The sequence below is a fragment of the Actinia tenebrosa genome, unplaced genomic scaffold (assembly GCF_029948245.1).
Source record: "Actinia tenebrosa isolate PJP-AT-01 unplaced genomic scaffold, QUT_ActTen_1.0 PGA_scaffold3__52_contigs__length_22856419, whole genome shotgun sequence".
NCBI lineage: Eukaryota > Metazoa > Cnidaria > Anthozoa > Actiniaria > Actiniidae > Actinia > Actinia tenebrosa.
The window spans coordinates 6,051,504-6,123,323 of NW_028292580.1; the positions used below are offsets into that span (position 1 = coordinate 6,051,504).

At 41.4% G+C, this 71,820-nt stretch overlaps 4 protein-coding genes, 2 non-coding genes and 2 pseudogenes across 6 annotated transcripts; 3 read left to right on the forward strand and 5 right to left on the reverse strand.

Annotated features, from left to right (window-relative positions):
• Positions 1-246: 246 nt before the first annotated feature.
• Positions 247-3,321, reverse strand: LOC148908296 (uncharacterized; annotated as a pseudogene).
• Positions 3,322-8,021: 4,700 nt separating this feature from the next.
• On the reverse strand, positions 8,022-8,094 carry Trnaa-agc (transfer RNA alanine (anticodon AGC)). The gene has a single exon. It is a non-coding gene; the product is annotated as a tRNA-Ala (tRNA).
• A 3,625-nt stretch (positions 8,095-11,719) lies between these two features.
• On the forward strand, positions 11,720-11,838 carry LOC116305428 (5S ribosomal RNA; annotated as a pseudogene).
• Positions 11,839-12,041: 203 nt separating this feature from the next.
• LOC116305427 (5S ribosomal RNA) lies at positions 12,042-12,160 on the forward strand. Its single transcript, XR_004198172.1, has one exon. It is a non-coding gene; the product is annotated as a 5S ribosomal RNA (ribosomal RNA).
• A 5,402-nt stretch (positions 12,161-17,562) lies between these two features.
• Positions 17,563-18,174, reverse strand: LOC148908297 (uncharacterized). Its single transcript, XM_089035823.1, has one exon. It carries the CDS (start codon positions 18,163-18,165, stop codon positions 17,563-17,565), a length of 603 nt encoding a protein of 200 aa, XP_088891949.1. The 5' UTR covers positions 18,166-18,174.
• A 3,897-nt stretch (positions 18,175-22,071) lies between these two features.
• LOC148908298 (uncharacterized) lies at positions 22,072-22,953 on the reverse strand (the record flags this gene model as incomplete). Its single annotated transcript, XM_089035824.1, has 1 exon — positions 22,072-22,953. A coding segment is annotated over one exon (630 nt), but the record flags the coding sequence as incomplete, so codon positions are not given.
• Positions 22,954-26,577: 3,624 nt separating this feature from the next.
• Positions 26,578-27,383, forward strand: LOC116305422 (uncharacterized). Its single transcript, XM_089035617.1, has 2 exons — positions 26,578-26,855; positions 26,912-27,383. The coding sequence occupies exons 1-2, from the start codon at positions 26,635-26,637 to the stop codon at positions 27,081-27,083; spliced, it is 393 nt and encodes a 130-aa protein (XP_088891743.1). The 5' UTR covers positions 26,578-26,634; the 3' UTR covers positions 27,084-27,383.
• Positions 27,384-41,432: 14,049 nt separating this feature from the next.
• Positions 41,433-43,775, reverse strand: LOC148908299 (uncharacterized). Its single transcript, XM_089035825.1, has 4 exons — positions 43,567-43,775; positions 42,478-43,471; positions 42,223-42,403; positions 41,433-42,144 (listed from the first exon to the last, which is right to left on the reverse strand). The coding sequence occupies exons 1-4, from the start codon at positions 43,657-43,659 to the stop codon at positions 41,433-41,435; spliced, it is 1,980 nt and encodes a 659-aa protein (XP_088891951.1). The 5' UTR covers positions 43,660-43,775.
• Positions 43,776-71,820: the final 28,045 nt, after the last annotated feature.

Below are 71,820 nucleotides of genomic sequence, written 5' to 3' on the forward strand. Positions count from 1 at the left end.
GCTCAGATCGTGTAGAATCAAGATGTTTATTTCAAGCCACTGTTATAACTACTCAAGTACAATAAGTAGTGTCTATGATTATATAATGATAACATTGGGATCATATAACATTACGTCATATATTACATCTCCCTTTTCCTAAATAAACATTCAAATAATAAACCGGAACAACGACTAAACTATACCAATATATAAATGATAAAACAGTCTTTGATCAAATCCATGGGTTCTAGGTTATTAATCAGTCTATGTAGCATATTTTGGGTTGGGTTTAATTAACCGCCCAAAACTGCTCATCCTAATGTTTGGTTTTAGGTCTTGTGTGTCGATCTTGGCAGGTTCTGGTTTCTGTTCAGGTACAGGATCGGATGTGGGTGTTGTATCCTCAATGTCGACTTCTACTGGTTCCTCTGGAATGTTTAGACTCTTAATTTTCATTAAGTGTCGCCGGTTCCTTCTGTAGAGGGTACCATTATCAGCCTTTACTACATAAGACCTTCCAAATTTTGCAGATAAGTGTGGTGGGAGACCATGTTCTATCTTTAAGTTAATAGAGGGGTTATGTTGTTGACTTTCGACATCAGTATTGCACATGTCATCATTTATTACACCATGGCCATCTTCATCACTATCATCATCATCTTTGTCATCAGCATCATCACCACTGATTATATTATCATAATATCCATCATTGCTATCTCCATCACCATCATTGAAGTCACTTTCATCTCTATCACTCTCACCATAACTAGTAGCACAACTATCCTCAATATCACTAGATGCATCTGAATCTTCCAAATCAAATGCAAATACACGAGGAACCATTTCATTTTCAATCAACGGTTGGGTAGAATACAGTTTACTGTGGACATATCCGTTGCTTTGAGGCTCAATGCAATGGAACCTTGAAATTCCTGGAAGTGCAACAGCTTCTTTAAAACATTTGGTTAGACCAAGCTCAGCCGCAAAGTCACTAATGTCTTTCTTTTCTAAGAGGGAAACCTCCACAGCTGAGTTCAACATACTGACCACTTCATAGAAAGACCTTGCGTCAGTTACAACAGGGACTTTTCTTGAAGATGCTGCATTCCAGACAAGACGCTTCAATGTGCCACCGATGCCATCAACTGCCCCTTTGCCATGCGAGGTGGCAAAGTAATTCCACTGGACATGGACAATCTTAATATAATAATATAATTTATTTATATAGCGCTCATCTCCAAAATTGTCCAAGGCGCTTCACAAAAAATTACAATAGAATATTTACAATAGTTACAAAATGCTTACCTATTGATTATGAATAAAATGTAAATATTTGAAAGATAAAACTAATTAATAATTGCAATATATAAAACAAATCTAAGTCACGTAGTCTTTAAATATACTCCTTATTATTAAGAAAAAGAGAAAATAAATGTGTCTTAAGTCTATTTTTAAAACTAGCAACTGTTGAACTTAAACGAATCTCTAAGGGAAGCCTATTCCACAGTCTTGGAGCAGAAAAGGAGAAGGATCTGAAACCATAAGTATTAAGCCTAGCTTTAGGCTCAACGAGGAGTTTATTAGAGACAGAGCGTAGAGAATAACTGGAGGAGCGATAGGTCAAAAGATCAGACAAATATGAAGGGGCAAGGCCATTGAAGGCCTTGTAAGTTAACAGCAGCAGCTTAAAAATGACTCGGTAGTGAACAGGTAACCAGTGAAGATCAACCAGCACAGGAGTGATATGATCGAATTTCTTAGTGAAGGTGACAATACGAGCTGCAGAGTTCTGTATTCTTTGCAACCTCTCAACAAGATATTTAGGTAATCCATACAAGAGAGCATTGCAATAGTCAAGTTTAGAAGAAATAAAAGCATGAATAACTGTCTGAGCAGAATCAACGGTTAAATATTTACGAATAGCAGACAGATTCCTTAGGTGGAAGTAGGAGGATTTACAGATATTTCTTGTCAAGTGTGGGAAGAATGCTCACAATGTATTTATTTTTGAACTGTGAACTTGGGCCATCTGAAAAAATATATGCTCTTGTGATCTCTGGATGCCTCTGTTTCACAAACTTGTCAAGAACTGTGGACATGAACACTGTAACAGCTGTTTTGTCATGTTCCAAATCATTTGAAACAATGACATGTGACTCACAAGTAAGATCTTGGGTTCCTTTCTTGGTCCAGATAGCAACTGTAAACAAGGTGATCTGGTCTTGGTTTCAGTGTGCTGACTGGATTTCATCTTGGTGTTTGCAGGAATAGTTTTCTGCGAAGTCAACTTGAACAAGGGCCTCTCCCTGCTCTAAATTTGCTTTCCTTTCTTCAAAGTAGGCAGATTGCTGTCTTTTGACGAAGACATGCTCGAGAAAATTCACTACTTTCTTGGCCTTGGTCTTCTTATCAGGCACCTTAACCTCTACTCTCTCCCACTGATACCACGTTATTGGAACAAACAGAGATGACTCAAAACTTTCTTGAATGGCATCCAGCCAAGTGTACGTAGAGCAGTTGCTGCATCTACTAAGCATGCATTCCTCTGAGCCACTGTCACAAGCGAAGTTGTCAACAAAGTTTCCAGAATAAGTTGGAAAACTTTCAGTCTTTTTGGAAAGGCAGTCACAGATGAGGCGGATATTCTCATGATATTGGCAGAGACAAACATTTCGAGGTGTCTGGGATGAAAGGAGCACATTTATCGGTTGAAGAGAACTAAATTTGCTGAGACCAATTTTCGCTTATGGATGCTCCTTTTTAAACAGAGCATGTGCTTCTTTGAAAGAAAACATCAAGTGCCTCTTCTGGATATGCTCCTTCTTTTCATGTTGCCAACTAGTGACAAAGTCCTTCTTTCCAGGAGCCTGGCGGGACACATAATCTTTTGAGTAGAATGCTTTTACCTTTGATATTGTGACTGTTGACATTTTCTTATTGCTTCCAAAAACTTCTTTTTTGCCGTTTGGAAATATGCAGACCTGAATTTGTAGCTAGCTTTGTGATAACTGCCTTTCTTTTTCTGGGAATTTTGGGGAGGCAGGACTTCACTTTTCCAACTGCTTTTCCAAGTGCTTGAGGTGTACTATAAACACGCACATCTTCTTCAGTGTTGTATTCTTTTGCCTTTTGGGCTTTCTTCTTCATTCTGCTTTTTCTTTTCCTCTCTCTGTTTATCTGCCTCACCCTTTCTACTTCTGATGGATTTAGAGGTTTTTTCTTGCTTCCTTCAATTCTTTTCCTTTCTTTATCATTTGCTTTGAACACATTGTACTTTTCGGAATCTTCTTTTAACTTTTTTAGAAATAGTTTTGACCTTTCATTGCTTGTTTTTGCCATAATTTATATAATCATCAATTGCAATGTGAGACTTCTTTACAGTATTCAAAAGGAAGGAATAATGTCAGCAGTCTTATATAAACAGTTAGCATGCCATTTAAATAGTGTACTGCTGGCCAAAGTTTCAATTTTTAATGAGCAGCTCAAAAAACTAAGCACCACTCAATGATATACATAATAAATTCTATTTGCTTTGTGTTGATATTATTTTTTCCTTCTCAAGAGACTTATTTATGTATAACTATGCATAAAATGGACTGATTTCATTTCACATACATCAGATGACTAAGTTTTCAATGAAAGAAAAGCATTAATATAAAGTTCCCAAAAATGTCACGTCCGCAACAATTTGTGGTCATGTCCACAACATAATATTTTTCTTTATAAATCCATTAGAATAAGTGATTTTATTGGTTCCTTTAACATGACGTGTACAATTACTACTAAGTTATAGTCACTGTTAAATATTTCAGAAGGCTTTCAACTCACAGGAAATTTAATTTTCTTAAGCACAACTAAAATGATGGGTTGTTTTTTTGTGTCATGTCCGCAACACACTTTCTAAAATTATTTACTCCAGAGTTTCAAAAGGTAGTCAAAATGAAATGTAGCAAAATAGAAGGGATCATTAAAGGTATTCTAAGGAAATGTTTGATTTCCTTTAAAACAATTTGTATCTGGACTTATCAGACATTTAAAACACTAATTTGGTCTCCAAATGTCATGTTTGCAACATGGAATAGCCCTAAAGCTGAAAACCTTGCCAGAGCCATGTTGTTGGCCTCACAAGCTTGGTGATAGGCACTTCTCAAATCAGACAGCTGCCTTAGTATTTTCTGCCTAATTTCTCATATCTTCATCGGAGAAGAGAATTGACAGCAAGGCCGTTGCATAAAGCTTTGGCTTTCTGGCCTTGGAATTTACATGTGTCAATAAGTTTATGCCATTGAAGATCTGAAAAAAAGAGTATACTTTTAAGTCTGAAAAGTTACTGTCAAATTAAACTAAAAAAAGGCGTTTTGTGTTTTCAGTTGAAACTTACAAATTCCTCATTATTGTAATCAGGTGACTCTGATCCACTGGGGCTCTGAGGCATAGTTTCCTGAAATGAAAAAAAAAAAAAGAAAAGGTGCATGACATACTATAAAATTTTCTTTCATACTTGCATAATTATTGTTTGCTTTTCACACATGCAGACATACAGTCGAACCTCAATTACCGGACACCTTGGGACTAGGCTAAAAGGTCCAGATAATGGAGAGTCCGGGTGATCAAAAACATGAATATTAGTGCAATATGAGGGTATCAAGATCTTGATAACTCGAACCTTCAAGGGAAATACAATTAAAGGTTAGAGTTATCGAGGTGTTATGTTGCTGAGAATAAAATTAATTAAAGTTAATGTAATTCCAAAGAAAATCACTTTTGGTTTGAGTTGGAGCAGAGATATCAGAGATGTGAAGACTTGTTCTTACACTTGTGACAAGTGGCATGGGCCTGTGGTCCATTTTTTCACTTCTAGCTGGTGTACTAGAAGCTGCAAGACTTGCATTTTTTTGTTGCTGCTGAAGGAGGTTAGCTATGGTGTCTAGCCTCTCATACACACCATGAAAAAGCTCCTTCAGCAGCTCCTTTGGAAATTGTCTATCCATATCTTGTTTTAAACTTGCATCCTATTAATTTAAAAAACAAATATGTACAAAAAAACTGATACAGCTATATGAATTTGAGCTTGAATTGCAAAACTTAAGCACTGTTGGTAGTTTGGAAATATTGTGCTGTCCCAGGTCGACAAACATTTTCCCAATTCCCAAAAAAATAACCCAAATTAATTTTGAAGTGTCTTATAATTAATCTTAAAAAACTCATGAATAAATAATGAGTGAAACACAATAGCAAATCATAACAGTATTCGAGGTTCAATTCTGATACAGAATCATCTTCATTTGCATTAGACTTTAGTACTCTGCAGAGGCCTAATTAATTTTGCCTTCCCGGCCCCAGAAAGCTTTATTTGTGGAAATTACAACCAACCAACCAACCAACCCACCAAATTCCAAATTACCGCTGTGTTCCTTGATTACAGACTCATTTACTCAGGGTTAGCCTCGTATCAGTGTTTAAATATTCACAAATACCAACAGAAAAGTAAAGAATGCACAACTTCAACAATACAAACATTTTGAAACTCGACGGACCTTGACTGGAACACGTGAATATTCTTCACAAACTCGAGGCTAACCCTGTGCAAGGAACACAGCGGTAATTTGGAATTCGAAAGGGTCTATTTCTATATATTTTCGGGATTCAGTTGGGAAATATTTCCAGACAATTCTCTAGCATGGGATTGCATTGGAAATGTAATCTCAATTATTACCAATAATGGGATTCATTTGGGACAATTTTCCCAAAGTTGAGAAAGAATTGTATCTAGAAAAAACAGCATCAAAAGTTGCAATAGATTCCTAACATTGTAATCTGTGGTTTCCCAATAATATCCCATTATAAGGAAATGTTCTCAAAAATATTTTCCCAATTTGTCAAAATGGAATTTCATAGTTTTTTTCTGTGATACTCAGGCCCCGTCCACACTTATCCGGAAATTTTTGTATCCGCAAAATATGTTTTAAAAATTTGCGGATACAAAACTTTCCGGATACGTGTGGACGGGGCCTAAATCCACACTACGTTTAACACACGCGCTTGCATTACACAAATTACAGATGGTCGTCTCTTACAGAAGTAATGAGGCTCTGGTTCGACTCCAGAATGTAAGTAGTGCCACACATATGCAATACACGTCAACATGTCCTTCACTCCCTAACCCCATTACGTTAAGAACACCATTTCCTTTTGGCTTTTCCAAACCCTACTCCACTAATTATCGAATCACCGTAACGAACCATTGAATCGCCTCCAATTCACATGTGGGAATAGCCCGAGCAAGGAAGTACGTATATGTGTAGGGTCGGAAGCGGGTGGAGAGTGCTTCACCGGAAGTCCTTAATTGATTGGATTCAAGACCGGAACCCTATAGCAGAAGCCTGCGAAGGTCTCTTGGGTGAGGTCCCAAAGACTCTTGGTTAAAATTTTGTGTGGGAGGAATCAAAACGAAAATAAAGGTTTTTTATGACCGGTTTATCACAGGTAGCCCGTTAAAAAAGGTATTCCATGACCGGTTTACAACATTAATATATGCTACTATTGTGCTTATGTTAATATTTATTTTTGACCCCCACTTTAATTCAATAGACCTCCTCGGCTCTGGAGCGCTCGAGCGTAATGTTGTCCCATTTCAGACCACGTGCCATTCCCTTGAGAATACGATTCCTTGTTTGAGTTGTATCCATATTCATGTGTCTTCTCATGTGCAACCGAGCGCAAAGCTTAAACAAAGAAATGATACCTTAGGAAATGAAACGTGGTCTGAAATGGGAAAACATTACGACAGTGCCGAGGAGGTCTATTTACCTGCAAATGTGGAGAAAAAAAAGATTACAATTATTATTGTTGTTGTCGTTGTTAACCATTTTCTCTGTCGCGACTGTCGGGCCCTAAAGGGGGAGGGAAGAGGGGGAGAGGAGGAGAGGGGGGGAGGTTTCAATGCTATATCCCGCCCAAATCTTTTTACAAATCCCACTTTCCTTTATGTCCGAGAAAAACTTCTTCCTATACCCACCTTGTTTTTTCCCTCACTCCAAGCTATTTTAATATCATGTCTCTAGGTGTTAAGTAGGCAAGTCCCCTATTCCCATTTTACCCATTCATACTGATGGATTAATGTTGGCACCAGCATATCATTTCTTTCTCAGTTTTTCCTAATTGGTCTATAGCTTTACCCTCGCAAACAGTAGCGTAGCGAAGTCTTGACCACAGGGGGATGGGAGGAATTTGCCATTTTACCACCAATATACCTCTTGCACGTGACGTGTGATTTAGAGGACAAAACAAAAACATCTCGTGAGAATTAGAAACCTATTGTTATTTCTTCCAACTTGAGCGGCAATCCATAGGACAGCTGGATTCTATAAGAGCATGCGCGTTTCATATTTGGAGTTTCCCTGCATATCCACAGGAATCCCGCATGAATTAATGAACGTTCGGGGGCAATACACGATGAGTAAAAACATAAGTCGTAGCCAAAGAAAATCTATCAAATCAACAGAAAATATACTTAAGATCACAAAACTTGGGGAGCTGCCACACGCCACTCCTCCCAAAGGGGGAAAAAAGAAAATACTCCACTTCAAAGTTCTCAATTCTCAGCCTTGGTCTCGCGGTGTGTCATATTTTTCAGCAACTTGACCTTCCTGGTGAATATCTTGTGGTGTATCTTGTGTACGCGAACTTACTATGATATAATCAACAATTACTATACATTGTACTCACTATCTAAATTCTCATTTGTCGAGAGTCTACAGATAACTCTAGCTATCAGCATGCGCCAGCGGTTTTTCAGCGGTCAATAGTTATTTGTAGGCAATTATCTAAAAACGAGCCTACATAGGTCAGCGGATGCGGGTTATATGTATTATTTTGAAACGATTTTTTTAAAGTTTATAATAAATTTTTGAATAATGTATTTAAAAAACGTGATAAAAGGTCATTGCTGCGTTCGGCGGCGATTAGAAAAATTTACAATTAGAATAATCAACAATTCTATAAAAAAAAGAAGGACAGCTACAGCAAAAAACTCAACTTGGAGAATCCGGGTATCGATCCCGGTACCTCTCGCATGCTAAGCGAGCGCTCTACCATTTGAGCTAATCCCCCTCGTTCCTGTAACTCAATCATGTTAGTTACGCTATTTTGACATTACTTTACTTAACGGGTTGGATATTGTATCAGTGTTTTGTCGATACCACTCGAGGATGGATGTCTTCACTCCTTCTCTGTAACAGCTCCTGAACTCTGGAACTCACTGCCAATTTTTCTCCGACATGTATCAAGTCTGGAATCATTCAAAACTGAACTTAAAACTTATCTTTTCAAATTAGCTTATTCTTTGTAAATAATATTTATTTTGTCGTTGTCTTTGTCGTTCGTCTTTACTAGCGCTTAGAACAGATTTGTATTTGCGCATTATAAATAAATATAATAATAATATTATTATTATATAATTACCAATGAAATATCAATTTTTTTCTATTTCGAAAATTTGATATCTTCACACGTGAAAATAACATGTTATTTTCACGTGTGAAAATAACACCATTGCGATGGCTATTCAAAAATACACGTAAAGAATTGCCTGAAAAAGCCAAAACATACTTCATTGATAATTATATAATAAATAGAGGATATTACATGGGCGCGCGGAAATACGAAATTTATCTTCGAGTGTTGAAAATCTCTTACTCGTTCGCTGCGCTCACTCGTGAGAGATCTTTTCAACACTCGAAGATAAATTTCGTATTTCCGCGCGCCCATGTAATATCCTCTATTTATTATATGACCGTGACTCTTAGAGTCTGGGCACTAGCAAATCGAGCAATCTGATTGGATAGATCGCATCGCGGACTGATCTAGATTCTCCGGTATTAACCGGTCCGATCGCATATTAATCTTACGGCGAAAACATTTTGTCCTTTTCAATGAAAAGTGGTCATATAATAATACTCTTATCAACCGAGCTTGGTCAGTCTGTACGGGATAATCTTGACCTCGGTCTGTACATTCCGACCTCGGTCAAGATTATCCCGTACAGACCTCCCGCTCGGTTAATAAGATCTAATTATTACACGGTACACTAATTCCCCATGTATCGCTCGAATCCCCATGCTCGCTCGAATTATAGCCGCTTTCACATGTATTGTTTAGTGGAAAAATGATACCAAAACATTTCCCACACCGGGAATCGAACCCGGGCCATGGCGGAAAAAAGGATAAATGATAAAACATAGATAAAACATAGGGGTAAGTGATAGAACATGGATGGGAAAGAGATATATGATAAAACATAGATGGGAAAGGGATAAATGATAAAACATAAATGGGAAAGGGATAAATGATAAAACATAGATAGATAAATGATAGGGTCTTATCGACACAGCCAATCCATTTGCCGATACCCCTTGGCTATAAAAGGTTAAGAAGCCTGCTTTTCATCCATTGGCAGATCTGTCCGGGAGCGAGTAGATGGAACGTCCAAGCGGCTCAGCAGATTCGAACCAAGTGAGTAATGTAATCGACTCTCATACATTGGCAACATGAGACCGCTGAGGATATAACTCATTTTAACTCCAGTCAAAGTTACAAAAATATGTACCCACAAGAAATCAAAGAAAATAATTTCAACAAGCATTTGGAGAGACTCGAACTCTCAACCCCTGGTTTACTAGACCAGTGCTCTAACCATTGAACTACAAAGTCACTGATTTGAAGATTCTATCATAAGAAACATTTCACAAACATGGCAATAGAAATGTAAAATATTTAAGACGTGGATAAGCTGGATGAACTTTGCTTCACGGGCGATTCGTAGAACGGTGTGCGGTCGAAGTTGTTTCACTTTGATCAAAATGAGTGTTCATCCCTTAGTTACTGTAGACTACTCAGGCTCTATAACCACATCAAGCGCAATCATGTGTTAGCAGTCTTATGAACATAGCGTGACGTGAATTCTACATCAATTTTACTGAGGGAAAATAACTGACAAATGTAAACTTTTCCGTGCCAGTAAGAGCTTGTTAAACCAGTCAAGGGATGATGGTATTCCACCACATTTGCATGATGCAGGTTCTCATGGGAGGCGTCAATTTCCTTGTTGAGCAAGGTGGAGTTTCGAATGATCCACGCTCGACTTGATTTTAAGAAGTACCTTATTTCTCGTTCTCGCCAACCTTCTCTGAGAAGTAAGTACTCTGCAGAGGTACATCAATAGCGCAGCGCACTGATTCTAAAAAGAGCTCTAACATTCAGACAAACATTGCATTCTGTTTAACCGCGACGAGGATTATACGAACCGATTTTATTATTTTTACTTAAAGTTAGAATAATACCCCATTTTAAGTCAGTAAGATCTAGTGCGATCGGCTGTGCAAATTATCTGCTCAAAGTAAACTCGTAAGTTTGTTTGTCTGAATTTCGCCTTTGTCTTAGTCTTGATGACGTAACGGTTGCGCTTTGCTATAGCCTAGATCAGATCAGAAAGTAATCATGCATTTGAATAGAAAAAAGCTATAGCAAAAAACTTTACTTGGAGAATCCGGGTATCGGCAAAGCGAGTGCTCTACCATTTGAGCTAATCCCCCTTGTTCTTTGAAGTTAATCATGTTAGTTACGCTATTATCACATTACTCTCAGGGTTGGATATTGCACAAATGTTTAATCGATATCACTCGAGATAGGATGGTCAAATATATAGATACAAGCATCTTTAGGTATAAAAGACATGAGGTCGGTTGTTAAAAAGTAAGACTTTTAATCTCAAAAAACAAAGGCATTATTTTTTATAAGGCACACTAATAGGCCCTTTGCAGCTCAGTAATCACGTGCTGATTAATTCACTGAGAGCAAATGAATAAACATCTTGTTTCCCATGGGTGAAATATACTGGTGAGCAAACAAACTTTCTACAACCTGTTTCGAGAGATCGTACTAAACTACATTAGGTAACACACTGGATACATACTTTTCATTCAGTTCTTTACAAGTAGCTAAAAAGAATCACCAATTTAAAATAGAAACAAAAAATGTTCTCACCAGTACAGACAGGTGACCGTTAACTGCAAAGGGCCTATTCCCCATGTATTGCTCGAATCCTCATGCTCGGTGGAAAAATTATGCCAAAACATTTCCCACACCGGGAATCGAACCCGGTCCACGGCATACAAAAATGAAAAGGAGATTTAAATGTTCCTAATTATTCGGCAGATTCTCACACAAAAAACCGTGACTCGAAATAAAGAGGAATGACAACCTGGTCAGAAGAGTGAAAAACAACGAAAAGACATGACGAAAAGAAGAAAGGAATAAAATACAATAACGTCATAGCAGAGCAAGGTTTCGATCCTTGGACCTCTGGGTTATGGGCCCAGCACGCTTCCACTGCGCCAGTCTACTGACAATTATTTCACTATGAATAGAATTAATAGGAGCAATCAACCAAAATGAATATTTATAAGATGAGTAGGGGGTTTAACTTTATTAATATTTTTATTTTTAGCCCGCGAACTGTTAATATCCCAGTAGTAATAGGTGCCCTAGGACTTCAACTTGACTTTTCGATTGCTTCATTTCACTTTATTCGTTCAACTATTAATTTGTACTACTCTAATTATTCAGGTTCTTGTTTTCTGTTTGTTTTGGTAGTGGTATTTTCTTCCGTTCTAGAAATGTTTGCAGCCGCTGAAATCGTGATGCAGCATAAAGTAGCTTAAGTTGTGCAATCTCTTCTGTCTACGGCCATACCACCGAGAAAAAACCGGTTCTCGTCCGATCAGCGAAGTGAAACTCGGTAGGGCCATCGTAGTACTTGGATTGGTGAACACCTGGGAATAACTGTTGCTGTAGACTTCTTTTCATTTTATTCCCCTTGACTTTTCGATTGCTTCATTTCACTTTATTCATTCAACTGTTTATTTTTCTATTCTATTCATTGCGGTTCTCGTTTTCTGTTTGTTTGTTTTTTTTGTGTTATTTTCTTCCGTTCTAGAAAAGTTTGCAGCCGCTGAAATCGTGATGCAGCTTAAAGTAGCATAAGTTGCGCAATCTCTTCTGTCTACTGCCATACCACCGAGAAAAAACTGGTTCTCGTCCGATCACCGAAGTGAAACTCGGTAGGGCCAGCGTAGTACTTGGATGGGTGACCACCTGGGAATAACTGGTGCCGTAGACTTCTTTTCATTTTATTCCCCTTGACTTTTTAATTGCTTCATTTCACTTTGTTCGTTCAACTTTTAATTTTTACTACTCTATTCATTGCTGTTCATGTTTTTTGTTTGTTTTTGTAGTAGTATTTTCTTCCGTTCTAGAAAAGTTTGCAGGCGCTGAAATTGTTTTGCAGGATAAAGTAGCTGAAGTTGTGCAATTTCTTCTGTCTACGGCCATACTACCGAGAAAAAAGCGGTTCTCGTACGATTACCCAAGTGACCAAGGGAAATAGAGGGACTTAGGGTGAGTATTAATGAGTGTGAGGATTACATGTACATTTACATTTAACAAATTACAAGCATAGCCTTTCTTCGAGTCTTAAGTGATCGGGTACAAATATATTACAAATATTATTAAAATACAAATACAGTTAAAAGGCCGTTATCTAAAGGCCGCGGGATTTTAAGACATTCAGTTGTGTTGTTAAAAACCTGATACTGTTTTTCATTCAATCGTTTTCCATATGATATCATATGTACGAACATTTGTTGGGGACGTACTAGTATAGGAATGAGTTGAAAGCAAATCCAAACCGAAAAATGATTGATGTAATATACCTTTATTCGTGGTGTGACAATGCTTTCCTAATTCAGCGTGACGAACCTCCAGGGGATTCATTTTCTTTTGTTTTTACTCTTCGAAAAATTCATGAGTATCCCAAAGGATGCGAAAGGAATAACGATGATATCCCGACGAGTTTCAAAACAACAGCTCTTCTTTCCCCTAGAGGTTTGCCACACTGAATTGGGAAAACATTGTCACACCACGAATAAGGTCTATTATGTATTCGTGCACGATATCCATAACTGACCGTGCACGATGTCCAAGCTGATCGTTTAACTACGGAGCCCGATTAGTGCCATGCAAATTTCGTGATTGTTTTTACTTTTCACGACTTTTTTCTCGACTTTTTTCTCGACTTTTTTCTCGACTTTTTCCCCGACTTTTTCCTCGACTTTTTTCTCGACTTTTTTCTCGACTTTTTTCTCGACTTTTTTCCCGACTTTTTTCTCGACTTTTTTCTCGACTTTTTTCTCGACTTTTTTCTCGACTTTTTTGACCGCTTACTAGCTGGTATTGCAGGCTCCGTTTTTTAAGGAATACAAACATGACTCATGTTTCGTAACGTTGCCTTCAACCGAAACACTTTTATTCTTAACTCAATATTCATTGTACGACGTACTTTATCGTTTACTGTACCATTGCTACCTACTTTTCTACGATACATATCCATGAGTATACTCATATAAGTCTCGTACGCTCAACTCGTTCCAATCACCCACTGCCTTAATATTTATTTATTTATTTTATGCTATTTATTTATCTTTTCTTTTTCATCATTTTTCTTAAAATCAATCACTTTTCACATACGTACCCCCCCCCCCCCCCCCACCACCATCTCCCGTGCTTGAGTCCGAATACCTGTGTCAAACTTAGTGTAGTTGGGTTTTTAATACCTAATAATAAATAATGTGATTATAATAATAATAATAATAATAATAATAATAATAATAATAATAGTTTATTATTTGTATTGCGCAATTTAACATGTTAATATGATCAACTGCGCATTACATATAGGTACACTAAAATACAAGGCATAAAATCTCTAAAAAACTACAAAAAGAGTATATAAAAGATTTAATAACTAAGGTCCAGTTTAGACGTCGAATCCCGCACGCGCCGAATCCAATGCAGACAAACCAAACATTAGTTTGTCCATCTGCACTAGACCCGGCACGCGCGAAATTCCACGTCCAAATCGGGCCCAACACGCTAAAACAAATGGGAAACTAATTTGTAAATATTGAGTAAAAGGAAATCTAATTAAGAGCTAGTCTAAAAAGGTGGGTCTTTAACAACGTCTTGGATCTATTAAAATGTCTCTCGTTACGTATCTCTTGAGGTAAATTGTTCCATAACTTCGGAGCAGCCGCCGGAAAAGCACGGTCTCCTAGTGTCTTTTTGGTCAAAAAGCTTGGCGGCTGCAAAAGCAAACCTTTAGAAGACTTAAGATTATAAGAATTGTTATCCTTAATGCTAACCAGTTCACATATATATCTTGGGGCAAGCCCATAAATTGCTTTAAAAGTAAATAAGATAACTTTAAAATCTATCCTAAAACTTATATTGTAAATAATGTAAATATTGTATTTTTATTTTTGTACGTATTTTTGACCTGTATTTTACCCCATACAGAACTTGCATTTGCAGCTCGCCATATTGTCCATGCTCTCAGCATAGAATGAGCCTGCTCTACTGTTGTTTAGCGGTCAAAAAAAATCGAGAAAAAAGTCGAGAAAAAAGTCGTGAAAAGTAAAAACAATCACGAAATTTGCATGGCACTAATCGGGCTCCGTATTTACCGCATTACGAATGAAACTCATCTATGGTGGCCCATTGTTATCATCCATTTTTTACCCAATATTTTTCATTTCTATTTCAATTTTCATTTTAAATCCTATATTATCTCTTTTTCTATTTTGATTTTGATTTTTTTTGAAAATAAAAAAAAATTAAGTTTAATTTTAATTTAAGTTTGATACTAAATTTAAAATTCATAATAATAATAATAATAATAAAGACTCGATCGTTGGTCCAACTTCAAAAAAAAAAAAAAAAAAAAAAACTTCGCGTGGCCCATCGTTATCATTATCAAGGTATCCCATCTACCTTTGCGGGTAACAATAGCTATGGCGGATTGCTGGAAGGACGATGAAAGTTTGCATCGTGACTTAGCAAAGTATGTAAAAGAGAATTTAAAAAGAAGAGAAATTATAGACTTCGTAAGAAGGGATTATCCTAATTACAGCTGGAGTCTTCCTACTCTAGACCGGCGTCTTCGTTTCTTCAACATCAAATACATCGACTACGATACCCCTCTTGATGTTGTGACGAATGCCATCGAAAAAGAGCTTAGTGGCCCAGGTAAATTACTTGGCTATAGAGCTCTAACACAAAAATTAAGAATTGAACACGACGTAAAGGTTCCAAGGCATTTGGTATACGACATGCTGACCGTGAAAGACCCAGAAGGTCTTGAAGCTAGAGGTCTTTAAAAGAAAAAGAAGAAGAAGAAAGTACCGTTTACTTGTGAAGGTCCGCTAGCAGTAGTATCGTTGGATGGCCACGATAAACTTTGTGGATACCAAAATTGGACTTTTCCTTTGGGTATCTATGGAGCCCTTGACACCTTTTCTAGGAAAATATTGTTTTTGTACGTTTGTTATTCCAACTCCAATCCTGTTATCATTGGTAAACGCTAACTTGAATACTTGTACGAGGCCCAAGTTATTCCGAAATACTTGAGGATTGATAAAGGCACGGAGACAGGCAAAATGGCTACCCTTCATGTGTACTTGATAAGCACTAAGGGCGTTATGGATGATCCAGTTGATTCCGTGATATATGGCCCATCAACTTCGAATAAAATAGAACGATGGATGCGCGATTTACATGAAAGGCTGGAGCTCTACTTTAAAGTCCAGCTAACGCAGTTACTGAGAGCGACTGATTACGATCCGTACAACGATCTCGATAGACAGCTGTTGTCTTACGTATATGTCCCTGTCGTCCAGAAAGAATGTGATAAATTTGTAAATATTTGGAACAAACACAGAGTACGTGAGCAAGACAACTTATTACTACCAACTGGTGTGCCAAATCACATGTTTTCATTTCCAGGAAACTATGGTGGTGAAAATCTTGGAATTCCTGTAACAACGGACCAGCTACAAGAAGTAGCTGAACTATCTGGTTTGCTTGAAATTACAAGTCCAGATAATATATCTACACAAGTACGAAGTAAATGCAAGAGGTTGATTGACAATCCGTCACAACTGGATCCCCACCAGGCAAAAACTGCTTATTTATTTCTTAAGCAAAATTTCAAATAAAAATAAGAACATCATTTGAAAAACACTTATTGTAACTGAATTCAAATTGTTACAGGTTACATACACAGTTCTCTCTTTAACATGTTTGATTTATGAACATTATCTAGTAGTTTTTTTTCCAGTTCTTACCTATCACTATAGTTTATAATATAAACGTACTGAAGCTGGATCGAACTCAACACTGTCATGGTGAAGGTATTTTATTGATTTAAAGTATCACTAAGGAAAATGACGAGAAATTTCGGGATGCATGAAATACTCAAACCAGTTCATCGCGTTTCTGTTTTAGCTGCAATAAACTAGTGCTGCTCATATAGTTCTAAATTTGATCTCGAGTTTGTTTTGAATATTGCTTGAATTAATTGGAGGTCGTAATAATTATACTGAGCTAACTTTTAGCGTGAAATAAAGGGAATTTGTGAAAATAAAATATTCTAATATCTACCTCAGGACATCAAGCTTATCTTTGGGATCTTAAGGCAAGGCGTCTGTCAAGTGAAATGAACAAGCCCAATTGTAAACAAATGCCGTATATGAATTAATCAAGTGCAAAATAAAATAAATGAAAATATAAAAATAATATACCGATTAAATATTGAAAAGAACTATAAAACTCAACGTTTTCGTAAGATACTACAGGACTTCGCACTTTTATTCTAAATTTTGAGCCCCTTTCAAACGGCGGAGTTTTCATGAACTTTCAGTACTATGATAAAGTCCGCCGCTTATACTGGGCCTGGCTGACTCGACATTTCAACATGTGCATTTCTTTTCTGTTCTTAGTTTACTCTAACTCTTGAAGCTCCATCATCTCACAGTACTTATTACACTTGTGCTCTTCTTTGAAGCGATCAATGCTTAAGGATGAGAGATTCCCCGCACAAAAGAAGAATTCACCAATTTCATCGTTTTCTTCGAATTCATCATCTTCATTCAGCTCTGCTGTCGCCATTTCTGGGTCATATAGCTGATACTTCGAGCCCTGAATATCCAAGACCATCAACTTTTTCCTTGAATAAAGATAGCTAAAATGCGTGAGACACTGCGCTTTTTCGAATATTTCATCATATTCCTTGCAAGGGGAGACAACGCAGTGTCCATCATTGTTGACGTACTTGGAAAAATCACCAGGCACAAACTCTTCCACTGTCACGGGACATCCGTTCCACGTAGAATTGTAAACCTTTCCGTACTTAAATACAGAACCAAATTCTACGGCCACTTTTGTCGCAAAGCGGGCGGTAATATTTCTTGCAACAGCGTGCATTTGTACTTGTTTACGAGTGTGGTTCTCTAGAGGCATTTTGAGCGTGTTGGTAATAGTGTCGACGGACTCCTTCGAGTACTTTTTGATGACCCAGTTGTCTCCCAAATTGGTCTTCTTTGTACATTTTGCTTTAAAAGCGTCTCGAAAAGCACCACTTGCGAAACTGCTTTTCTCTATATCTACATCAATTGAAGGGATGGTTATTCATTTGCAGTTCTCGACGTCAAACAATTCTAGCTTCAAGGTTAATACTTGTGGAGGTTTCACGAGTTTACCAGCCCTTAAAAGGTCGCCTAACGAAACAGATTTTGGGTAAACTGTCTTGGGTTGATCGTCAGGGGGGCTAGCTTGCTTGACTCTTTTAGAAGGTGACACTGAAACGGATTTCGTGCTAGCAGCTACTTCCTGCTTTCCAATTGGGTCTTGCTTTGGTTCAAGAAAACGAATACAATAAACTTTCTTTCCTCTCAGCTGTTCCATTTTCGTACACGATGGACCTCTGTCCGACGCCAATACACCACACGATCCAGATGGCGCTTTATAGAACCGTTCACAGGCCTCTTTGATGTTCTCTATTGACAAATCGTCGTACTCTTGGAATGGAACGAAATCTTTTATGTCCAAAGGCTCGTACTCTTTCAATCTCCCAGATGGCGTAGATGCCATTCGCTGCACCAAAATATCATTCGGTACTTTTCCCAGCGCTCGCTTTTCCTCGAATTCGTGGTCACGACCACTTCGTTTTTGGCCAACTCTTTTTTCGAAATCTGCCCACGTTTCTTTAACGTTTCTCTTTCGCTTATTCATGATCCAGTTATTCGAAAATAAGTACCATTCATCTAATAGGAACTAGCGTCAAGATGGCTCCGCTCGCCTAGATTGTGATGTAGCGTGCCCGCAAAGGTAGATGGGATGCCTTGATAATGATAACGATGGGCCACGCGAAGTTTTTTTTTTTTTTTTTTCTTTTGAAGTTGGACCAACGATCGAGTCTTTATTATTATTATGAATTTTAAATTTAGTATCAAACTTAAATTAAAATTAAACTTAATTTTTTTTTATTTTCAAAAAAAATCAAAATCAAAATAGAAAAAGAGATAATATAGGATTTAAAATGAAAATAGAAATAAAAATGAAAAATATCGGGTAAAAAATGGATGATAACAATGGGCCACCATACTCATCTGATCGTGTTGGGTGCGAGATCGTACACGATTTCCCGAGATAGAAACATTGATTCAATGTGTTGTATCATAGCCTGCGAAGAAAATTCCGAAGAAAATTCCGAAGAAAACTCCGAAGAAAATTCCGGATGTGACGCAGGCTGGTTGTATCACACTCAGAACTTTAAAAATTTAGCGGGAAATTTAGCAAGAATTTATTTCTCAAGTAAATAAAATAAAAGTGTCTTATAATCGTTGTAGTGCTTTTGGAAAAAGATATTTTTGAGTTGTTTGTCGGAAATATTTTATTTTCACTCCGAAAAATGTTACAAAATCACTCTGAACCATGAATCAATTCCCTCCACTCCCCCGTGGTTTTGGTTTGTGTTGACATGTAAACGAGGTAGTCACGTGGTAGCAGAGGAGCAGTCGACGAGAAAAGTTGTTGTGTGAATATTTTCTGACTAAAAATCCTTCTTTTCATCCTCAAATATGGATCTTTATGGGCTCATACTGCATCCTAAAGGTAAATTACCTATCATATTAGCCATTATTGTTTAATTGATTTACCTAAAGCGATATTTTAGAGTTAAATTGACCGTAAAGAGTTCGGTTGCTTGTCGCTATGTTTTGGCGGGATTCATTCTCAACAATTTAGCTTCAAGTTGAACGATTTATTGTTTGAAAAAACTTAAATAACCCAAATAAATAATGCTTTAATGCTTCTTTAGGAATTTAGCAATGTTTTGTGGTAAATTATCTATATTTTGTGCGATTTTGTAGGATTTTACGGCCTCATTAAAAAGACTATTGAAGTCAGTTTTCGTTCGGCGTTTGATTTTTGTTTGCGCTTGGAATTTTGAATGAACTTCGAGTCAGACTAAAATACGAAATAAATACAAGTCATTATGAGAATAAGAGATATCAGATTTCTCCAAATCTAAAGATTACTGCAAGTCCCTTGAGATCGGAGGGTGAGAACTCGCCTAAAGTTCGTTTTGGAAGAATAGATAAACTTTTGTCGATCAAAGTTAGAAAGAACTGCTGCCCATGATTCTTCAGCTTCACCTTCAGAGTCTTGGGAGTGAAGGGTTAAATAAATCATTTTTGGAGATAAAAACCCATTTTTTTGCTGAGGATTGGGGCAAGCAAGCAATGAATCATTACAAAATCCTGGTATTTTGTAATGTATTATGTAGTGTATTTGTGATTTCGTGATAAAATAAAACGTTAATAAAAAGTTTCAAAACCTTGTAAAGCGTTACGAAAACATGTTAGTTGTGTTCTTCAAACTTGATATGTTCACAGTCGAAACGTTAATTGACCACGCGACAAAGGCGGCCGCTCGTCTAGTCAAAGTGTCAGGTTTAACGCTTGAACAAACGCGGTAAAATGTTTGTTCACGATAGCTCGAAAATGGTAGTAAATCAATTAAACAATAAATGGCTAATATAAAAGGTAATTTACCTTTAGGATGCGGTATGAGCCAGTAAAGATCCGTATTTGAGCATTAAAAGAAGGATTTTTAGTCAGAAAATATTCACACAACTTTTCTCGTCGACTGCTCCTCTGATACCACGTGACTGCCTCGTTTACATGTCACCACAAACCAACACCACGGGGGAGGGGAGGGGATTGATTCATGGTTCAGAGTGACTTTGTAACATTTTTCGGAGTGAAAATAAAATATTTCCGACAAACAACTCAAAAATATCTTTTTCCAAACGCATAACTACGATTATAAGACACTTTTATTTTATTTTCATGAGAAAGTAAATCATTTAAACAAAATAAATTCTTGCTAAAGTTTTAAAGTTCTGAGTTTTTGGGACAACACATTGGATCAATGGTATGGAATGCCGTTACTGCCAAAGGGATCGAATATTTTTTTGGGGTTGAAATTTTTTTGTTGGCACAGATTAACTTTTATATGGTCTAAATGTGAAAATAAGCTGTCCAATTTTTTATATTTTAGGCTCAAAAATTGCTAGCCAGCTCTTTGTATACTCTCGCTAGCGAGTTTCCTTTACGACAAAAATCTCGCTAGCGAGTTTTTGTGCTTTCAATTCTTGCTAGCGATATTTTTTGTTTGTTTTTTTCACGCTCAATTCTCGCTAGCGAGTTTTTTTCACGCTCAATTCTCGCTAGCGAGTTTTCTTCACACTTATTCTCGCTAGCGGGTTTTTTTCAAGCTCAATCTCGCTAGCGAGTTTTCCCTAGCTACACAGGAATCCCAAATTAGGTTACCCATGATTCCTTTTAAGTGGAAGCCGGGATGATACGATCACCAAGAAACCTCGTGCCTTAAAAGTCCAATCAGGACTGGGTTCTTGGTGCCTCCCCTCCCTCTATACTTTTTATTATTGTTGTTGTTGTTAGTGGACCCACCTACCCTCAGTCCGCCTAATCTTCACCTCCCCCTGTCTACAGGATATTTTTCCAAAGTTCGTTTTCAGAGTACAAAATCAAAATTTCGAAAAGTCATTTCAAATATTTATTTTAATTTTTGAATTCGAAATATGAAGATTGACATTGATGAGATAATTTTCGAATTTTGACATGATCATAAAAAATGAAAATTCAAAAATCAGGCAAATTTCACATGTCCAATTTACGCCAACTAAATTGAAAAGCTCTTTGTGGAGTGTTACACGGAACAGTTATAATAAACAAGTTTCTTAAGAATAATTGTCTGGGTGTTGAACAACTATACGATGTTTAACATACCATTTACTTATCACCTTTGGATGATAACAGTCAACTTCACAGTCTACCTGGTCACTCAACTCCAGCTTTGAATTGAAAACACTTGAAGTAATAGATTATTTAGTAACAGGCAGTTCAGTTGTTTGTTGAGGCTAGAGTTGAGAGACAACTGTTAAAAGAGGTGCAGAAGTGTTCACTCTACATATAGGTCAGAACCGTGACTATATTCTTGGCTTATAGTGGATGCCCTCATTCCACAGTTTATCCACATGCTTTACTTTGAGCCTAAAGTCATGATATAATCTCTAAAGCTAAAATACTGCAAATGGTCTTTTAGATTCAAGATTTGCAACCAAAATTTTATCTTATGCCTCATTACAATTGTGGCGTCACATCTCCCACCATACCAATCAGGCAAGCCCTGTGCATGTACATCGCTAAACCTATAGCTAAGTAGCCAGTCAGATCACATGATGGAACATATCATATTCAGTGATTTTCTACATTAAAAGGTACATTTTCTAATATTTTCATTTGTTTTGGTTTTCAATAGATTCCAAAAGATTATGCTATTATGCTGACATTATTTTACCTGAAGGTCAAAAGATTACGAGATGTTAAAGGGCCTGTCCCGGCGAAAAATGCGGGTTTTTTAAACAAGCTGTGGAAATGTGTCTTAACACATATTCAGCCTTTTTTGGCTTGTTTTTTTTATTTTTTTCAGTGTTTTAGGGGTAGTAAAGTCGAATTTTTCGACTTCCATGCAAAAAAGTTTCGTATTTCAGTCACGTGATCTTACGACGTCACTGTAACGTTAGGATGGCACATTAAACAGTGAAACTGGTCGGATGTAACTTTCTTTATTATGGCTGTGGGACAACCATGTTGCAGCCATTCTACCTCGCATGTGTTTCCACAGGGAACCCATATACAATCTTGTGAACCACAGGGAACCCATTATACTACACCTCCCCTACCGGGTTTACAACGTTATATAAACAACAAAAATAAAGTGTCCCAGTTCATGCCTATATCTCTGGACTTAACAGTTCTTTTATCTTCAAAAATATCAAGTGCAACATAATGTTCAATGTTCCTAGTACTCATCTATGAATCTCTGTGGTGGTCTCACTTTTCGTCCACTTCTAGTTGTCGTTACTCCATCATCGTCATCTGCTGACTGTTTCTTTGGATCTGACATTGTTGGCGGAGCACGTACAGGCTCTTGATCTTCCTTCTCTCCAAGCACGGGGGATAGAGTGTTTAGATGACGTCTGTTCCGACGTACTTGAGTGTTGTTGGGTGTTTCTACGACAAAACTTCTCTCTCCGTATTCTTCTTTCACTGTTCCTTGCGTTTTTAGTCCCGGGATCCAGACTGGATCTCCTTCTTGTAAAGGTGGTAGTTCTTGTGTTCTGTGGCGGAGGTCGTAGTTTACCTTCTGTTTCAGCTTTATGTCCGCATCTTTTTGTTTCACGTAGGTTGAGTCTACTACGTTGGGTTTCAACTGACAAGGGATGACAGGAACTGTTGTACGCAGGTTTCTTGACATGAGCAGTTGCGCTGGACTATATCCTTGCTGAAGCGGTGTCGTCCTATAAGCGAGAAGTGCTAAATAGGGTTCTGTCGATCTTTCCAACAATCTCTTGACTGTTTGCACGGCACGCTCTGCTTCTCCATTGGCTTGCGCGTAGCGTGGGCTACTAGTAACGTGGTTGAAACCATACTATTTGGCGAAGCTTGCGAATTCTGTTGAAGCATACTGAGGCCCGTTGTCTGTCACAACGCGTTCCGGAATACCATGTCTCGCAAAGATTGACTTGAGATGCGTAATGACGTTGCGCGAGGTAGTACTCGATAGCAGTGCGATTTCAATGTATCTTGAATAATAGTCAATCACCAACAGATAGTTCTGCTTCTTCCACTCAAACAGGTCAGACGCTACCTTTTGCCATGGATAGTCTGGCATCTCTGTCGCTATCATCGGTTCAGCTTTGTTTCTAGCATACTTTCTGCATACTGGACAGTTATCAACTAGTTCTTCCAACTGACGACTCATTCCTGGCCACCATACCGACTGTCTGGCTCTCACTCGAGTCTTCACAATTCCTTGATGTCCTGTGTGGAGCTTATCTAAGATCTCCATCCTCATGGACGCGGGTATAACTAGGCGGCTTCCCCTGAGCAGCAATCCTTGTTGTACCGATAGCTCAGCTGCAAATGGGTAGTAGAGCTTGATTGGGCCTTTTAGACTAGGTTTCTCTGGCCATCCATCTCGGCAGTATTTTGAAATTTGTTTACAGACTTCATCCTCCTCTTGGTGAGTCCTTATTTCATCCAGACGTCTCTGGGTTGCTGGTATACTCTGCATCACGTGGTTGGCATACAGATTAACATCTTCTTGGAGTTTGTGGTCCTGGACCTCTGGCTGTGATACAGGAGCTCTTGATAGCGCATCTGCAGATGAAAGACTTTTCCCTGGGGTATGTTCAATCTGGAAATCGAACCTCATCAACCTCATTCTGAACCTCTGTATTCTTGGAGGTAGACAGTCTATGTCTTTCACTGGACTGAGTAGATATATGAGCGGCTTGTGATCTGTTATCAACAGGAAGGTTTTCCCAATCAGGTATGCGCTGAAGCGTTCGCACGCCCACGTGACTGCTAAAGCTTCTTTTTCGATTTGGGCGTATCGTTGTTCGCAGGACGTAAGGGCTCTAGACTGATAGGCAACTGGTCGCCAAGTTCCCTCCGACTGCTTTTGCTCCAGTACTGAGCCTAAACCGTACGATGACGCGTCCGCAGAAACTCGCGTTTCCTTCGTTGGATCGTAGTGTGCTAATGCTGCGTCATGGCTAGTTAGTATCTCTTTAACAGCTTTGAAGGCTTCTTGTTGTGGTTTGTCCCATACCCACATCCTGTTAGTACTGAGTAGGTCTCTCAAGGGTTTGGACGTCTCGGCCAGCTTACTAGAAAACTTGCCTAACTGGTTCGCCATTCCGAGGAATCTCCTTAGCTCTGTTATGTTTCCAGGTTCTTCCATGTCTGCAATCGCCTTTATCTTAGCTGGATCTGGACGGATACCATTTTCGTCTACTATGTGACCAAGGAAAGTGACTTTGCTCTTCGAGAATGCACACTTATCTTTGTTAAGTGTTACTCCTGCAGATTCTAACTTTGTCAGCACTTTCTCAAGGTGTTCGTCATGTTCCTTTTGATCTCGACCGTACACCAATGTGTCGTCAATCATATTGACAACTCCTTCCAATCCTGCTAAGATAGCGGTCATTTTCTTCTGGAAATGTTCGGGCGCGGAAGTTATCCCGAACGGAAGGCGGTTGTAATTAAACCTACCAAAGGGTGTTATGAACGTGGTAAGTAGAGCTGAGTCATCAGTAAGTTCAATCTGATAGAATCCAGAATTGGCATCGAGCTTTGAAAACACTTTTGCTCCACTTAACTGTGCAAGCACGTGATCCACTGATGGTAGCATGTGGCGTTCGCGTTTGACGCTCTCGTTTAACTTTGTCAAGTCTACACAGATTCTTACATCTCCGTTCTGTTTAGGCACAACTACCATAGGGGCGCACCAATCTGTAGGTTTCTCCACCTTAGATATAACTCCTTGTTTCTCGAGCTGTTCTAGCTTTTCTTTCACTTTTGGCAGTAATGGTATAGCTACTCTTCTTGGTGTGGTAACCGCATATGGTGTGGCATTATCTACTAGCTCAATATGGTATTTGCTCTCAATCTTCCCCAGACCTTTGAACAAATTTGGGTGTTTCTGGTACACCTCTTGGCTGTAGCCACGTGGCATAGCTGTTGCTTTTACTGGCTGTACTAACTTGACTAGACCCAAAGCTTCGATTGCAGGTCGTCCTAAGAGGGGTTGCTTAAGATCACTCACTATGTGAACGTCTTGTTTTACTTTCTTGTCTCCTACTTCTAGTGTTGCGGCAAGGGTGCCACTCACCTTGAGGGGCAGCTCTCCTGGACCTTTCAACGTTACGACGCTCTGTCTCAGTCTCCCTGGAATTTTCCTTTGGGTGGACAACGGTACTACTGTCACATCAGCGCCCGTGTCAATCTTGAAGTTTATTTCTATTCCATTTACCTTAACAACCTTACTCCAGGGGTCGTTTTTACTCTTTTCAACTTGACCAACGGTTATGTTTCCAAGGAATGGATCAAAGGGCTCTAATTCTTCTTTAGCCAGTTCTGGTTCTGTATCTTCTCTGACTGACTCCTTCTCTGTTGTTACAGCTCTGACATGCTTTTCTGATCTACATACAGCTTTAAAGTGTCCAATTTTCTTGCATTTGTGGCAAACTACTCCCTGAGCTGGGCATTTACTTTGTGGGTGGCTTGGTGATTTTCCACACCTGCCACAACTTTCTTGTTGGCTCTTATTCTGCTCTTTTGTCTTTTCTCGAGGCTTCTGTTTGTTTTGAGGCTTCCACTTACGGGATTTGCCTGTGAGTGCATTTACCTGGCTGGGTTTGTCACTGTTAGGGTCTTGAAAACCTCTTACTACTTGTTGCTGCCGTTTTACTTGCTCACTCTGTCGGGCGGCATCGATTGCCTTGTTCAGAGACAATTCAGCATCTAACTGGAGTTTCTCTGACAGCCTACTATCTAAAAGTCCGACCACAATGCGATCCCTGAGCATTTGATCGTGCAATTCACCGAACTGACAGTGTTTGGCAAGAGCATATAAATCAGTTATGAAACTTTCTACTGACTCACCCACCTCTTGTTTTCGATTATTGAATTTTGCTCTCTCAAATATCGTATTTCTTCGTTTTACAAAGTGTTCCTCAAATTTCTCGCGAACTGGTTTATACTTCTTCTTCTCCTCCTCGGTCAAGGTGAGTGTAGCGAGAATATCGTCGCTTTTATCGCCCATACAGTAAATTAGCATGTTTACTTGGCTTTCTTCGTCGCTTGATGCAAGCCCAGAGGCAATTCTGAACCTCTCGAATCTTCTAATCCACTTTGGCCAATCGGCTGGTTGCGAAAAATCGAAGTTTTCCGGTGGTGAAATCTGGAATGTTGACATACGTGGGTTTTGAACGATGGCTGCCTCAGCGCTCGTTCCTGGCATTTTTCCCTAGTTCTTTGAACTAATCTTGTGGAAAAAACTTGATCAACACTTAGATTGATTCTATCCCTTAAATTCTGACACCATGTAACGTTAGGATGGCACATTAAACAGTGAAACTGGTCGGATGTAACTTTCTTTATTATGGCTGTGGGACAACCATGTTGCAGCCATTCTACCTCGCATGTGTTTCCACAGGGAACCCATATACAATCTTGTGAACCACAGGGAACCCATTATACTACAGTCACACGTGTGTTGAGCTACAGTGTTGATCCTTCTTACTTCAATAGCTTGTATCGAAACATGTCTAGTACGGAGGAAAGTGATTCTTGCAATGTTAGCTCTAGTTTAAGTTATAGCAGTTCCGGTTCAGATGGATCTGAAATGCTCGATGATGAGGGGGAGGGAAATGTTATTCGACCATGGCGTTTTGAACCGGTGGGTCGAAGACGACGGGAAGCTGAAGGAAACAACAACAACAGCAATGAAGACGATCAGCAGGAGCGACTTGAAAACAGTGAATGGTGAGAATTACGTTTTGTTATAAATTTAATTTCACTTTCGCTCGATTAATTATTAGGTGTACCTGCGAAAATTGCCAAATAATGGATAGAGCTGTAGAGTGTAAGTGTTGTCAGGAGATCGCCCAAGTTAAAGCGAAGTTTCGTGAGGCAGTCGAAGTGGATGGCTTGGAAGAGGAGCCGGCCTGTATTACCTCCCATCCTGGCTTCCTAGCCGTTTGTACGAACTGATGGGTTCTTCAAGCGGCTTGGTATCAATACAGGCAGCATTACGGTGGTAATGCAGCTGAGGTTCCTCTTCAAAAGCGGAATCGACATATTGCCTACCGGCAACTGGTTCGCTGGTGTTGGAGCATTCTGGGCAAAGAAATACGAGTTGTTCTCCCTTCATGCGCTGTCATGTGTATTAGAGCTCATTTTCCTCCCCCAGGTTTGGAAGAAGATTTTGTATTTACTGGTTTTAAATATGCAGATGAATAGTTGTAACTTGTATTTATGAAATATCTTTGATACGTATTTTTTTAATATATCGAATAAGCTTATTATATTTACTATTATACTAGAGTGGTTTTCATTAACCCGTGAGACAAAGTGCTAATATTCAAATAGATACAATAGAAAACAATGTGATAAAGTATAATAAGCTAAAGTGTATTTCACGGGTTAATGAAAACCACTTTATCAATTGTTTCTTTTTGTAGCTAATATAGATAAACTTTATTCACAAATTTATTCATCAAAGGTACACATGAGCTACCGCATATTCGAATGTAGTAATACTTTTGACAGTTTATAAAGATCATCGATCAAAATCTAATCAAACTTGGCTTCGAACATGACTTTCGTAAATTACTACTATAATATTACAAAGAGATTTTTAGGGGTAGAAACTAAAGTTTCAATTTTATATTGAACAAGCATATCAAAAACATATTTCAAAATTACATTTTGTTATGTAGACCAGTATGCACCTGGTTTGCATCCCTAAAACGGCACTCGGAGATTATTTCTGGTTTGTTGAATTTCATATTGAAATGGCTATGATAGGAATTGGACGTCAGTGAACTATTTCCCGGCGGTAATATCTGGAGACATAATCCAGAATGGCTTCCTCTTTATCGGGCTTGTCTTCAATGGAGGCAGTTAGTGGGGGAGGTGTGCTTTTCTTCAGGTTTTCCATATAGAGACGTAACTGTTTTGGGCTCTTGCTATATTCATCAAACAAGAGATTCATGGCCTTTTTGCAGTATTCTTTTTTAAAGCAGAAAAAAAATAAATGAGAAATGTTTTCAATTTGCCTACAGGAGCTTTGTAATAAATTTATTGTATTATAATTTTTTGTTCATTTACCATATGTTGCTCTTGTCTTCTGTGGTCTGACAGCACATTTTCCCTTCTTCGCTTTAGGGAATTTAAGAGAATAGCAAAGCCTACCTTCCTTATTGACTGCTTGCATTCTGTCAGCAGCTTCATTATAATGTAGTGCTGACAAACATAACCTTGAAATAGAACAACCAAAATGGGCAAATAAACCACATCAGATGTAGGGGGGGGGGGGCACATAAGACAGTCAGGTAGATTCAGGGAAGGGGTAAAGGGATTGCAACTGACAACTCAGCCAATAATAGATTTGAATTTTTTTACTTTTTTTGTATGAGTTGTCAAGGTGAATCACATCCTCATTCCCCTCCAATAGAATGTTTTTTTCTGCCACTGGATATTTCATCACACCTGAAAGACACTACTTTTATTATTACTAAATGGGTCTTAAAACCACTTGAAATACCTTGTTTGCATTCCCCAGTATGAGAAAGCTGTGTGCTTGGGCACAAACTGTATATCAAGACTATGTTTTGCCTCCAAAGTTGATGTCTGATAAACAGGCGAAAGTTTGCTCACGTCATCAAGCACTCGTTTTTTAAGCAGAAGTTCCTCTAGCTTAACTGCAGCAGTTGAACCTGTGTGATTTAAAGTTACATCTGATTTCAAATAACAGTATTTGCTGCCATAGCCATTTTAAAAAAACCCTGGTATTTCGATACTGTATTTATGTACAACTGTACAAAGATGCTTTCAATTTGTACCTTTGTCCAACCATAGTCTATCATTGCTCTCTCCACGAAGTTGTCCATGGCCACATTCAGGGTATAGAGCATTTCCCCCTCTGTGTATACCCTGAATGTGTAATGGTAAGATCTCCCACTTTGCTTTGATAAGATTTCCATCACCATCAGGTGTTGAGGCTGCACACCAATACATATGGTTACTGATGGACTGTTTCCATTCCCCAACATCTTGACAGTCCTTCTGTTTGGCAATCTTATTGATTTTTTTGGCAAGTCCTACAATTAAATGATCTGTATTAATTTTGTATTTAGGGACTTGTCAGAAATTAGAAGGGGGGTGGGGTGGAGATTTTGAAAGGAGGGTTGAAAAGGACGGACCTTCCCCTACAATAGGGATGAAATTCTGTGAACCTACCCTCGGTTATCAAAGTGCCGATTGAGAGGTCCACTGTAGTCGAATACTGTACGCTTCTCTTTAGCCCCTCAACCTCCATCCAAGAACTGTTCTTTACTTCATTGCTCTAAGGTAAGTAATAAGTATGTGTGAATCATTTTCAACATTTTCATTGAACCCCATTTGCAACACCCACCCACCTGAACAAGTTGAAAATCAAGAACTCTGTTTATGGTTTGCTCAATCACTGTGTAAGACCCAAATTTCGCACTATGGCCAGGGGAGTCGCACCTTGCATCGCCAGTGAGGATAAGGGGGTCTCCACGATCCTTCATTTGCTGACATAGAATGGCCTGTTCATTTTTCCAGCACTGTATTATGGTTGGGGTAATGTATGTGGTGCTGTGTCGATAAAATGAAGACCTTGACACACAGGCAATATTCAAAAACTGGAACATCCTGAGGGTTTTTTCTGTGGGAAGACCTAGAAATTGGATACATGAGACATTGGGTTACGATGAGTAAAAATGGAGGCCTCTAGACCCTATAAATATTTATATTTGTAACAATGCGCCATAAATACCTGACATTACTATGGCGGCTGACAAAAGGAGATTTCCTACAGGCATTGTCCGTATAAATCTCTGGTTTGTCCACACCTTTTCATGCTTGCAGTGTGGGTCTCTACACCGCTGGATAATCTTTATGTAGGTGCCTTGCTCATCTGAAATGGTTCCTTGGGATGCGCTATTGCAAACGGGGCACCATTGGAATAGTTCTCGCAGAGCACTTTCAAATACTATGTGCTTCCTTTCGTTATGGTATCGTAGAGGGCTATAGGGGAAAAAACAAAACAGATTATCGATGTAGCTTACTATATACAAAGTACTGGTGACACACCCTACATATAAACTTACCCTTTCAATCCTTTCTTTTTCTTGAATGTTTTATCTTTGCAATCCTTGTCTGAAAAATCCATATCTTCCTCTGAATACGATGTTGACTGAGGAGAGTACGAGTCCTCTGAAAAATCATCATCTGTTTCGTAAGACTCGATTCTGGGCATGGGCAACCCTATCGGGGGAAGATCGGTAAGGTTACACTGCACACCAATCTCTTGTTGCTCAATAGATGTTTGGTCACCTGGAAACGCAGAACTATTTAGATATTCAGTGTCATTATTTTATAAGTGGCCTATAGATAGCTTCTGTCATGAAACGCATTTCAGTAACAATTATGATTACTTACCCCTACTTCTTCTTTCAGGTCTCCTAAAACTTTTTTGCGTGGCCTTGTTTGCTGTTAACGGGAATAGTCTTTTGTTTTCCGATTCCACAGAGCTTGACAGGCTAAGAGAATCAGCTGATTGCAGCGTATCATCAGTGCCAACGCTCTCTGCTCTTTGACTTTCACTCTCAGGTGTAAACTCGATCTGCTTCATGGTCTACGACAAGGGCGAAAAACCAAAATCATAATTTCAAGGATTTTTTTCATTTTTAACTTATTACAGGAATTGGAATGGCTATTCAAAATCACAAGGTTACTTCTATATGAAACTTACCCGCTGAGCGCTAAGTTTAGTGAGAGCATTTCCCCTTCTTGAAGTTCGCGGCGTACCTTCGGTGTCTTTCGAAGTAACAGGCGATGGCGTACTGAGAGAAATGTTTCGAGCCTTCTGAAGTTGCTCGGGGGTCGGGTTTGGCTGAATCGACGGAACAGCTCCTTTTTTTAAAACAAGTTTGCTAGAAAAACCTGCCAGTTTCGCCCCATAACTCTCATAATCGCTTTGCAAGAAGTGATCACTGCAGACGTGACCCGTTCCTGGTGACCACCCTTTTCCGTCCCGCTTCATCAGAACGAACTTATTCCATTTCTGGCATAAGATAGCATTCCTCGGAAATTGGTGCAAGCTCACACCGTCTTCATTGGTTTTGTTCGCAAAACATGACAACACAACGTTTGCCAGGTTTGCGTTTACGCTTCTGACCTACTACAGGGTTCAATGAGGTCGCCATTTTACTACTACTTAACAGCGAGAATTTGTGTCTTAAAATGACCAACAAGACAAACAACATTCGTATTGGGCAAGTTTTATTTGTACGCTTTCGCAACATATATTTGAAGCATAGATATTAAGCAATACTTCTTATCTTTCCCCGATTCTACTGCAGCATTATGTACCTAAATTTTATCGCTTTGGATCCACTTACACACGTGTGACGTCACCAAGTGCGTGACTTATTTTCAGCTTGTTTTCAGTCACGACAGAAAATATTGCTCTTTCAATTGAAAATCGCTTAGAAAAAAACTTTTCAGTTAGTTTTTTCTGCTTCCAAATTGCTATTCTTGGGATAAAGTGTCGGTAATAATTGTCAAAAATGGGTAAAAAATTGCCGGGACGGGCCCTTTAAGATGGAAACATTAAGAAAAAATTTCAAAGAGCGTAAGACCAAATCGGTCACCAACACATGCACAAAGGAGGCAATGTGCATTGAATTAGGAAAGTCACTCTACTCGAAAGATGTAAAGAATAAATCCACATGATACAATAAAATACAACAATTTAAGACATGCAAACACAAATATTGCAAATCTGTAACTTCTTGTACCTTTGTCTTATTAAAACATGATAAAAATTATGACTACTTTTATATATATGTTAAGTGTATGCTACTTTTATATAGTTGGTTCATAGGTGTAAGTGGTAGCCCTAGATTATTTACATTTTCCCGATAATATTATTACATGGTTTTTACAGGATCCTCTTAGAATATTTACAAGGATTTTACATGGTTCCCCTAGAATATTTACATGGTTTATACATGATCCCCTTAGAATATTTACAAGGATTTTACATGGTACCCTAGAATATTTACATGGATCTTTCATGTTCTTGTTAGCGGAGATCCCGCGCGGGCCGAAGCCCCATACTTAAAAAAATGGTAAACCATCGAGTTGATTTTTTATGGTTTGGCTGACGTAACTTCCGTCTGTCCGGGCGTGTACACAACACAGGAATCCCGCTTGATATCAAAGCAAAACTACTCACAAATGCGGCTCTCAAATGCACAGAAAAAATCGCTTTAGGACAAGTTATAGACCAAAAACAATTAAAAAAACACTTTCATGTAGTCAAAGATGGATCAAGAAGTGTTCTTCAAGAATTCAGGTGTGTGTTTTTTTGGCAAACAATCGTACATATAAATTTTTTTTTTTTGACAAGCATTTTTCTCGACGAATGGGGAAAATCAAAGACTCTCTCAAAACTTTTTATATTTCTATCAATAAGATTAATTTATTTTAATGCTGGAGGAAATATAACATGAAGAGCATATTACAACAAATATTCGTGCTTTATTTAGCTTTGTAAATCTTTAACAATTCGGTTGTTTTTAACCAGCTATCGTATGTTTTTCGTTCAAGAAAAAGCTTTGTTCGCCTCCTATCGCGGGGTCCAGTCGGCAAAACAAAGAAGACTTTTAGATATCTTTCTACACGGATAATTTATTTAATCATTAAATGAAATATACATTTTTACCAAATATTCAACTGTTTATTAAGCTGTTCGAGCAAGTATGATTATAAAAATCAGCTTAAATTTGTGTTGCTGAAAGATGTTATTGTATAAAGACCTACCAGACTTTCAGTCTAAAAAGCTAAAAAATATTCAAAAACATTTACAAACGCCAATTCACTGCCAAAGAAATGAGTCATTTTGTATTTTGCATTGCCTTTTGCATTATTTTTTATTTTGTCTCAGTTGTTCTTGTCAACTGTTTAAATGAATGTAAGCTCTGTTTTTTTAAGTAAACTTCATTTTTTGCTCACCTTAACCAGTTTTCAAGTCTGTATTTTGGTCTTGATTTGTCCTAATTTTTGATCTCAATGAAAGACATCCGAGGTAAATTTCACTAAACTTGATATTGTATTGGATTATCTGTAGTTAGCTCTCGTTTTTCTTTAAGTAAAAGAGATTCAAAGCCTAAAACTGTCGGCCTTGGAAAACTTTTTGTCAAAGAAACTTCCAAGAACAAAACTAGCAAAACTAGTGGTGGTAAGTTGTGTACAAAATTGCTAAGTGGGAGAATATACTCGCGCAAAAAAAAAAACAAAAAACGATGTAGTGCATTTTGATTCGATTTCACTGCATGGTTTTTTTATGGGAGAAATTATCATCATTTCGAATAAAAAATAATTGAATATTTTTTCCCCGATCTTATTTTTACCTTTCAGTTTCATTCAAATTGTTCTCCCTGTGACTTCCGTATCGGGAGCTCCGCTTTTAGGCAGTGCCTAAATATATATATTAAAAGATTTGCAAAGATTTTAAATGGTTCCCATAGAATATTTACATGGTTTTACATGATCCCCGTAGAATATTTGCAAGGATTTTACATGGTTCCCTAGAATACATAACAAGCCGCAAGCCCAATTTTATTGCGAACATTGGGATCCCTATGTTACCATGGTAATAACCACAGAATGACAGACGAGTTAATTTGATCAAAGCCTTGAGCTACTAGGGCTGCGAGAGCGAAGTATCGTCGTGGTGCTAAGGTAATCAGGAAAGTGTTGTCGTGTTGACATAAAATTTTGGAAATGACGAAGCTCAAAATATATTGGATTAAGCCTTATTCGGCGATCACGAGTCTTTACGCGGTAAACTCAAAATTTATGATCACTGAAGTACTCGGCAAAGGAGGATGTAGTTTTGGTCTTCCACTGATTATGCCTTCCGTACATACAGTCCAAGTGTTTTCTCAGGATCTTGATCCTAACAGGAACTGGTACGCTCTGTCGACTGATCTATGCTGTGCTCCGCCGAACAAGTTTTGTCAAACAGACGTGTTCAAGCTGTTTCCCGACGAAGTTTCTTCATGTCTCTTAAGAAACTTAAGAGAAAAAGATGGCGGACTGATCTTTGCGAAGCTTTTCAACTCTGGGGTCAAAGCTGTAGCAGAAAAAATTTATGTTGGAACATATTTCGCTTTGATCGCTGGGAACTTGCGTCGAAGGAGTCTCAACGAGTCGAATTTCCTTAAATCAGAGGAATTCTTGGCGGTTAAAAAGACAATTAACCAGGCAAGTTTTATCCCGCCAAAAAGTCATTCGCCATCGATTCCAAGCTCCAAACCGTGTTCTAGCACTCCGATCAAAGGCTGCAGCTCAGATGACTCGCTACCTATGCCTGAGTCACCAAGTAATTCCTCAGAGTCATTTACGAATGGGTCATTCGCAAGAGATGAAAAAAGCGCGCCAAAAGTATCCCCGTTATTGTGGTCTTCGAGTTCTTAGTCGTCCTCTTCTAATTCGGTCATTTCTTTCCAAAAAATAGAAGAGCACTGATTACGAGCCTCAATACAAAAAAAGAAAGATAAGGGACAAGTGTACCAACATCATTAAAGAAATCCATAAGATTTGTCACGAGAATGGAGAAGAGTTAAACAGTGTTTTGGCTAGATGCTGCGTTTTTGCACGGGGAAAACGGCCTGGTGAAAGCAGGAAAGTCATTCGTGACGTGATTTTGGAAGTTGAGGAGACTTTAGGACTAGAGAAAACCCTAGAGGAAATTCTCCCAACAGAAATTTTGGGAAAACAAGTCAAGAATATGAGTGTCCCGTACTGGCAGCTTCTATTGCTGAAATTGCCAGTACCTATATCAGATGAGGGCTGGCAAACTTTACTGAATGTTACTGAATTGGGAAAAAATGGGGTGAGTTCTAGTTTCTAATGAGAATTTAAAAGTTTGTACAATTTCAATTGTGTATTGCATTTTTAATTTGTCGGGTTGATGGTAGGCCTAGAAGAATAATTTCGAGAGTAATATCAATTGTGCTTAAAAAGCGTCATTCAGGCCCACAGTAGTGTCAAAAAAAATATTTGCACTAGTTATTTCATTTATTATTTGCTTCAGAGTTTCGTTTGTCTGTGTTCAGGTGTTCAAGTTCTGAGAGGGACAGCCCATTATTCCCCCTGGTATGGGTCTGCTACATGAATGCATGGAGATTATTTTTGTTCGATAGTTGTCAATCCATGGATTTTTCTAGAACAGATTTTTTTTGTAAATGTTAACCAATACGGTTTATGGAATTCAAAAGAATGATAAACAATTTTCTTTCTCTACTTTTCTTGTTGTAGAGGTCATCAAGGGCTCAAGTGCTATTGTCTAAAAATAGCATTAAGGCTATTAAAAGTCTGGTATTTAGTAAAATTGAAGACCTTTTCTTGGTCGAACCAACTGGAGATGAGGATATCCCAGGATACCAAGTAGCACTTGAGCCTGTTGTTTGCTGGCAAGCAAGGGAACTGCGGCTACATGGTCACCAGAGCCAGCATATTCTGTTGAATTTGAAGCTGGATGGCAGGCCATTTGGTGGTAAGATATTTTCATTAGAAAAATCAATTTTGTTCAATAATTTGTGAGAACATTCTTTGTTATAAAGAACAAGACTAGTGTGTTGACTGTTGCAACTTAGTACTAATTAACTTGTGTCAGTGTATTAGGTTTACATTGGAATGAGATGAAACTGCCATTTCATTATTTGCCACTCAGATATTCAAGTGTTATCATGTTGTTGTTTAAGATTGAACCCATCATTGAACCCTCACAGTATTCAGCCAGATTAAATGAGCTAGCCAGGAGGAGATTGATTGATATTTCATCATTTCTTTCCACTCTAGGGAGAAATCAAGTGTTAGTTGGTGTTATACCTGCAAGTACTGTCCATTGGTCCAATCACAGTTCCAAATCAGTTTTCCCACTTGCAATAGCTAATTGTAAAGAAGAGAGGTGAGCATCTGCTGGCACATATTATATTGTTTTATATCATGTAAGAGCCCACTTCAAATTATTGATTTGATAAACAATTGTCAAACAAAAGTTTCAATGTTTAGTAGATTCATGAATGAATAGTTTGTTACTTTGCGTATGTATGCTGCAAATCCTCGGTATGTCCTTTATCTAATAAATAAGTATTATTATTATTATTATTATTATCATGTTTTATTTTGCAATGTGCCAATCAAATAAAGCATAATCTCAAAAGTGGGCTTGAATATGATACAGCTGTTTTGTCAAAGAGTGTGTGATAAGGTTATAATCTGCACAAGGTTGTTTCTGACAAAAAATTAATCAACATTAGTAAAATTAATTTAAAGAAAAAAAAGATTCTTATGGAAGCACATCTTTCTCATCAAAGTTTCACTTGCTTTGTCAGACTGACCTGATCCCACATCTCATTTTCAAATTATCAGACCTAGAAATACCTGAGAGAATCTTCATGTCTTCATAAGTTCGTCCCAAACATACTCCTCCTACTAGTTTTTGCTTTCCATTGTCAGTTACAAATTGTAAGTCTTCCTGTCATACAAACGATAAAGGGAATGAGTGTTAGAAATATATTTTTGTGTTATTTATAAAATATTTTCATATTTTCTATGTAAAAACGAATTCTTGAATTTTCTTCTTTTTTAGCATATCACTGCTTTGTCTGTGCTGGAACTGAAAAATCCTTATAAATACTACTGGAGCCTAGTCACTAAAAGTATGTAAAATTATATTTTTATCTTATTACATGATAAATCTGCAAGAGAATTCAATTTGGACAGATAGAAATCAGAATTTGTGTTTGCATGAATCTAACAAGATAATGTCATCGATCATTTTGTTGACATAATATTATTATGGCTACCTGGATAGTCATCTCATCAAATATTAAACCACCCCACATGCTTTCGTCTTTCAGGTCCAGTCTCTTGGCCTCATCTTGGCACCATTTCATGACTCTAGGATTCCAGCCTGATGTTCTAGGCATACTATTCTTGTAATACCTAGTATTTTAAAAAGACAATTTAAAATAGTTTTTACTCCTTTCATGATATTTCATATATATTGGTAATCAAATAACGGCAATACCTTGGAATATTTGAAAATTATTCGGCTGAATATTTCAGTTTTAACACTCTTGAGCTTTAAATATGTAGGGATCAAAGCACAAACTGGTTGCTAAGGGATCAGCAAGGATCGACGTAGGGTTTTACTCAGCTGAAACAATTACTTTTCTGCTTAAATGGGAAAGAATTAATATAAGATAATTTACCTCACCAATCTCTTACTCGGCAACACCAGATGTTCTTTGATTTTGTGAAAGACGTTTGGAGATGTTGAATATAAGTCAATGCACAACCTGATAATCCTATGTAGGAAAAGATGCAGTAATATGATATCTTGTAACATATCACATAAGATTATTCATGATAATGGTGCAATATTTGGGGCAGAGGGAGGGGGGTTCTAATACCTGATTTTTTTTATTTATTAGTCTGGTGATTGAAACACAATACAGATGTGTGCACTTACTTGGGATGCCACCTATTTCCATTTGAAGATGAGCTTTTCAAAGCCATTGCTTGTTGGTCAAAAAGCAGTCTCATTTCACTGGACAGCTTGGCAGCATCTCTGCCTTTAAATATTGTAGAGTAATCTTTGTCATCTTCTTTCGTCACTTCAATTGTCTGCCTTTCCCAATCTTTTAACCTCTTCTGTAACTCCTTTTCTTTTTGGATATGTACGATTTTTTTCTCAAGCTCTTCCCTTGTTAGGTAATCATTTCTTGTGTGTTTACTTATGATTTCGTTATCTTGGTGATATATGGATCTCTTCGATAGGGTTGATGCAAGTTTTGAGCATTCGCAACAGCAAAAATGTTCCTTTGATGAAAAAATCTTGCAATTTCTGCTAAACACTTTTTCTTGGTAGTCTTGCTTGCCTCTCGTAATGCTGCATGCCTTATATCTTTTCAAGTCTACTGGTGCATCGCCTCTGTCATATTCAATGCCATTACATATTCCAAATGAGTTCAGAAATGAAAGAATAAGCTCTAAGTTTTCGGTCTTCACAATTTCTGGATGAACTTCAAGTTGCTTGCTTGTCATCTCAAAACCCGTTTCCTGTCACAACAAATGAATGATTTTCCCAATCAAGGCATACTTGTAAAATTAATTGCGTCTTGTTTACAATGAGTTCCGTCATCTTTAGTAATTCCATGTTTGTAGAATTTGCTTCTTTTATCACCCATCCAACTATCTGTTGCCAAACACTAAACTTATTTGATATTCCTGCTACAGTACTTGATCTTTTCACGCTTAGGTTGACGTAGTTTGAAAAACTTGAAACTCCTTTTGCAATGCGTTTCACACTAACTTTTTTCCCATATAGATCTGCTACTATGCGACCGATTACTTCTGGAGTTATCTTGAAGCAGCAGTTTACAGCGTCGTCATTGAATATTTGCATAATTTCAGGAACAGTGACCGATTTTCCAATTTCAAACTCAAATTTTGATAAAAACCCGTTGATTGAACGTTATTAAAGATTTTTTTTTCCCGTATAAATGGATTTCACATGACTTTCTTAAAAAGAGATAAATTATATCACTATTTCCACATATACATACCAAAATCTTGCTTTCTGATTGTAATTATAGCTATAAGATATTCTTTTTCTCGAAGAAATTCTTATTTTCGAAAGTGAACAAAATTTTACCAGTCGTTTGTTTACAAAAAGGCAGCGAAAATCGCCGGTTCCGGTTTCGCGAAGCCAAAAATAGGCGACCGCTTCTTGATTGGTTAAAAAAACCGGAAGTAAAATGCAAGACTCACGGGGTGTGAGGTTGGGAAACATGTGGTAATGAACCACAAACACTTGGAGAGGGAGGGAGAGGACTTGTTTTGGATCCCTTTTCTCGTGTTCAGGCCCGCTCGGATGCAAGCATAACTGACGGCACATAAGTTTTCGCTAAAAAAGCCCAAAAAACCCCTTCTTATGGAGAATTTATTATCAAAAATCCTTTAGATTATTGAAGATTAGATGTAAGTACGACGTTCTGTATACTTTTTTTGTTTTCGGAGTCAAAATATCTGGATAAATTCGTGGCTTTCTCTCGTCAAAGTTTGAATTTTCCACAGGAAGCCCGCGAATTTTGAAAGTCTTTTAGTGATGCAAGAAGATGCTATTCTCACTAAATAAATAAGCGCGGAGCAGTATAAATTAACCCGAAACACGTGCTTCGTCGCATTACCTCGCAAGGAAGGGCAAGTTCGGAATTATTTCGCCACCGTCACCAGCTTGCGAGAGAGTTATGGCCGCCCGAGATGATTTACCACCAGCCTTAGCACCCGTCGGCCCAGCTGGTCAAGCCCCTGTGCAAGTTCCTGGTCCAATTCCTGATCAAATTCCTGGTCAAATTCCCGCCGCGCACAACGAATGTGATGGTCAAAACCCGCCAGCAGAGGTATAGTCTTTAATTTCATTCTATCAGTCCTTTAGAACGTCGGGTTCACGTGTAGTTTTGCAGTTCTTGCCGCTGCAGCCGGGGTTGGGCTAGTTAGCTTATACAGTTAGAACGAACTTGAGCAAAACCGAAGTAGCGTGGCTCAGGGAGCCGAGTTTATACACGAGAAACATGTGAGCTCTGGGAGCTAGATACCAATTAGCGTGTGGCTTAGGGAGCCGAGTTTATACGAGAGAAAACACATGAGCTCTGGGAGCTAGATACGAATTAGCGTGTAGCTCAGGGAGCCGAGTTTATACGAGAGAAAACACATGAGCTCTGGGAGCTAGATACGAATTAGCGTGTGGCTCAGAGAGCCGAGTTTATACGCGAGAAAACGTGAGCTCTGGGGGCTAGATACGAATTAGCAGCGTGGCTCAGGGAGCCGAGTTTATACGCGAGAAAAGACGTAAACTCTGAGAGTTAGATACGAATTAAGAGCGACTGTCTGTAAAAATCGAGAATGGTCGGACAACTGTGAAAAATTCAATTTCTCCATACTTTGCCCAAAAGACCCTTATGGTAAACTATTTTCGAAAATAGCATTAAAAAGTTTGGCCGATTTTTATTTTTGGCGAAATTGAGAAAAGTTGAAATTCCCGTACGACGGCGTCTGGCAGCCTTCCAAATGGGTGGAAAATGAAGCATATTTGATGATCGCTCACGACCTGACGAAAGGCCGTTGGAAACTGAAAATCCCACAACTGATTTACCGATGTTTAAGCTATCAACACATATAATTTGAGCTATAAAGACGTTTTATTTATTTTTATTTTCTTACTATGCTGAGGGCAGTTCGGAGCCGCTAGAGAAAACATTGAATTAAGGGCAAATTCAATGCAATAATTCTCCAATGCGCTATACAGTTTTACAGAAAAAATAATTTGCCCTTGAAGCCCAATTATCATAGTTAGTCACCACAAAATTTCTAACTTGGCCCGCTAAAAGCCTTACTTCTAGAGAAAGAGTTCTAAGCACTACTTTGACCTATTGTAACACAATCTCGCACTTGAGCGTTACCGAGATGATAGGCCTTAGCGGCTTCTAAAAAAATGTTCTGTGCTTATAGATGACTGTCGTATTAATTTTTGCTTGTTATTCGACAGCAGAGGTATACGTTTTATAATATTAAGATGATAATATTCGAGAATCTAGGTACTGACCTGCAAAAATAGACTACAAGTTACATTCCTACAGTAACGCAATCCAATAACAACAAAGGCCTAATATGATAATTTTGCACAAAACCAATTCAAAAGAGGAAATATTGAAACAAAACTGAATACAGCGATGTATTTAACTCTGCATATTTGTAATTCGAAACAAATGAACGATTTTAATCGATATTAACGGCAATAATACGTGACAGCCGTTACTTGATAAATGCCGCTGCTGTCCTCAACCAACCTAACAATATTGTCTTTATTTACGAAATTGAAATTCAAAATTATATGAACATGATACATACTGCATTTATCAATAATAAAGGCCAAATGCGATTACTAATATTTTCAAACAAATTTTAAATTAATTGTAAATTTAGTCAGTACGGCTACTGACCTTTGTTAAGCCGTTTGTTAGCTGTTTGTAATCAGTTCCTTAATATCCGTCCCGATTAGTAGATGTGTTATTTGTTTAGCTAATCTTCGAATTTCTATATTATTGTGACAGAGTTAATATTCACGATCAATTTAGCGAAAAACAACCGTGGCTAACAATAATAACAAAGAAAACCGGTGGGGTTGTTAGAGGAGGCGGAAGGTTTGGGGTTAGGGAGAATCTTCAATATTTATAAAGTAGAACACAGGCAGGTTGCTACCATTTCTTTCAAAAGGGCAACATAGGGCGCTTTCTTTCGGCTGTCCTTTGGATCAGTGAGGTGCAAGTCAAAGTTGTTGCAAATTAATTTCAGAACCGGTAGCTTTAATTTATATAGAGAATCGTCCTTCGCCATCGCGCATACGTCGTACTGCTCGTACGCAATGGGATGCCCAATTTGAAAAGATGACAGTATGACTTGTTGGGCGTTGCTGAAGTTGGTCTCCTCTTGAGCAGCAAGAATATCAGCCTCTGAGGAACTCTTTTGCTTCGCTGCTTGTCTGGAGAAAAACGCCTTAATTTGCTGTGCGGTCAAGAATTCTGATACTCTAAACATCCTCTTTCCGTCTGTTCCCACACATTTCCTCATTTCTTTTGACACCGCTTCTGCACCGACCTTATGTCCAGAAGACACACCGACTTTGAACTTTGCAAGGAGAAAAGACCTTTGTTTCTCGTTAAATCGATAAGATTTGGTTGCTTTCTTCAGCGACCATCCCTCTTCAAGTATGGGGTGATTAGCATCCTCCTTATCAGACAAGGTAGCCGTAAGCGTTGGGATGACTCCAACTCCCTCTTCTAAACGTAATGCGTACTTTGTCTTTGCTAAATCTAACAAAGACTGCCTTTCAACCATTTTCTCGCACTTTTCCAGGGATAGGTGACGCCCAAGATTAGAGTACCTGTCATGAAGAGATAATTATGCACCATAAGTTGACGGGTAAAATGAATAAACCGTGAAGCAATTCCTTATAACAAACCTTTGGAAGACTTTAACGCAGCCATCCTCTGGACACGAATACAGGTTGCTTGCTGCTTCTTGTTGTGGGTCAGAAGTGCTTTCTTCAGTCGTTGTAGGCTTGGTCTTCTTAGCAGTTTTCACAGCCATTGTTCTAAAGTCTCCTGGGGAGAATTGCGCGTCGAGCCACTGGTAACTGTAATCTATAAATTGCAAAAGAACGAGAAATAAATCGCACACCTTATGCTATAAGTGTAAATCTAAACTATTTTATTACCTTTCCTCAATTGTTTCATTACTACTTTGCCACTGCCAATGCCATACGCTCTCCACGCGAAAAGCTTTCCGTTACGGAACTCGTAATTGTTCAACGTACTAATTCCTGGAATTTTGTGTTCCACGAGGTTGGACTCGTCGACTCTGTCAACTGCAACAACTCTTACTCCAGCAATTCCACCATGTGACAACAGCGCGTCTTTCATCTCCTGGGTTGTTGTAACATCATGTCCCTCGTTGATGTATAATCGAATATGGGACTTGGCGGTCGCAGCCAACCTGTCGGCGGCTCCCTTCCCACCTTGTGGGTCGCTGAAATCGATACCTTGTATTTTGATGCCAGTAGCTTTTTCGATGGTAGGGCAGGAGAGGATCGTAGTGGTGGAGTGGTAGCACCCCGCATTATCTTGACGAAAATAGGCTTTGTTGATCTCGGGGTGCTCGTTCTTTAAGGTCTGGAGAACGTGCTTCATTATGACGACAATAGCAGGGCTGTCCTGGCTGCAAGACTGAATTAGGTGGATGAATGCTTGCCACTGTAGCTCACCTTGTTCTCGGCGATAGACAACGGATATATGCCATGATATCCCCCTTTTCCCGAACCAATCGCTTTGTGATTCTCGATACATATGGGGGATGAACTTCATGGCCCAGTCATTAATTATGAGTACGGTGCTATTGTTGATGGTGTCTAAGATGTCATGTCGTGCTTGGTCTTGACGCACTGACCTTAGCTGGTGGCACTTCCAGGACTGTATTGCACGTTTGGCTGTACCGTGGATGTACAATGCCTCGTCTAACTCGTCGTTGCTTGGAAACGAAACTTCTCTTATTAGTCCTTCTATGTCCTTGATTACACTATCCAGAGCTTCACAATGCTCACAACTCTTGTCATGCTTGTGTTTGCATCGTTTTCGCAGGGTTTTGTCTAAAGGATCGCTTGTAGCATATACGCTGCAATGGTCAGCGATCTGGGATTCCTCGCTGACATGTACCTACGATTTTTGAACAAAGGAAAAAAACACTTGAATAAATAATGTTTTATAAAGGTAGATTTTAAACTTTCAAATAGCAGAAAGTAATCACATACCTTGTAATCCCCTTTAAGGTATAATTTTCCTGCTTTCAAAGCTTCTCTCGATTTTGCTATTTTCTCCTCATCGCAACCAAGGGACGAAATCATGTCTAAAAGATCAAGAAGGTCTTCAAATGCTTTACCACCTTCTGCGGCAAAATTATCAAGTCCTTGTAATGACTTTCGTACAGAGGCGCTGCATTCATTAAGAATCCGAAGCAATGTTCGGTACAAAGCTCTTTTCTTCACAATACAGCTTATACTGGTTAACGATCCTTTGGGGCACCATGGTTCTGATGACATTGGGTACGGGAATGATTTGGCCTGAGGACAACTTCAAATGTGTTTCTCCAAATGGAGATCCTGCACTAGGTGTGGACTTGTAACATAACAAAGAAAATGGTCCAACTGTTGTTTGTCTATGCGCAGCCGTGGAGCGTCCTTTTTTGGCACCGGTGCTGCTCTACCATACTGTTGTCGATGTAAATTCGCGCTGGTGTAGCGGTATTGTGTTAATCCTGGAATATACTGCAACAATTCTTGAAAGCTTGCGACACCTGTCATTATGGACAACACCTGTCTGCGCGTATCCCAACTGGTGGCGTTTTTATAGGATTCAGCTAAAGCTTCCAAATAGCTATTATTAGCGGCAGACGAACCAGTTGAAGTCGCTCCTAAAACATTGTAAATGTTCGAGGACTTTTGAAGTTCCTCCCACAAATTGATGGCAGCTCCAGGGTAAATGACATGGAGGACAGAAGAAACTATTTCTGCTGACCGTTGAACATAACGTTTTCTTGTTCTCTCACTTGCTTGATCCCACTGAAGCCAAGGTCTCTCAATTGGTTGTAACTTACACTCCTCAAGAAAAGCATTCAGTCTAAATCTTTGGCCAAGCTCATGATATCCTCTAGATGGGGTACTTTCGGAAGATGTTGTGCTGGTGGTTTCAGCTGGCGACAGAAAATAGCTTTCATCTTTAAGCTCAAGCTTCTCCATTTTCTTCTCTAGCTCGTCGCATGAAGAAGCCTGTTTATCGCTCCCCTGCAAAAAAGGTACAACTGTAAGTAATTTGAAATAGCATTAAATCCACTGGCGTAGGGAGGGGGCATGGGGGGCCCGTGCCCCCCGCCAAAAAAAAAGTTTGCTTTCGGCACCAAAATTTAATTAATTCATGCGGGATTCCTGTGGATTTGGCGGGAAAATGGTACATACACGCCCCCCCCCCCCCCCCCCCTCCTCATAATCCCAACCTCGCTATGCCCCTGATTAAATCATATATTTCATACGACAAAATACGCATACCTGTTGCACGCTTTCTTCTCCACTACTTTCTTGGTTATCGAAGCCCTCAGTTGCGTCATCCACATGGGATGTTCCTTTGCGAGCAGTTGTGTCAACCAAATCCTTCACTTTATCGGCAAGTTGCTCTTTGCATCTTTTACAAATTACTGTTGATAATAATCAAAAATGATATATGTAAACGACCCGACTTTGTCAAATGTAGACAATAGACGGAATTGCTGACTAGCAATGCATTATGGGTGTTATAGTCATTCTGATAATATTAAAAAAGTATGCATATTTATAACTCACGTGTTCCTACTGGGATCAATGTTTTCGTTATGAAGAAGATGTACTGTGACTCATTGCTGTTAACACTACGATCTCCTTTTGCAGAGGACTTGTGAGAAGCTACCTCACTTGGAATGGGACACCTCACTTTCCCGCATTTCCAATGAGCACCACAGGCATCCCGGTGGTGTGGACAAATAGTCAAAGACAGATTCGAATCATCTGATTGAAAAACTCCTTCAATTAAAATTAAACACGATTAAAGGTTAGCTTTTGGGGTTGCCGTAGAGTTTCCATGCTAATAGCGTCTCCCGTGGATGAACTCTGCTAGCAGGGAACCGGAAAGTATGAAAGTTATGAAAGAAACAACATCAGTTACCTGCTCTTGCAAGTAGAAGTGTTTGTTCGTCTTTAACAAAATCATCAGCCACTAATTTACAGGTCTTGAGGTGCTGCGTTATGTCTTTGTCACACTCACTCAAAGCAGTACACTGTATATTGTCGATATTCCTCCAGCTTGCTCCACAAGGTATAGGATCTTGAAGCAAGAGAGAATAACCGCACGAAGCCATTTCACCAACGCAGCAACCAGCTAGCTCGACATCGCGCAATGGTAAGAAAGTTCCCTATTTCACAATATTTGTAGAATGGAGCCGTCAAACATAACACGCGTTTATTTCTTACGACACAAACGAAGCCGCTCGTCTAGACAACTAGCAAGCTTCACGCCTTGGACAATGCAGTAATGACTATAAGATCACACATAACATAAGATATAAAGCTTGTTTAGTAAATATAAATGTGAACAACGTAAATAGTTTCATCGTAACAAACAGCTGTCATAAATGCAGTATCAATTTTATATAATTTTGAGTTTCAGTTTTGTTTCAATATTTCCTCTTTTGAATTGGTTTTGTGCAAAATTATCATATTAGGCCTTTGTTGTTATTGGATTGCGTTACTGTAGGAAAGCAGCAGTAAGGGGGACTCGCGGTCAATGTCAAAGATTTACGGGTTTTACAGGCGGTTTAAGGAAGGCGCCGGCAGCGGGAATAAGCCGCGCGATAAGTCCTTACTGCTGCTAGTTGTCGAACCGCAAACGGAGGTTAAAATATCCTTTACATATAGATGGACACCATCACAAGCATTCGAAATAAAACTGTGCGCCGACTGCGAACTCAGGTGTGGGATCGCCTGGATGCTGACTTTGCCTTCACAACATTTATGGAGGGAGATACGGACGAGACGATGACAGAAGAAAGGGCTGAAAGAATAATTAACTTAATACCCGAAGGTAACTACCGGTTGGAGCTAACGTTCATAAAGTATTTAGACGGCGAGTGGATGATAGAAAAGGGGCGCAATCCTATCAGGGCGTCTGGTAAGAAGGACCTGTTTGTCTTAAACGAAAACACACGCCCGGGAGCATTGGTAGGAATAGACATGCTGTTCTACGAGGTTGCTTACCCTGTTACCGTAGTCATTTACGGTGCGTACAAGATAAAGACGCCAGACGTTAAGAAGTTGAAACCGATGCGACATCCCGGTAATTGCGTAGGGAAGTTAGTAAGAGAGTTCTTTGAAGACTCCTCTCGGGGCGGTAAACTGACTTTAAAGAGAAGAGAAGCCATCAGGAAATGGGAAAAAAATACTAATAGGACCGGAGGGTCGATAGACAACATCAAGAAGTTAGAAACGGCGCTGGAGAGGCGAATCCATGTGAAAGATATCACCGACGGCTTTATTTACTCCGGAACACACTAATATGGGGGCCGTGGTGCGCCTATAGTCATCTACCAGCACAATGGGCACGCCTGGCGCGAACTGCGATTCCCAAGAAAGAAGGAAACGAAGGTCTATAAGAATTCTCCATTGGCAGAGTTAATCCATGAGAATTCCATTTGGTTGATGGATTCAGAAGGAAGTCAGTTTATGACGCAAGACGGCACTTTGTATCGACCCGAAATTGAACAACAGCGCATTCAAAGTGCCTGTGAGACCTTAGGGGAAGACCTCTCTGACGAGGTCCTTAGCAGTCGCAGCTTGGACTTCTTAGCCGCAAAGAAAAGAAATGGATGGAAACCTGCCCCAAAAGAGTTCGGAGACATAGCCAAAGCCTGTGTAGAACACGGTCACGGTGGTCTGTGGAACATGGAGTACGACAAAGATGAGTATGTGTCGCTGGATATGAAACACTGTTACCCTGCAAGTTTTAAAGGTCTAGGGGATTGTAAGGAATATTACGACCGTTACGGACATCCAGACTCCCAATTCTTCCGCGTTTCGTTAGACGGTCACTACGACGCCCCAGCAACTGGATTCGTACGATTAACGTCTTGGAAGTTGGCTAAAGACTTACATCCCATAATTTACGCGTGGTACGGGAAGCATCTACAAGAGAAAGAATGGATACCCGTACCTCTATTGAAGTTCTTTGAAGAGCGCAAGCTTTTAAAATACACGGCGCATGAAGCCATACTCTGTCATGGCGCCTTTACGCAATGGCTCCCAGAACACAACCCCACAGCACGCGTTGTCATAGGAAAATTCACGCAGGGCGCTAAGGAGGGCGAGAAACACATGCAGCGACGCCTGATAACAGACGAAGGAGAGTTAAGCTTCCTTATTAAGCGCGCCCACGAACAAGGAACAATGGTGTCTGTGGAGAAATGGGACTACTTCATAGAAGGTCAGAAAGAACAGACATGGAATGCACTTTGTTACTACCAAGACCACAGGCCGCAATATTACCACCTGCGTGCGAGTATGTTAGCATATGCGCATATTAACCTACTTGCGATGCTCCTACGGTTTGACAAAGAGGACGTTCCGCGCGTAGCCACGGATTCCTTGTACGTAAAGCCTGAAGTGTTAGAGAAGATGAAAGAATTCTACACCGAAGATGAGTTGGCGGAAAGTGGTCAATGGCGCGTTAAAGATGAGGAGATAAAAGCATGGAGAGAACGTGTAGAATATCACGGAGAACATCTTTGCGGTAGCGTGGAACCAACCGGGGAGCCACTGCCTTCGGTTGCCGACCCCATTTCCTACCAACGCTTCTCTTACCTCTACGGTACAGGAGGCAGCGGTAAGACTACGCGTGTGTTAGAACTCTTTCCTAAGATAAAGGTGCTAACGCCAACGCACCGTTTGGAAAGAGAACTCTGCGAAATGGGCCACGACGCGCAGACCTACCACAGCTTCTTCCGTTGGAATGGCCAAAAGTGGGTACCAGAAGCCATCCACGACATACCTCCGGTGATACTTTGGGATGAGATTTGCACCGTTCCTTTAGAAATCCTCAAAGAATTCGTAGAATTCCTCCGTGGAAAGTGTCAAGTAATATTCGCCGGAGATCCCTGCCAGCCTCCTCCAATAGCCGGAGAGATGCCCCACGAATGGCTAAAGGGGTTCGTAGACTACTCTGAAGAAATTAACGCCGACTACCGCAGCAAGGATCAAGTAAGGAACCTGAAAGCGGAATTAAGGGGCCTTAGTGACGCCGACCAATGCAAAACACTGCGCAAACGCGTACGAGCGAAGAAATACGAGGACTTCCTTTACGCATGGCATCCAAAGGATCTGGTGCTGAGCAGCAAACGCGCAGCACAGTCTCGCATACAGAAAGACTTACTCAATATACACCGAGAGCGCTTCCCTACGCATCCCGTACCTGTTTGTTATAAACCCCACGACACCCGCATGCAAAAAAGAGACGTCTGGGTACCTGGTACCGACATCCAACTGCAGAACGCGGTAACGCATGACAAAGCCTGGGTACCCATAGAAAAGGTGGAAAAAATAACCTCCCATCCAGATTGGCGCTTAGGCTATTGCATGACAGTCCACAGCGCGCAAGGGCTTACCATAAAAGAAACCTTATGGATCATAGACCAGCGGCTGTGTTGGAGCAACCTTATCTACACTGCCGTAAGCCGCGTAGAATATGCCAAGCAGTTAAAAAGAGCCTGGGGTCCGCAACTGCGCTACGACCGCACCCCAGAGGACGTAGCCAAAGAGAACATTGCTAAGAAACTCCTTCGCTACAAAAGACACGACGAAGAAAAAAATATGACGTTCGACCTATGCGCGGACGACGTCTATAAGAAAGGGGCAAGGTGTGCCAAATGTAACATACCTCTACTATGGAGGTTTGACCCAAATGACGATCAGCAGTTCTCCGTGGATCGCATAAATAATAAACGCGGCCATTGTAGAGGCAATGTAAGACTGACATGCCTAGAGTGCAATCGGGCGCGTGGTGCTGCGCTACTTTGAAGGGCAGCTAGCACTACTCTGAGTCTTTGGGGACTATGAGCAGCTCTTCCATGACAAATCCGCGACTTGGGCCATTTAGGTAATACAACACGGGTTGCCCTTCCTTGGTGACGGACTTCGAAATCTCATACGTTTCCAAAGACCAGTTAGGATCCGTGGCTCTCTTACTGCCACCTTCGAGTTCCCCCGGCTGATAGAGGTATCTGACCACTATGTTGCGGGGGAGCTTTTTTTCTTTTAGTCCGACCGCCCTTGAACTTCTGACGTAGGACTTGTGTTCCACGTGTTTCTCTTTTATGGCATCCTTGGGTTTTATTCCCGTAGCCCTGGCCGCCTCGTTGTTCAAAGCCGCGACGACCTGGGGGAGCCTCTGAGTCCATTCCCTGTTGCGCTTGGAGGGATCTTCCAGCTCTTTCCAATACTGGTATCCAAAGAGACGCTCAGCCAGGGTTTTATTGAATCTTTCGACGATGCTCTGACCCCTGTGGTACTCAGCTTTGGCTCTTCTAATCTTGGTGTCGTGGTCTTTCAGGGTCTTGGTAACCACGCCCATGAACTCTGTCCCCGCATCCACTTGCAGCAGCTTAGGCCATTTCAAGACGCGCTTATAAATCCTACCTAGGGCTTCTGCGACTTCCCCAGAATCCTTGCTGGTTATGGGTTCGGCGTCCTTGTATCTGCTTGCGATATCAACTACGGTCAAAGCGTATCTATAGGTCTTCTTTCTCACCTTGTCATGTGGTAAGAAGAGCAAATCCGCCTGATGAACTTCATTGGGGACATTTACGGTAAAGCTGGGCCTGGGAATGTACTTAGGCACGGGAAGATAAACCTGCCAGAGGGTTTGTTTTCTTAGCCAGTTTTTAGCCGTTTCTTCTGATACCCTGGCCGCGGTCGCGAGTTTCTTGATGGCCGACGCTCCTTTCCAATAGCCTTCAGGCCCATAGTAAATCCTCTTGAGTTTGTCCTCTACGCGGCCCATTATATGAATAGAATCGCGCTTCGCTTGATTCAAGCGAAGGATAGGACAAGATTGATCTTGCGTCCGTTAAAATCCACCGTCTCTCCGTCCACTTTAATGGTGATGTTTATGCTTTCTACCAAATTAGACAAGTCATAGCTCAAAGAAATGGGAGTGTATTCTACTGGGTCAAATGGATTACCTTTGGGCAGAAACTTGGACATAAGAGAAGACTTTTCTCCATTGTTGTAACTATTGACCAAGTCGCAATAGACTTCGTAAGAGGATGCGACTTTCCATTTTACGTCATATGTATTACCGCTATTTATCGTGGTACTAGTAAGGCCCAGGAGTTCTACCAATGAACTGTCCTTTAGATTAGCGCTTCCACTACCTTTCTTGAATTTCATTTCATGGGGTAATCCTGTGGTAAGAGTATATCCATGCTTTGCTAGCTCCTTAGCCAGTGTTATGGGGGTGTAATGGGAATCTGGTATTTTTGGTTTGGTGCCGGAAGTTCCGATGACAAAGCCATTAATTAAATTATACCAAGAATTGTACAAAGAGCAACTAACCAACCGAACCTTACAGGCTTTGATGGGAGGATTCAGATAAGTAGTAAAGTTATTCTTGTCGCTTTCCAAAAAGACGATCATTATATTAGATACGCCAAGGCCACGCCTCCCGCCAGCCCTGCGACTCCTACGAAGACCAATTCATTGTCTTTTTGTTTCTTAGAAGGCTGGTAGTAATTCTTAAACTGGGGCTTTCTCATTCTAAAGTCGGGGTGTGCTTGCGCATAGAGCTTAAAGGCGTAGTCTGTATTTTCGAAGTTCTTGTCTGCCTGCATCTTGTCTTGGTAGTTCTTATCCAACCAATCCCTGTAAGCTTGTCTTTTTTCATTCCAAGCTGCAACGTCCCGCTGATATTTCTCCAGCGCTAAGTCGTGTCTCTTCCTTTCGGCGGCCAAATCTCCGCTTTTGTCGCCTCTGACTAATCTATCCAAATACTGACCACCATAATTAGCTCCAGTGAATGCTAAAGCTGCAATAACTCCGCCTACGACCACGCTAGCCATTATATATTACGCCGTAGGCAGGTACTTTTCCTTTCGTAGGTAATCCTTTAGCATGATAGCCCCGCCAACGGCAGCCGTCATCTTAGCAAAATTAGCGAAGCTCTTGCTTGGGTCTTCAGTAAAGTCTTCTTTGAGCACTTTCTTACCTACCCAACCAATACCCGCAACGATGGAAGTAATGATAGCTGCTTCTTCAACAGTTTTCAACAACGCGGTCGACATTATATTACAAAGCGAGAAGGTTATTCCATTTCAGGGATCTTACTTTTTCTAACAGCCGGTTCCACAGGTGCGTGATATGTTGCGGCCTCCCACTTTACTTTTGGCTTCGTAGCCCGCCATTGTAAGTAGAGGCTGCCTGCTGCTATAGCGACTCCTAACGCGCCAATGACGTATCCCGGATTAATAAAGGATTCCTCTTCCTCCACCTTTTCCTCCTTTTTTGCCTTGTTCTTTTTATTCATCTCCGCGAGCTTCTTTCCGGCAGCGACTCTGCCCGGAGATTTAGCCTTGGTAATCTTGGTATCTTTTACGGGTGGTTGTTCTTCGGTGCCACTCATCTTATATTAAGGGACTTGAAGGACTTGACAAGTAACTTGATGACGACTTGACAATGACTTGACAATGACTTGACAACGACTTGACTAAGTACTTGAGGTGACTTGACAACGACTTGACTAAGTACTTGAGGCGACTTGATCAGGTACCTCAGCAAGTGCTGCCTGGAAGACCTTTTCGACTTCTCTGTCCTTCTTGAAGTCCTTCCAAGATGTTCCGAAGGAACCTAGTACCTCCTTCAAGTCGACGTGCTGAGCTACGTGAAGTGCCGCAGAGGCGACTGCCATTAACTTACCGCACTTCAAAGACAACCACCCACAGGTTATCTTAAGTTCTTGGGCGATAACATAGTCCTCGCTTATGTCCTTCTGCAGTTGCTCCACGTCGTCTATAGGCAGCGCAAGTCCAAGCAATTTAGTCGCAAGTCGGATAGCGGAGTCTGCTACGGCGTCCGTGGTCTTGCTTGCAAGGGCAGCCTCGTACCTCTTATGGAACTTCTTGACTTCCTCTTCTGACAACTTATTAACCTGCTCATGGGTAAGTTCCTTGCCTATCATTTCTTTACACTTCCCAGAAGACACAAGAATGTTAAGTTGTTCCTTGAGGTTACTTTCATCTAACTGCGTGGGGACTTCATCTAAGAGCTGCTCAATGTCCATATACATTAGGAATCATAGATTCCAACCGTGTAGGGAAACCTCAAAGAGAAGATCATCTTGGAATGTTGGTGCGTCTTTAAATGCCGCATGTATTCATGCAACTGTTCCTTGGATATCTCACCGCCGTAGTCGCTTAAGATGGTTTCCAGGTCAGACTTGCTCGGAGTATAAAATACGACAAGTGAACCTATGTTTTCCCTAAAAGGCTTGGAGACGCTGGTAAGCTGCTGCGAGAGCAACCAAACGCTAATATTGTCGTGTCTGCCGCTAAAGGCGAGCTTCACTAATCCGGAGGTGCGTCTTTTTACGTCGTCCCCGCAGGCGATGTCATCCAGTATGAGCAAGGTTTGCGTATCTTTAGGGAATTGCTTATGCCAGAACTTAAGATGGCTGGATAACTCGTTAGGATCCAGTATGTCCACAAAGAAGTCGTCATCTTTCACTCCTATGCCCGTCCAGGTGCGGTTATTCACGTAGGTGGGGCATAATAGCACGATGTAGTCGAAGCGGTATCTAAAGGGTCCTAATAGCTGCTCCACGACGAACTGGGTCTTTCCGCAGCCGGTGGGTCCTACTATCAGAGCATTGCAGGGAATATGGTTCGGATCCATTATATATACGATGGACCCAGTGGACGCAGTAAGAAGGATTGCCGGCGACGCAAAAGATAAAAGAGACACCATAGAAATGCAAAGGGAGGAGATCGATCGGTTAAAAGAGCGCGTGCAGGAATTGTACGATGAAATGTGTGGTCTGAAGCGCGCGGAAAGGTTTGGTGCGCTTTTGACGATGGCGGGCTGGGCTAAGGAGTCCGTTAAGGACTTCATGCGATATCCCCTGTAGAATGTTGACAATAAGGTTAAATCTTTGTTAAGGATGCCTGGAAACTATTTCAAAGAGTGTCTCAGAATGTTGACGTTTAGGTTAAATCTTTGTTAAGGATGCCTGGAAACTATTCCAAAGAGTGTCTTAGCTTTACTATTTTGAATCCTGCAAGCGCCCTTTAAAGGGGGTCCTTATTTTTATTTATTATTATTAAATATCCTTAATTATTCTTAATAATAATAAATAAAAATAAGAATGGGATTTGAGACTCTTTGCACCAACCCTACCTTACTATCTTAAGCCGCCTACTAACCATTGCGGGCTTTCCAGGCATCCTTAACAAAGATTTAACCTTATTGTCAACATTCTGAGACACTCTTTGAAATAGTTTCTGGCCGTTAAGGACTTCATGCGGTATCCCATATAAGGGTTATTAAATCCTTATTATATATGGAGTGTGAGCGGTGTAACAAGGAGTTCAGCTCGAAGCAAATGTTAAAATACCACCTGGAAAAGACGGTGTGCGCTAAGAAGGCACGCGAAAGGCGTTGTAAGGAGTGTAATCGCCTCTTTAGCAGCGCGCAAATGTTGGATTACCACGTGGATAACCGCGTTTGCCTAAAGAACGTATGTGAGCGCTGCGAGGAGGACAAGAACGATGAATGGCACCGACATCGATGCCGCGGTAATTACGACCTGCTGAGCGTGGCTTGCGAGGAGCACGGCGACGTTGCTGCACGATGTTGTCCGCAGGAAACCCAAAGGAAGTTAACGCGCCGGAAGAAGGAAATTGACCAGCGCTTTGCGGAGTTTGACTGCGTCGAAGGCGTAAGGTGGGAGGATAGAGAACATTGGGAGGCAACTTGTGAGCGCTGCGGCTGTCAAAGGAGCGGTCAACATATTTGGCAGTGCCTCTACGACGGCCAGGGCGGCTTTAAGGAGTACTTAGATCGCTTTGAGGCCTGGCATGCCGGCAATGAGGCGGCAAGGAAAGCCCGTAGAAGTTAGAAAGGACCTAAGATAGTAAAGTAGGGTTTGCGCAAAGAGTCTCAAATCCCATTCTTATTTTTATTTATTATTATTAAGAATATTCGATAATAATGAATTAAGGATATTTAATAATAATAAATAAAAATAAAGACCCCTTTTAAGGGCGCTTGCATAATCTAATAATAATAAATAAAAATAAGGACCCCTTTTAAAGGTATATGCTAGCCTACGCAGCCGCCTTTCTGGGAGGCATTCTAATTACCCTTTCAATATATGGACTGTATTACTTGCGAACTACCTGCCGACTGCATTACCCCTCGTAAGCCGCGTAAAAAATACACCTGCCTTCATTGTGACAGGGTATTCTCCGAAGGATCCTTTGTGGGGCATTGGTGCTCCGCGGATCCTAAAGCGCAGCGGACTTTAGCAGACGCGCTTAACTACAAAGAGGAGATGGAGTGACTCTTCTTTCAATGTCAAACTTCCATCGGCCATTTACCTTACCATGGCTGCGTAAGTGGGTGAATTCCTCACCCTGAATTACGTACCGCACGCAATCCGGCGCCCAAAGGGAATATTCCTTGCCTTCTAAGTCTTTGAGGACTAACCGTAAACGGTCGATGTCTTCGAAGACGACGTAATTTTTTATTTCGTATGCTTTACCGTGGACAAGATCACGCCAGTGAGTCAAGCTGAGCTTCATTATACCTATGGAATATCTTTAGGTGCGTTTTCAAAGTGGCGTAGGACTTAAACCGCTTTACACAGCCCTTACAGGGAATACGAATACCATCCGCGTAATCCATCAGGGCACGGCAGATAATGTCGTAATCGTTGCTAACCATCGTTAGGTAACCATTTACGTCAAGCTGTGAGATTTTCTTAGATTGCTTCGCGGATAAGACGCCGTTTCCTTTTGGGGTTTTCAACTCAATACACAACCCGCGGTATTTCTTATGCGCATTTAGGATCAAAAGGTCGGGTTGACCGGCTTGGTAGCCTTTTCGCCAGCAGGTTATTCGCTTGCTGTCTGAATCTTGAAGTTCGCCAAGACCCGGCGCTATGATGAAATCGGGGTAAAACCTACGTGTGTAGTCGACGACCTTCGCGTGTAGGTCGGCTTCATTTTCGATCTTGAATACTAACTTGTTTGGGCCGCCAAACCGCCTTTCTATTGCATATTTACCCGTTTTCCTTAGCGCGGGTAGGACTTCCTCAAAGACCCAATCACGAAACTCCACAGCTTTGGGTAGTTTGGAGCTAAATATCAGTTCGTACAAACCAGGTTCGGATATAAACACGGCATTTGGTTGCGTAGTAAAGGAGCGGTGATTCGCAGCCCCTTGTAGATCAACCCATTTTTTCTGGTATTTCTCAGATACGTGTGCTCTAATTGCATCTCTAGGGCGCTCATAACCCAACGCCAAGGCCACCTCCTTTGCTTTGAAGTACAAAGTTTCGCCTTGCATTATGCATTGCAGTTTGGTGTCGTTGTTTTCAAATACGCGAAGCATCGTATATCTAAGAAATATTTTAACACTAATACGCAACACTTTTAAGTTGGTTCATTTCTACGCTCAGTTGCGCGTCAGACACGACGAAGACGTAGCAGTTTATTTTGTCGCCGTCACTCGCACCGGCGTTCTTGGTGCGCTTGATCTCCAATGTTATGCCGTCCTGCGTATTTACCAACCGCAAACCCTGGCCATGTAGGTCTTCGTCGTTAATGGTGCGCATATCGATCCACAGCGCATACTTATCATTAAAGAATTCTGCGGGGGATATCTGATCACCAAACTTGCGCATTGCCTCCCTGTACACGTCTGCGGGCTTTATTCCCTGGGAGTAGACCTTGTTTGGAACGCCGTTGATATTCACGCCAACGTTGGTAATGTTGGGGTTGTGAAAGGCTTCGGAGTTGCGCTTGCCGGCTTCGTAGGGTTTGGCAAACACCAGCATTAGCCCCGTGAGACTTCTTCGGGGGAGGTTAATGCTTTGGTTGATAACCTCATCCGTCTTATCCAAGAAGCTAAACGTCTTATACATTACTACGTGGTCGTATAAGAATGCCTTCCCGGAGCTGTATTCCATGCCAGCGCTACGGGCCAGCTCTTCGCTGTACACCGTTTCGTACTGTAGCTCTAAGTTGGTGATAGAATAGGGATCCACGGCTCCGCTAATTGCGCTGTCCATTCCTCCTATGACGTTCGTAGTGTCCGCCAAGGTTACTTCAAACTGTAACTCGGATAACTGCCTGGGGTAGTACACACCATGACTCGTAATTACTTCGAAATCCAAAGGGATAACGTACTTGCTACCATAGGCGGTCTTTACCCTTGTTGCGTCTGCTACTGCGGTTGCTCCACTGGAGTCCGTAGGCGCGGGGTTAGTATCGCTGCGAAGCTTACGAAGAATAACGCTTCCAATTCCCTGCTCTATCTTTTTTGCACGGTCAAAGGCTGTTAGCCACAGATCCTTATACGTGGTGTACAGGTCGTACCTATTCAAATCCAAGAGGGATTCCCCTGCGAACTTGATTCTCATCTTAGAAACGAGGTTCCTACCCACGTTATTGACGGTATAGCGCTTGTCCTTGGTGGTTGGTTGTATTGCTAGGTCAAACCTTAAAGCCAAGGTACCAGGAACCAATACTAGGTTATCCGTTAGGCGGGGCACGCCTACGTACAGGGTTTCCCCTGGCTTTGCGCTGCTGGGGGTAAAGGTGACCCGGTGAAAGGTGCGTTCTGCTTTCAGTCCGCCAACCTGCTTAGGTAATACGTTGGGACTTAACTTTGAGCTTATCATATATAGTGGAAGTAGAAGGAACAGACCCCGACTTCGATCCCACCACTGAGGAAGGTCAGGCTGACATTAACGACGGTGACGAAGAACCGCTGCTTCCCACCCAACAAGTCGACGATTCCCTAAGGGATAGGATTGCAAAGGCCTTAAGACATCCCAAAGCACGCGAGTACACGTTTCCGCGTGAGCACATAGAGCTTCAAAACATGGGCGAGCCGGAAGCAGCCGCACGGGAAACCATAGAGTGGGCGACGCAAGAGCTAGAGCTGCGCTACGACAACTTTGATGCTGACGACGTAAAGCTCACGGAAAAGGGAAACAAAGTCCTCATAAGCGTCCAAGACTTAAGATTTCCCGACAAAGACCGCTGGACAAAACCGCAAAACCTCTTTGATGAGGAGGGCAACGTTAGGGGTGACGTCTTGAGATTAAGAGGCTTTCAGCGTGCTACTAGAAGCCTGTTAGAAAGGCTGCACAACTTAACCGAAAGGACCAACGCGGAAAAACGTGCCGCGGATCTGCAAAGGGAGTTAAGAGAAAAAGATGTAGAATATGCAAAGCAAGGTCAGCTACTTGCCGATGCTGAAAAGAAGTCCGCCCATCAAGATGAAAGAATAAAAGAAATAGGAAATCAGGTGGATCAGGCCCTGCGCGAATTAGACAAAGCACGGGAGGACTTAGGAGAAGCCCAAAGCTCTGGCACCTCAGTGGAAGCACTGCGGGAAACGTTGGAAGAAAGGGAGGAAGAATACATGAAGCAAAACCAACGGCTTGTCGACGCACATAGGAGGGAAGTCGAATTTAAAAATCAAGAAATAAGGGAGCTGGTAGACCAAAGAACCCAAATTCGACGTGAAAGAAATCAAACTCAAAGGGCTCTTAACCTCGCCCTGCAAGAGTTAGACTTAATTAAAGACGATACCGATAACCTGCAAACCACCATAGCCGGCTCTTTAGTGGAACGGCGACGGTTGATGGCTGAAATCAATGCTAAGGAGGAACAAATCCGGCAAAGAGATCAGGCCATCGAAGACCTGGAGGGGCAAATAGAGCGGCAGCAAGAAGTAATCGAGGACCAAACTCATACCGAGGAAGAAAGGGAAGCAGCTCAAAAGGAAGTAGATACGCTCGAAATACGCCTTGCGGAATTGCGGGCTCAAAAGGAAAAGCTGGAAAAAGAGCTGGGGCTTACCACCAAGGAAAAGGTAAAAAGAACTCTGGTGAAGTATGGTATTCCGCTGGCGTTTGCGGTTGCTATTAGTACCGTAGTAGGAGTCATCCTATCCACGCTTAAGGCTACAGGCGCGGGCGTAAGCAAGTTAGGTAAGGGACTAACGGACTTGGGAAAAAAGATGGCAGCCGGTCTTCCTGGGCTGCTGGGTAGCGTCCTTAGCCTGGTACTTAGGACCGGCGGAGAACTGTTGAAGATCGTGGGGAATAACATTTGGATCTTGGTCGTCGCTATTGGAGTGGTACTCCTGAAGAAGATGAAGGGTTAATCTTATCCTTGTATGTTATGTCGGGCTTATCGTCGTCGGGTGTCCGAGGCGTCCTCGACTGGGGATAAGTAAAGATAGTATTCGCGCCGCCTTGATAATGCGGAACTAGTGGTATGGCGGTCATGGTAGAAATGGTCTTATGATGCCAAGCTCTATTAGGTTTGTTAATCGCACTATTTACGTAAGCTACGTAACTACCGCGCGAACCATCTGGGTGAATTTGTAACTTAACGTAATTACAATTAACCACCATTTGAAACGTAGCCACGTAAAACGCCTCGGAACTAAATGGATATGGCTGCGTCGAGAAATGAGTAGGCTCTCGATTATTGGTTGACGTTCTAAAGGGTGTTAAAGGCTCGTCATTTTCATCAACTAGCCTAAATCCCATGATACTACCATACGCCTGGGTAATGTCAATGCTACAAATGATCAATTCAAGGCCTCCAACTTCAACCCACATCCCAATATCGCGCCAACCGCGACCGGTGTAAGTTTCATCCCTTAAGTGATAAACGTAATGGGTTTCCTTCCAATGTGGATTCATATATTTAAAGGCTAAGCACCGTAAGAGTGCTGATGGTTAAATGGTTATAAGCCGTGTCCCTTTGATTTTCTATGCTATTCACACAAACGCTCCCCGTATCGTCTACGCGCATTTGCAGCTTTACCTTCCCATGGCAGTTGGCAACCATATGAAGAGTCCAAGTTGTAAGATTCTCAGCGCTATTCGTTGGCGGCTCTACGGAGAAATGCGCAGGCTCCCTGTTGTTTGTCTTCGCGCGCATAGGCTGCAGTACGCCATTCTCATCCAGGAACCTAAAGCCGACGTTGGAATGGCTGCTCGTACCAATGCAAATACTACAAAGGATCAATTTCTTTCCTGAGTAATTCAAATTCACGGACATGCCCGTGACATCAACCCAAGATGCCTGGGTGTATTTTTTCTCGCCTGTGTAAGTCGTATAAACACAATGCTACTCCAGCTACGTAGGGGTTGTTCATCGCCATATATAATAGCTCAGACCAATGCTTGCGACTGTTAAGCCGGCTTTTAGTAAGTTATGGTCATATTCCTCTTCTTTTTTAGGCGCTCGGTATACTTCTTTTGTTAGCTGCACTTTCTTAGGTGGTTGCGTATGGTGCACTTTTTTAGGCTGTTCAACAAAGTGCCTTCTAATAGTGTCAGAGTTCACGTCATTCACCCCAAACTTCATGTCCGTAGTAGCTCGCTGCAGTTTATTGTTGTATCCTACTACAGAGCCAGTATTTATAGATAAATTACTAGGCATTAACCAACAACCCGGGGCTACTGCATAGTCCAACCTCGCCTTAGAATTTTGTATAGCTAGTTGGTAACGCTGTACGCCCTTGCTAATGTCGCCCTCCAAGATCGAACTTTCGAATAAGACCAAGGCTTCGGCTCGCGTCTCTTCTGCGGCGCCGGTATTTCCAATTATATTTGATCGGGTATTTACTTGGGCTCCAAGGATAGAATACACGTAAGCTTCTATGCTGCGGTTCAAACGGGCAAGGCCGGCTTTGGTTAGTCCTTTACCTTCTGGGGGTATGAAATTAAGATATTGCTTCGTTTGCTCGTCGTTGGTAATCTTAATAATCAGTGGATTGGCCCCTGCATACTTACCACCCTCGTCTTTGAACAGAGGTCCGTCTCTAACTTCCTTAGTGGTCTTAGCATTTGGTTCAAAGAAGGTGCTACTGTCGTGAGTTTCTTTGTGATACCCAGTGTTCCATCGTAGATTCAACGCATGAACTTCTTTATCGCTTAGCACATGTCCACCAATCCCCCAATAAGCCCAAATATGCCCCAAGCCATTGTTAGCACCGGTAGTGCATCTAAAGTCTTTTCCCACAACTCCAAACTCCTTACAAAGCCTGTCATAGGCTGGAACGTCGTATTTGTTATCTCTAGGATAAAACGCAGCATCTCCCGGCAGCGCAATAACACCCATTTCATGTAGTATTCTTCTAACCGTGAAGTGGAAGTGAAACATGAATATTGAATTCTTCATCAAGTTTGCACTTACACCGCAGCCGCTAGTGGCACACCAAACCGCAAAGTTTAGTTGCTGCGGCCAATAACGCATGTTAGGACCACTTAACCATTCATGAGATTCCTTAGCGGTGGTATGATTAATGGGCTTGTTTTTGAAGATATCTCGCACCTTTAACGGAAAGGAATGGTTGTTAGAGATCCGCATGTTCAATGTCAAATCCAAACTTGGATGTTCATCAAATGAAACCGCGGGTATCGGATAAGTACCGGTACCAAGCAATAATTCCTTTGACCAACCTTGCACGGGCTTATGTTCGATATAACCAGAATTCTTCAGTTGATTGTCTATCTGATCGACCAGCGTAGGTTTCAAATCCTCGTTGCTGTACATCCTAGAGCCGTTATAGTAAATCCCATCGGGTCTCCTTTCGAACTTACTAGGGTCTGCATGCGGAAACATCTTCCTAAAGGCCCTCCAGTTCCAGTAATCCCGGTTGTCGTGATGTGGCTGCTCCTCTACGTTATTCCCAAAAGCGTCGTACATTAGTATATATAATGGATGTTATACCATCAGCACCTCAGTTGTACCCAGATGTTCCCTATACTACACCTAACGAACTAAACGCCGAAAACTTTCGCCTGAATAAAGCGAACTTGATCCTGGCTTACTTGGAAGGGCAGGCAAAACACTATGAAAAAGTTAGAAAAAAGTACGTTAGAGCCCGGAGTACGCTACATAAGATTGCGATAACTTCAGGATCCATATCTGTTGTGTTAACGGGCTCTGGCGTTGCTACTTCGCTTACTGGGCCGGGAATAATCGTTGGAGTTCCTTTGGCCGGCGTTGGGGCAGCTTGTGGTATTATTTCGGCTGTTGCTACGGGCATTATAAAACAGTTGTCAAGCAAAATATCCAAGCATGACACGACAATAGCTCTGTCTAGGGCTAAAGTAAATACTATTACCGACCTTGTCTCAAAGGCTTTGCGTGACAGAAAGATAGACGACGTAGAATTCTCGCTTATTCTGGCCGAAGAAGACAAATACGAGAAATTAAAGTCGGACATAAGGAATAAAAAAACAGTCGTAAAAGATCTTTCCGAGGAATCTCGCAAAAAGATCTTTCCGAGGAATCTCGCAAAAAGATCTACCAGGAGGCAAAAGAAGAGCTTCAAAGAAAGCTTGCTCAGTAAATATCGTGACGGGATTCTATTTACATATCGAACGCCGGCTGTCTGGTTCATATGCAAATTAAATATAATAATTTTCACATACATAAGCGTCCAGATGTGTCTGGCGTTCGCTTGTGATCGTGGACTTTGGGGCTGGGGAGGCCTAAAGTCCCGAGTTCGAGCCTCGCTGTAGATGCATTTGGACCGGTTGCTGTGAGTGAAAAAAAAAGCCTCCCCCACTCACAGCAACCGTGGGGGGAGGGGTAGAAAGTGCGATTCAACCCCGCGATGGGGGGTTTCGCGAGGAAAAGTTGGAAAAGTCAGGGGGTGTCTCGGGACGCTGTCCGGAGTTCACCCTCTGGTGGGTCGTAAGAAAGATATATGTGTATGTACTAGAGGGCCTCTGGCGCGGGATGAAATAAGCCCCGTAAGCCCAAAATGCAAAAAACTTGGTGTTCTGCGCGATGCATTCCCCAGTGGGGTTTCTGGCAAAATAAACGCCAGTTTTGCATTTTTATTTTCTCGGAATCCATCCTAACAGGGGGTGGTTGGGGTCTATTTTGTAAAATATTTCGTAAATTACGTCAGGATAATAAGGAATATCCTTATTCAGCCGACAAAACATCCACTCGGCTTTTGTCATATCAGAAACCTTGGGAATAGACTTACCGGTAATTTCAGACAAAATATAGGGAATAGCTTTGTAATATTTTCCTAGTTTTAATTTTTTCAGCGTTTTCCGTAGACTTTGCGGGGTTGGCTCTTCTAAATGGTCTATGATTTTCTTCTTTACTTCGTCGCTTAAATATACCGGATGTAAACCTTGGATATGACTCATCCAGTCCCTGAAGTATTTTATTCTCTTATATGGCGTTTTCTTACGACCTCCATTGGCGTAATACTGCTCTCTGGTAGCATTTGGTACGGCATTACGAATATTCTTACCACATTCGTAACACTGCGCTGACGTGTCGTCTTCTATTTGCATTTTCTTACCACAACACCAGAAACCCTTGGGCTTAGGTATGTTAACTTTGGATCTTAGGCAAATTATACAGAAGTCATTGGTGAACTTTTTACATTCATGCATCGTATATATATCGTACATTTTTATAAACACTTATCTTTGATTCCCAACACAGCAGCAGTAAGGACACGGCGCGCGGCTTATTCCCGCTGCCGGCGCCTTCCTTAAACCGCCTGTAAAACCCGTAAATCTTTGACATTGACCGCGAGTCCCCCTTACTGCTGCTAGGAATGTAACTTGTAGTCTATTTTTGCAGGTCAGTACCTAGATTCTCGAATATTATCATCTTAATATTATAAAACGTATACCTCTGCTGTCGAATAACAAGCAAAAGTTAATACGACAGTCATCTATAAGCACAGAACATTCTTTTAGAAGCCGCTAAGGCCTATCATCTCGGTAACGCTCAAGTGCGAGATTGTGTTACAATAGGTCAAAGTAGTGCTTAGAACTCTTTCTCTAGAAGTAAGGCTTTTAGCGGGCCAAGTTAGAAATTTTGTGGTGACTAACTATGATAATTGGGCTTCAAGGGCAAATTATGTTTTCTGTAAAACTGTATAGCGCATTGGAGAATTATTGCATTGAATTTGCCCTTAATTCAATGTTTTCTCTAGCGGCTCCGAACTGCCCTCAGCATAGTAAGAAAATAAAAATAAATAAAACGTCTTTATAGCTCAAATTATATGTGTTGATAGCTTAAACATCGGTAAATCAGTTGTGGGATTTTCAGTTTCCAACGGCCTTTCGTCAGGTCGTGAGCGATCATCAAATATGCTTCATTTTCCACCCATTTGGAAGGCTGCCAGACGCCGTCGTACGGGAATTTCAACTTTTCTCAATTTCGCCAAAAATAAAAATCGGCCAAACTTTTTAATGCTATTTTCGAAAATAGTTTACCATAAGGGTCTTTTGGGCAAAGTATGGAGAAATTGAATTTTTCACAATTGTCCGACCATTCTCGATTTTTACAGACAGTCGCTCTTAATAACCTGGCTCGGGAAGCCGAGTAAAGAAGGTAATGGATGTGAACCCGGGCACATACGTGGTCTAATTCTCCAAAGTTTTAAAATTTCATTTACGTTCTCGATAGGTGATACTCCCATTTCTATAGTTGATTTTAAGCGCTTTAGGGTTCCCTTTGATTGCAACTTTGTGCCGTTTCTACCTCGTATTCACTTTCTATGTCTGACCAATATAGTATGGTATATACTAATTTCGGTAGTCTACACTGTGTAAAAATGCAAATGCCTTTCCACATTTTGGCGCATATTTTCACAATACACTTAATTGCGGGCCTGTTATATCACACCTTTCTTTGTCCGATTCCTTTTAAATTTCGTCTTTGTTTTCGAGGGTCTCTTATTAATAGAATTGATCGCAACACGTTGATCTTTGTTTAGGACTTTATATAGCGACGGTTATTCATTTCCTTTTTCTTTTCTCCCGTTTGCCTTTGTTTGGCCACTTAGCCCGAGCAACCAGACAGGATGGCGGAATTAGAGAGGAAGCTTCAGGCTCTCTAAGCGAGACAACAAGAATCCGTCGCCCCTGCCCTTGCCGCGTTACGGCGACACATAAACAGACCGGCATCCCTCTTTGACCTTTTCGAGGCCATAGAGTTGCTAGAAGCTTTGGTCCGCATGGCAACAAAGGTAGCAGACCCAAAGGCGGACGAATATGCAGCCACCCTGGACGAGGTGAAGGCACGTAGCCCCAGCCTTCCTCCTGCTACACTCCATCGTCTCCTGTTGGGATCGTTGGGCGACCCGGTGAGAGCCAAAGTAGCCAAAGAGGCAGCGTCAATTCTGAAGAGCATCACGAAGACAACTTCCACTGACACTCCACCGCGTTCGGCGTATTTTCCGCGTCGAGGAGGCCCACCTAGCGCGGAGGAGTCCGCGCGCTGTTATCATTGCCATCGAGTGGGTCACTTTGCACGCAACTGCCGCCGAGGTAGCGGAAGACCATATAGATTCCAGCGTTTGTACTAATTACACTCAACGGTGGAGTGATTAATCACTGAAATTGAAATAAGTTTGTTTGTTGAATGGTTGGATCTCTAGTGTCTCGCGCTTTATTCTCGCTCCTGCTTGACTCTAGGGGGGCCTTTTCAGTGCCTCAATTCTGGTCTTACGATCGGAGCCTGGGGTCAACGAGGCACTGGGGGGTCCTCATACCCAGTTTTAAAACGCGCTTCGTTTTCTCTTTTTTCAGAGCGTATTTGAGTCTCTCCTCTCCCGCCTTCTTCAGACCACAGAAACCTTTGAAAGAAAATACTGTAATGTGTTTGGGGAACCCCAGCCTTTCGTTGGCCCCTTGGTCCCCCCAGAGTTGATCGTAGCCAGCCCCGCCTTAGCCGATATGAAAACGTTGCGTTTTCGAGAACCAGATAATTTCCAAGCTGGCAGTTAACACGCACACGCCCAGTTCTGGGAACCTTTGATAGATAAGTATGCTAGCCCAAACAGTGCATTAGATTTCAAGCTAGTCATCCAAGAAGGAGTCAGAGTTGAGCAGTTCTTCCAACACTTCAAGGGCAGTTTTAAGGGAAAGAATTACGATTCCCCCACGCCGCCAGCCTTAATCATCAGCAATTCCCCGTCGTGTCACATTTTATCATTTCGTCTCAGCTACCATTCTGGATTGGGTTGCAACGGGCGTTCTCAATTTTCATGGCCGCTTGGGCGAATGCATACCTCTATCTAGTCTCATCTAGTCCTTCCGCTTACAGTTGAACCTTCAAAACCTAGACTCTGTCACGATGAACGCTTCCTTAATCTCTGGATAAAAGATCTCCCTTTCAAATTAGATCATTTGCCTGACCTCCCACGGTACGTGTTCCCGGGACACTTCCAGACAGTCTTCGATGACAAGAATGGATACCAACATGTTAGACTCCCTCCAGACTCGGAAACCTATTTTGGTTTGTGCTGGGAAGATTGTTTTTTCACGTTCCGCGTCTTACCATTCGGGTGGAAGACCAGCGCTTTTATTTACCACAATTTGGGACTTGTCATATCCAGCGCTGCAAGATCTTTCGGGGTACCCGTGTCACAATACATAGATGACAGCCATGTAGGACAACTCCTCGCCTGTCGCGGAGACAGCTTCCTCCCGAGTCCTCAACAAGCTGAGGCCGCTGTTTATATTTTATGCTACCTTCTGATTAAAGCAGGCTATTATCTTGGTTTAGTAAAAAGTCAACCCGTGCCGGCGACCTCTGTACGATTTTTGGGTTTTGTCTGCAACTCCGTCCAGCAGGCGTTTCTAGTACCTGACGACAAAAAGCATAAATTTGCAAATCTACGCTAAGAAATTCTCAAGTTTAAGCAAGTGAGCCTTCGAACATTGCAGCGGTTCGCAGGTAAAGCCATTTCGTTCAGCCTCGCGATTCCAGGGTGTCGACTACATGTGCGCGAAATTTTTAAAGCCGTGTCCGTCCTTACTAAGAATTCCCAGTCCTACGCTCAGGTGAGAAGTCCACTTTACGACGAGATCATTTACTGGCGCTTTCTAGACCAATGGCCGGGTTGTTTACCGTGGAGACCAGAACAACACCTCGCAGTTACTCTGTTCTGTGACGCATCCAAAAGGGCTTGGGGAGGTCTCTTAGTTGGTAAGGGACCCCCGCAAGAAATCCGCGACTACTTTGTCGACCCAAGCACCGATATCAACGCTCTTGAAGCGCAAGCCTTATGGCACGTATTGGACTCCTTCAAAGAGCGCCTCAAGAATTCCCGAGTAGATATCCTCACAGATAGTCAGGTCCTCCTGTCCTCATGGTTGAAAGACGGATGTCGGAACTCCCAAATTAACAACGTTCTTAAAGAAATCTTGAATTTCTCAAGGGCATGGAATTTTAACCTTCAAATGAACCATATTCCTTCGGGGAACAACCATGCAGATCGTCCTTCCAGAGAATGCTCGGACTTGGATTGTACTCTGTCGAAGTCAACCTGGGCACTAGTCGAGCGTCTATACGGTCCCCACAATTTTGACTTGATGGCCTTGGATAGTAATTGCCGCCGGGACTCGAATGATGTCCCGTTACCTCACTTTTCCCCGTGGCCAACACCCCTTTTGAGTGGCGTGAACGCTTTTGCTCAACCAACACCAGTCGACCACAACATTTACGTCTTTCCGCCCTTCCTATTAATGGGTCCTTTACTGCGCTTTCTCATTGATCAGCCAAGGCATATCGCCTTTACAGTGATTGTACCTGATCTTCGGCCTCTGCGCTACTGGTGGGCATTACTCCAGTCCATCTACGTCGATCAACACCGCCTTGGGCTCCGAGGTTGTGCACGGACTCTACTCTTCCCGTCGCGGAATTCACCCAGGTTTCACCCCAAGCCTCTACAGTGGGACTTATGGGCGTTCCGCTGTATTTGTCATAAACCTTCAGACATTTCGCATTATTTGTCCTAGATTTCGCGCCCCTGGAAAGCCGCCCGGCGCTGTAGCGCCTGTTTATATCCAAACGATTGGGACGCTAACTTTTGTCAAGCCTGTGGCTCGCCTCAGCACACACCTTTTGCTGCCAGGGAAGCAATAGGTGTCGACCAATCTGCCATCGAGCGCCGTTTCGACGAATTTACCACTTCCCTTCTCGCCAAGCCTTATCAGCGTCAAAAACAACGTTTACGAGACCATTTGGCCGAGTTTCTGTTGACATTGGCGCCCCCGAAGACAATTACCTCCTGCACAGCGGATGATGTTATCAAGTTTTTGATCAGTCGGGACGGTGGTAGAACTGTTGTTCACGAGCCCTCGTGTCCGAAGGACAACTGTACCTGCCCAATGCATTTAGCAGCCGGTACAGTAGACTCCACAATAGGAAAGATTCGAGCCATCTTTAATAACGCTGGGCGAACGAATGACTCTAACCCGTTCTCTCATCCAAGGGTGAAGGATTACTTGAAATTCGTTCGAGAAGAACAAGCGAGTAAAGCCATCGTCCCAAGCCAAGCTGTGCCCATCTTTTTCACCAAGTTTCAACGCTTGACATCTCACCTCCGACACCCGACATTGCCAACGGCTCAGAACTCAGTCTGGTGGACAAATATATATTAGCTCAAGACGCCACCTCTTTCGTCATAGACTTTTTTACGGGTGATAGAGCATCGGATCTTGGACGCCTTCGTTCTGATCAAGTATTCAAACTTAAGGACAGAGAAGGGTACCTCCTCAATTTTACGATTGGTAAGACCATGTCCGCGGGACGTCCATGACCCTTTGTTGTCGTCCCCGTACCTCATCGTGACGTCTGTCCAGTGCTTCGGATCCGCTATTATATCAAAGCGTGCAAGACCCTGGAAGTCCCACTAGCTTCGGGTTATTTCTTCAGAGTCCTTCGTCGCTTCAGCCGTTGCCAATCGTCTGCATAAACACCTACAAGACGCAGGAATTTACGGAGAAACATCGCACAGTTTCCGCGTGGGTCTTTCGAACACCCTAAAACACATGGGATGTTCCTCAGATGAACTGGCTCGATATGTCGGCTGGCATAGTACCTCTATGGCGGAACATTACTCTCGAATGGCTGAGACGCCTAAAGTGCTTTCACTATTTGAGAGTATGGCCTCCAAACGTACCTCGACCGGCCTTCAGAGTCAACCACAGATCGCAAACCCAGACAATCTCCAAAGTTTTGACACTTAATTTCCAAGTTACATTTCCACAAACAATATACCTGATCGTGATATCACTTGGACCATTATTTTCTCCCCCCCCCCCCCCCCCCTTCATTTCGTTAGCTTTTCAATACTACACCCTGTTAGCGGTTTCTTTTCATACAGTTTTGTTCGCCCTCACATTAGAAACCTCTAACGTTAGCGACAAAATGAAGCCACACAACACGTGGAGTAGATACGCGGCAGTTGCAGTTGTTGCGGTCGGTATCCCGGTATTGCACTTATGTCTGACAGGTTAGCCAGGTTTATTCCAAGGGGCTTAGAACTGCCTTCACTTTGTCTGTTCATGTTTAGAGTGTACGAGTGTTGAGTGATGGATTAGTAAGGATTCACCGCCACAATTAGGCCTGTTTCGGCAATAAAGGACAGTTGTTGAGTGACGAGGTTTGAGTGTTGGAATGATTAATTGAGGGGACTATGGCCAGGGACCTTTCTTCCTTACTGGAGAAGAAGTAGAGGAGCGGATCTTGCCCCATAACTTAATTACTGCGACGTGACAATGGTATTCAGTGAGGATATAGTACTATTCTCACTGAATAAATTAGCGCGGAGCAGTATAAATTAACCCGAAACACGTGCTTCGTCGCATTACCTCGCAAGACATTGGAAGGGCAAGTTCGCCCACCCCCCTCCCCTGGTGACGGTGGCGTACCTCTTTCCCCTTGCTGTTTACCTCATCACGTCGCGGATCTTGCCCTATAACTTAATTACTGCGACGTGACAGTGGACAATTCAGTGAGGATATAATACAATTTTACGCATATTTTCCTAGAAAGGGAACCTTATATTTTAACGATCTATTTAATGGTGAAAATGAAAGAAAGCGGGTTATTTTCTCGCTATTCTCACTGAGAAAATAACCACGATTTTGCTCCCGCGTTCAATAAATAACGTTCAGCATAATGGTTATTGCACGAGATGCGTGCAATTCCATCCCTCGGGGCATTGGGAAGGTTTTTAAACCAACACCGAGCCTGTTTCGCCGTCTTTTCGCAAATCCGGTTTGGGAAGCAAACTCTTGCTGCTCTTGTTTTTTTCCCGTCGCCGAAGCACTCATGGCCACTCCAGTTCAACCAGACCAGTTACAAAATTTACAGCAACCTCAAGTTCCTGTCCCTTAGCCAGACCAACCACCTCCACCGCAAGACCAACAGCAAAACCAAGATAATCTTGCCCAGCTGCAGAACCAACCCCCGGCTCAAGTATCCGATGATACTGCAGCCCAGGTTGATGCTCCGCGATATGAGGTATCTTGTTTGTATCCCTTATTTTTTATTTGTTAGTTTTTACAATCGTGTATTTATCAGTAAAACTTGGCCCCGGGGCGGGCTATGTGTCATGTCGCCCAATGCATCAGTTTAGCCATGTGGCGGTCAAATTTCTGTGCTCTGGCGTTTTTGGTCATGTGGCGACCTTAGTAAATTTGTCTGGCCGTTAGGCGGCTGATTTTTCATCGTTTGCGGCGACTTAATTTGGTTTTCGGTCGTGTGACGACCCTGGTGTATATTTGCTCGGTCGTGTGGCGACCTTACTAAATTTGTCTGGCCGTGAGGCGGCCGATTTTTGGTCGTTTGTGGCGACTTAATTTGGTTTTTTGGTCGTGTGGCGATCCTTATAAATTTGTTTGGCCGTGTGGCGGCCGAGTGTTCAGTCATTTTTGGTCGATTGATATTAACAGTAGTCTTGATGCGATTTAACAGTAGTCTTGATGCTATGTCGGCTCACGCAAAGGCCCTAGTCGGCGTGTTTACAGAAGTGTGTATACTATTCTTTAAAGTTTGGATAATAACCGTCATTTATCAAGAACAAGAGGCCTTTATTTTTTCTTTATTACAAACCTTTGCGTTCGTTTCTCAAAATTTACTTCATTATTACTATTATAATAATTGTATAATTATATATATATGCGTATTTGGTGCTTTTTGTGACTGCATTTATGAAATCGCAGTTTGTTAGCTTTAGTACCTCGTCATTTGGAGTTTTCTACCTTGTTCGTAATAATACGGAACGTCGGTTATCCCTTTTGATTTTGTTTCTTCCATTAAAATTAATTTCATTTAGTGTTGTAGTGCCTTTACTTTTTGCTCCCCCACCTGGCCATACCAGAAGGGTACTCTAAACAACGCCCTATAACCTGTCTTTGACGGGTTCCTGGTCCGGCCCAGTGGTGGGTGTTTCCCTCCTTTATTTTGATCGTTCTACCTACGCGCCTTTTTTGCTATTATTTTTCCTCAGTCTTTTGGAGAGCTTTGGGCCCGTTCTCGCTCACACCCTAATCAGGAAATCATTTGTGATTGGGAGGGGAACCCCACCACCTGGGCCGGTCCACTTCCATCTGTAGCTACCGTGTCCAATGATATTGTTGAGCATCACCTACTCAGCTTCCGATTCCGCGATCCGGAAAGCTTTGTGTCGGGGAATACCCATAATTATCGTTTGGCTTGGGATAGCATATTGACCGATCCAAGCGCCACACGCATTAGAAATTGGATCACAGAAGGAGTTAATATTAAGGATTTCTTCTCGCATTTTAACGCAAGATTTCAAGGGCGTAGATACGACTCGGACTTTTCCCCCCGGGCTTCCTTTCCAAATTCAAAATCCTGCGTCAATTTTCACGACTTTATCTCCGAAACCACCCAAATCCCTGAATCTCTATCAGGGGGAGTCCGCTCATAGTTTTCGTAGCGGCTGTGCAGTTACTCTCTCACTTCTGGGCGTATCTCCAGAGGACGTAGCGAGGCACGTGGGATGGAAATCAATAACAACAGCAGAATACTACTCCCAATGCGGCAAAGTCATGAACTCCGATCTCGCCGCATCTGCTCTCTCGACTGCCACTATGCCGACGAAAGAATCCCCACCTACGGCACCTCTCTGCCTCAGACCTATCAGACAAACGACGAATTTCGTAATTGGTCACTCGCCTTTAAGTAGTTCCTTCACAGGGCGTGAGGGTTTTTTGACTTATGAAGAAGGATACTCAATAAAATTTGTTTGGTACCTTTAAAATGGGTTTTTCGGTACTGTAAGCGATGCTGGTTGTCGGAGTGAATCGCGTTTCCCATATCTTAATTCCCTATCCGGGACAATGAGTGGTCAGCCTCTCAGTGAAAATGTCTTACTATTCTCACT

Coding starts and splice junctions, on each gene's coding strand:
- LOC148908297 (XM_089035823.1), bottom strand. CDS start 18,165: ATGAATAAGCGAAAGAGAAACGTTAAAGAAACGTGGGCAGATTTCGAA.
- LOC148908299 (XM_089035825.1), bottom strand. CDS start 43,659: ATGATTTCGTCCCTTGGTTGCGATGAGGAGAAAATAGCAAAATCGAGA. Junction 42,404..42,477: donor AATGAAACAATTGAGGAAAG/GTAATAAAATAG, acceptor TGCAATTTATAG/ATTACAGTTACCAGTGGCTC. Junction 42,145..42,222: donor TGCGTTAAAGTCTTCCAAAG/GTTTGTTATAAG, acceptor TCTTCATGACAG/GTACTCTAATCTTGGGCGTC.
- LOC116305422 (XM_089035617.1), top strand. CDS start 26,635: ATGTCTAGTACGGAGGAAAGTGATTCTTGCAATGTTAGCTCTAGTTTA. Junction 26,856..26,911: donor CGACTTGAAAACAGTGAATG/GTGAGAATTACG, acceptor ATTAATTATTAG/GTGTACCTGCGAAAATTGCC.